This window comes from Odontesthes bonariensis, chromosome 11 (assembly GCF_027942865.1).
Source record: "Odontesthes bonariensis isolate fOdoBon6 chromosome 11, fOdoBon6.hap1, whole genome shotgun sequence".
NCBI classification, from domain to species: Eukaryota; Metazoa; Chordata; class Actinopteri; order Atheriniformes; family Atherinopsidae; genus Odontesthes; species Odontesthes bonariensis.
The window spans coordinates 2,055,998-2,110,357 of NC_134516.1; the positions used below are offsets into that span (position 1 = coordinate 2,055,998).

At 40.9% G+C, this 54,360-nt stretch overlaps 1 protein-coding gene across 2 annotated transcripts; it reads left to right on the forward strand.

Annotated features, from left to right (window-relative positions):
* Positions 1–10,265: 10,265 nt before the first annotated feature.
* On the forward strand, positions 10,266–49,141 carry mlpha (melanophilin a). Of its 2 annotated transcripts, XM_075477054.1 has the most exons (15): positions 10,266–10,458; positions 16,445–16,666; positions 17,548–17,660; positions 17,735–17,779; positions 18,424–18,482; positions 18,555–18,644; positions 18,732–18,831; positions 29,867–30,060; positions 30,613–30,693; positions 30,771–31,004; positions 33,740–33,910; positions 47,797–47,958; positions 48,058–48,114; positions 48,214–48,259; positions 48,380–49,141. In XM_075477054.1, the coding sequence occupies exons 1-15, from the start codon at positions 10,349–10,351 to the stop codon at positions 48,418–48,420; spliced, it is 1,725 nt and encodes a 574-aa protein (XP_075333169.1). In that variant the 5' UTR covers positions 10,266–10,348; the 3' UTR covers positions 48,421–49,141. The 2 variants fall into 2 exon arrangements, with proteins under 2 accessions (XP_075333169.1, XP_075333170.1); XM_075477055.1 differs by lacking the exon at positions 33,740–33,910.
* Positions 49,142–54,360: the final 5,219 nt, after the last annotated feature.

The window sequence follows — 54,360 nt, forward strand, 5'->3', positions numbered from 1 at the left end:
GTATAGCCACAGATGCCAGTGGTATAGCTATAGACTCCAGTGGTATAGCCACAGACTCCAGTGGTATAGCTATAGACTCCAGTGGTACAGCCACAGACTCCAGTGGTATAGCCACAGACTCCAGCGGTACAGCCACAGACTCCAGTGGTATAGTCACAGATTCCAGTGGTATAGCCACAGACTCCAGTGGTATAGCTACAGATTCCAGTGGTATAGCCACAGATTCCAGTGGTATAGCTACAGACTCCAGTGGTATAGCCACAGAATTCAGTGGTATAGCTACAGACTCCAGTGGTATAGCTACAGACTCCAGTGGTATAGTCACAGACTCCAGTGGTATAGCCACAGATTCCAGTGGTATAGCTACAGACTCCAGTGGTATAGCTACAGACTCCAGTGGTATAGTCACAGACTCCAGTGGTATAGCCACAGATTCCAGTGGTATAGCTACAAACTCCAGTGGTATAGTCGCAGACTCCAGTGGTATAGTCACAGACTCCAGTGGTATTGTCACAGATTCCAGTGGTATAGCTACAGATTCCAGTGGTATAGCTACAAACTCCAGTGGTATAGTCACAGACTCCAGTGGTATAGCTACAGACTCCAGTGTTATAGCTATAGACTCCAGTGGTATAGCCACAGACTCCAGTGGTATAGTCACAGATTCCAGTGGTATAGCTACAGACTCCAGTGGTATAGCCACAGACTCCAGTGGTATAGCCACAGACTCCAGTGGTATAGCTACAGATTCCAGTGGTTTAGCTACAAACTCCTGTGGTATAGTCACAGACTCTAGTGGTATAGCCACAGATTCCAGTGGTATAGCCACAGACTCCAGTGGTATAGCCACAGACTCCATTGGTATAGTCACAGACTCCAGTGGTATAGCTACAGACTCCAGTGGTATAGTCACAGATTCCAGTGGTATAGCCACAGACTACAGTTGTATAGCCACAGATTCCAGTGGTATACCTACAAATTCCAGTGGTATATCTACAAACTTCAGTGGTATAACTACAGACTCCAGTGGTATAGCTACAGACTCCAGCGGTATAGCCACAGACTCCAGTGGTATAGTCACAGATTCCAGCGGTATAGCCACAGACTCCAGTGGTATAGCTACAGATTCCAGTGGTATAGCCAAAGATTCCAGTGGTATAGCTACAGACTCCAGTGGTATAGCCACAGAATCCAGTGGTATAGCTACAGACTCCAGTGGTATAGCTACAGACTCCAGTGGTATAGTCACAGACTCCAGTGGTATAGCCAGAGATTCCAGTGGTATAGCTACAAACTCCAGTGGTATAGTCACAGACTCCAGTGGTATAGTCACAGACTCCAGTGGTATTGTCACAGATTCCAGTGGTATAGCTACAGATTCCAGTGGTACAGCTACAAACTCCAGTGGTATAGTCACAGACTCCAGTGGTAAAGCTACAGACTCCAGTGTTATAGCTATAGACTCCAGTGGTATAGCTACAGACTCCAGTGGTATAATCAAAGATTCCAGTGGTATAGCCACAGACTCCAGTGGTATAGCCACAGAATCCAGTGGTATAGCTACAAACTCCAGTGGTATAGTCACAGACTCCAGTGGTATAGTCACAGATTCCAGTGGTATAGCCACAGACTCCAGTGGTATAGCCACAGACTCCAGTGGTATAGCTATAGACTCCAGTGGTGTAGCCAAAGACTCCAGTGGTATATCTACAGACTCCAGTGGTATAGCCACAGACGCCAGTGGTATAGCCACAGACTCCAGTGGTATAGTTATAGACTCCAGTGGTATAGCCACAGACTCCAGTGGTATAGCCACAGACGCCAGTGGTATAGCTACAGATTCCAGTGGTTTAGCTACAAACTCCAGTGGTATAGTCACAGACTCCAGTGGTATAGCCACAGATTCCAGTGGTATAGCCACAGACTCCAGCTGTATAGCCATAGATTCCAGTGGTATAGCTACAGACACCAGTGGTATAGTCACAGATTCCAGTGGTATAGCCACAGACTCCAGTGGTATAGCCAAAGATTCCAGTGGTATAGCTACAAATTCCAGTGGTATATCTACAAACTCCAGTGGTATAACTACAGACTCCAGTGGTATAGCTACAGACTCCAGTAGCATAGCTACAGATTCCAGTGGTATAGCTACAGACTCCAGTGGTATAGCCACAGATTCCAGTGGTATAGCTACAAATTCCAGTGGTATATCTAAAAACTCCAGTGGTATAGCTACAGACTCCAGTGGTATAGCTACAGATTCCATTGGTATAGCTACAGACTCCAGTGGTATAGCTATAGACTCCAGTGGTATAGCCACAGACTCCAGTGGTATAGCCACAGACTCCAGTGGTATAGCCACAGACTCGAGTGGTATAGTCACAGACTCCAGTGGTATAGCTACAAACTCCAGTGGTATAGTCACAGACTCCAGTGGTATAGTCACAGACTCCAGTGGTATAGTCACAGATTCCAGTGGTATAGCTACAGATTCCAGTGGTATAGCTACAAACTCCAGTGGTATAGTCACAGACTCCAGTGGTATAGCTACAGACTCCAGTGTTATAGCTATAGACTCCAGTGGTATAGCTACAGACTCTAGTGGTATAGCTACAGACTCCAGTGGTATAGTCAGAGATTCCAGTGGTATAGCCACAGACTCCAGTGGTATAGTCACAGACTCCAGTGGTATAGTCACAGATTCCATTGGTATAGCTACAAACTCCAGTGGTATAGTCACAGACTCCAGTGGTATAGTCACAGACTCCAGTGGTATAGTCACAGACTCCAGTGGTATAGCCACAGACTCCAGTGGTATAGCCACAGACTTCAGCGGTATAGCTATAGACTCCATTGGTATAGCCACAGACTCCAGCGGTATAGCCACAGACTCCAGCGGTATAGCTATAGACTCCAGTGGTATAGTCACAGATTCCAGTGGTATAGTCACAAATTCCCGTGGTATAGCCACAGACTCCAGTGGTATAGCTACAGACTCCAGTGGTATAGCTACAGACTCCAGTGGTATAGAATAGACTCCAGTGGTATAGCCACAGACTCCAGTGGTTTAGCCACAGACTCCAGCGGTATAGTCACAGACTCCAGTGGTATAGCCACAGACTCCAGTGGTATAGCCACAGATTCCAGTGGTTTAGCCACAAACTCCAGTGGTATAGTCACAGACTCCAGTGGTATAGCCACAGATTCCAGTGGTATAGCCACAGACTCCAGTGGTATAGCCACAGACTCCATTGGTATAGTCACAGACTCCAGTGGTATAGCTACAGACTCCAGTGGTATAGCTACAGACTCCAGTGGTATAGTCACAGATTCCAGTGGTATATCCACAGACTACAGTTGTATAGCCACAGATTCCAGTGGTATACCTACAAATTCCAGTGGTATATCTACAAACTTCAGTGGTATAACTAAAGACTCAAGTGGTATAGCTACAGACTCCAGTGGTATAGCTACAGATTCAAGTGGTATAGCTACAGACTCCTTTGGTATAGCCACAGATTCCAGTGGTATAGCTACAAATTCCAGTGGTATATCTACAAACTCCAGTGGTATAACTACAGACTCCAGTGGTATAGCTAGAGACTCCAGTGGTATAGCTACAGATTCCAGTGGTATAGCTACAGACTCCAGTGGTATAGTCACAGACTCCAGTGGTATAGCTACAGACTCCAGTGGTATAGTCACAGACTCCAGTGGTATAGCTACAGATTCCAGTGGCATAGCTACAAACTCCAGTGGTATAGTCACAGACTCCAGTGGTACAGCTAGAGACTCCAGCGGTATAGCCAAAGACTCCAGCGGTATAGCCACAGACCCAGGTGGTATAGCCACAGATGCCAGTGGTATAGCTATACACTCCAGTGGTATAGCCACAGACTCCAGTGGTATAGCTATAGACTCCAGTGGTACAGCCACAGACTCCAGTGGTATAGCCACAGACTCCAGTGGTACAGCCACAGACTCCAGTGGTATAGTCACAGATTCCAGTGGTATAGCCACAGACTCCAGTGGTATAGCTACAGATTCCAGTGGTATAGCCACAGATTCCAGTGGTATAGCTACAGACTCCAGTGGTATAGCCACAGAATCCAGTGGTATAGCTACAGACTCCAGTGGTATAGCCACAGACTCCAGTTGTATAGTCACAGACTCCAGTGGTATAGCCACAGATTCCAGTGGTATAGCTACAAACTCCAGTGGTATAGTCACAGACTCCAGTGGTATAGTCACAGACTCCAGTGGTATAGCTACACACTCCAGTGTTATAGCTATAGACTCCAGTCGTATAGCTACAGATTACAGTGGTATAGCTACAGATTCCAGTGGTATAGCTACAGACTCCAGTGGTATAGCTATAGACTCCAGTGGTATAGCCACAGACTCCAGTGGTATAGCCACAGACTCCAGTGGTATAGCCACAGACTCCAGTGGTATAGCTACAGACTCCAGTGGTATAGTCACAGATTCCAGTGGTATAGCTACAGATTCCAGTGGCATAGCTACAAACTCCAGTGGTAAAGTCAAAGACTCCAGTGGTATAGCTACAGACTCCAGTGTTATAGCTATAGACTCCAGTGGTACAGCTACAGACTCCAGCGGTATAGCCACAGACTCCAGCGGTATAGCCACAGACCCAGGTGGTATAGCCACAGATGCCAGTGGTATAGCTATAGACTCCAGTGGTATAGCCACAGACTCCAGTGGTATAGCTATAGACTCCAGTGGTACAGCCACAGACTCCAGTGGTATAGCCACAGACTCCAGCGGTACAGCCACAGACTCCAGTGGTATAGTCACAGATTCCAGTGGTATAGCCACAGACTCCAGTGGTATAGCTACAGATTCCAGTGGTATAGCCACAGATTCCAGTGGTATAGCTACAGACTCCAGTGGTATAGCCACAGAATTCAGTGGTATAGCTACAGACTCCAGTGGTATAGCTACAGACTCCAGTGGTATAGTCACAGACTCCAGTGGTATAGCCACAGATTCCAGTGGTATAGCTACAAACTCCAGTGGTATAGTCGCAGACTCCAGTGGTATAGTCACAGACTCCAGTGGTATTGTCACAGATTCCAGTGGTATAGCTACAGATTCCAGTGGTATAGCTACAAACTCCAGTGGTATAGTCACAGACTCCAGTGGTATAGCTACAGACTCCAGTGTTATAGCTATAGACTCCAGTGGTATAGCCACAGACTCCAGTGGTATAGTCACAGATTCCAGTAGTATAGCTACAGACTCCAGTGGTATAGCCACAGACTCCAGTGGTATAGCCACAGACTCCAGTGGTATAGCTACAGATTCCAGTGGTTTAGCTACAAACTCCAGTGGTATAGTCACAGACTCTAGTGGTATAGCCACAGATTCCAGTGGTATAGCCACAGACTCCAGTGGTATAGCCACAGACTCCATTGGTATAGTCACAGACTCCAGTGGTATAGCTACAGACTCCAGTGGTATAGTCACAGATTCCAGTGGTATAGCCACAGACTACAGTTGTATAGCCACAGATTCCAGTGGTATACCTACAAATTCCAGTGGTATATCTACAAACTTCAGTGGTATAACTACAGACTCCAGTGGTATAGCTACAGACTCCAGCGGTATAGCCACAGACTCCAGTGGTATAGTCACAGATTCCAGCGGTATAGCCACAGACTCCAGTGGTATAGCTACAGATTCCAGTGGTATAGCCAAAGATTCCAGTGGTATAGCTACAGACTCCAGTGGTATAGCCACAGAATCCAGTGGTATAGCTACAGACTCCAGTGGTATAGCTACAGACTCCAGTGGTATAGTCACAGACTCCAGTGGTATAGCCAGAGATTCCAGTGGTATAGCTACAAACTCCAGTGGTATAGTCACAGACTCCAGTGGTATAGTCACAGACTCCAGTGGTATTGTCACAGATTCCAGTGGTATAGCTACAGATTCCAGTGGTACAGCTACAAACTCCAGTGGTATAGTCACAGACTCCAGTGGTAAAGCTACAGACTCCAGTGTTATAGCTATAGACTCCAGTGGTATAGCTACAGACTCCAGTGGTATAGTCAAAGATTCCAGTGGTATAGCCACAGACTCCAGTGGTATAGCCACAGAATCCAGTGGTATAGCTACAAACTCCAGTGGTATAGTCACAGACTCCAATGGTATAGTCACAGATTCCAGTGGTATAGCCACAGACTCCAGTGGTATAGCCACAGACTCCAGTGGTATAGCCACAGACTCCAGTGGTGTAGCCAAAGACTCCAGTGGTATATCTACAGACTCCAGTGGTATAGCCACAGACGCCAGTGGTATAGCCACAGACTCCAGTGGTATAGTTATAGACTCCAGTGGTATAGCCACAGACTCCAGTGGTATAGCCACAGACTCCAGTGGTATAGCCACAGACGCCAGTGGTATAGCTACAGATTCCAGTGGTTTAGCTACAAACTCCAGTGGTATAGTCACAGACTCCAGTGGTATAGCCACAGATTCCAGTGGTATAGCCACAGACTCCAGCTGTATAGCCATAGATTCCAGTGGTATAGCTACAGACACCAGTGGTATAGTCACAGATTCCAGTGGTATAGCCACAGACTCCAGTGGTATAGCCAAAGATTCCAGTGGTATAGCTACAAATTCCAGTGGTATATCTACAAACTCCAGTGGTATAACTACAGACTCCAGTGGTATAGCTACAGACTCCAGTAGCATAGCTACAGATTCCAGTGGTATAGCTACAGACTCCAGTGGTATAGCCACAGATTCCAGTGGTATAGCTACAAATTCCAGTGGTATATCTAAAAACTCCAGTGGTATAGCTACAGACTCCAGTGGTATAGCTACAGATTCCATTGGTATAGCTACAGACTCCAGTGGTATAGCTATAGACTCCAGTGGTATAGCCACAGACTCCAGTGGTATAGCCACAGACTCCAGTGGTATAGCCACAGACTCGAGTGGTATAGTCACAGACTCCAGTGGTATAGCTACAAACTCCAGTGGTATAGTCACAGACTCCAGTGGTATAGTCACAGACTCCAGTGGTATAGTCACAGATTCCAGTGGTATAGCTACAGATTCCAGTGGTATAGCTACAAACTCCAGTGGTATAGTCACAGACTCCAGTGGTATAGCTACAGACTCCAGTGTTATAGCTATAGACTCCAGTGGTATAGCTACAGACTCTAGTGGTATAGCTACAGACTCCAGTGGTATAGTCAGAGATTCCAGTGGTATAGCCACAGACTCCAGTGGTATAGTCACAGACTCCAGTGGTATAGTCACAGATTCCATTGGTATAGCTACAAACTCCAGTGGTATAGTCACAGACTCCAGTGGTATAGTCACAGACTCCAGTGGTATAGTCACAGACTCCAGTGGTATAGCCACAGATTCCAGTGGTATAGCCACAGACTTCAGCGGTATAGCTATAGACTCCATTGGTATAGCCACAGACTCCAGCGGTATAGCCACAGACTCCAGCGGTATAGCTATAGACTCCAGTGGTATAGTCACAGATTCCAGTGGTATAGTCACAAATTCCCGTGGTATAGCCACAGACTCCAGTGGTATAGCTACAGACTCCAGTGGTATAGCTACAGACTCCAGTGGTATAGAATAGACTCCAGTGGTATAGCTACAGACTCCAGTGGTTTAGCCACAGACTCCAGCGGTATAGTCACAGACTCCAGTGATATAGCAACAGACTCCAGTGGTATAGCTACAGACTCCAGCGGTATAGCTACAGACTCCAGTGGTATACTTACAGACTCCAGCGGTATAGTTACAGACTCCAGCGGTATAGCCACAGACTCCAGTGGTATAGCTACAGACTCCAGCGGTATAGCCACAGACTCCAGTGGTATAGCTACAGACTCCAGTGGTATAGCTATAGAATCCAGTGGTATAGTTACAGACTCCAGCGTTATAGCCACTGACTCCAGTGGTATAGCTACAGACTCCAGTGGTGTAGCCAGAGACTCCAGTGGTATAGTCAAAGATTCCAGTGGTATAGTCACAGACTCCAGTTGTATAGCCACAGACTCCAGTGGTATAGTCACAGATTCCAGTGGTATAGCTACAGACTCCAGTTGTATAGCTACAGACTCCAGTGGTATAGCTACAGACTCCAGTGGTATAGCTACAGACTCCAGCGGTATAGCCACACACTCCAGTGGTATAGCTACAGACTCCAGCGGTATAGCCACAGACTCCAGTGGTATAGCTACAGACTCCAGTGGTATAGCTACAGACTCCAGTGGTATAGCTACAGACTCCAGTGGTATAGCTACAGACTCCAGTGGTATAGCTACAGACTCCAGTGGTATAGCTACAAACTCCAGTGGTATGGCTACAGACGTCAGTGGTATAGCTACAGACTCCAGTGGTATAGCTACAGACTCCAGTGGTATAGCTACAGACTCCAGTGGTATAGCTACAGACTCCAGTGGTATAGCTACAGACTCCAGTGGTATAGCTACAAACTCCAGTGGTATGGCTACAGACGTCAGTGGTATAGCTACAGACTCCAGTGGTATAGCTATAGACTCCAGTAGTTTAGTCACAGATTCCAGTGGTATAGCCACAGACTCCAGTGGTATGGCTACAGACTCCAGTGGTATAGCCACAGACTCCAGTGGTATAGCTACAGACTCCAGTGGTATAGCCACAGACTCCAGTGGTATAGCCACATACTCCAGTAGTATAGCTACAGACTCTAGTGGTATAGCTATAGACTCCAGTGGTATAGCTGACCCCAGACCCCACCCATCCACCCCCCAAAATGCTGCAACATGTGCAAAACAGTCACAAAACAATCGGAGTGCTCTGTAACTTTTTACTTAAACTTTTACTATTTTTATTACTTTTTGTTTAACTTGGATATCTTTATACTGTGGGCCTTGTATATTTCTTTGTATCCCAAGCCAAGAGCTCCTGAACTAAAACATTATGCCTGCATGGTGACAATAAAGATTCTTGATGATTTGTTCAGGTGTTTGCTGATTAGTGGGATTTTCAGTCCTCGGGGCTCTTTCCTCGGCCTGTTGTGGACATTTTCAGGTGTTTTCCTCCTCTGGTTGTGTAACTCTTTGGAACTCTGAGTAACTCTGTGTTTGTGCTGCAGCCTGCAGCGGTGTGTGCGTGCCCGTCATGTGATCAGCTGATGTTCTCAGAGTATTCTGGGACGCTTCATCAGTCAGCAGCTGCAGACACAACGAGACGGGTGAGTCGGATTTCTGCTCTTTAATCTGGTTTCTTAATTACACGAAAATGTCTCTGAGAGGCAGCTGGCAGCGATCTCTGTGAGCCATCAAAAGTTTGTCCAGCCAATCAGAGAGGGCGAGCTGAGGGCGAGGAGACGAGGACATGGCGAGGAGACGAGGACACGGCGAGGAGACGGCGAGGAGGCTCACAAAGCTCTGCCAGGCCTCAGCTCAGCTTTCTGAGGAGTTGGGATTATTTTCAGGGAAAAGACGAAGGTGTGCCTTCAGCTTCCTGATGCAGGGCGTGGTGCGTTCGGCGTGGTGCTTTCGGCTCGCCGACGGACGCCTCGGGGATGCTGATCACAGCTCATGTTCCAAGAAAACAACAAACTCTGAACTCACAAAGTTTCTCTTTCAACCAAAATTAACTTCTTTACTCACAGAAAAACGGGATTATATCTTAAAACATGTCTTCTCCAAAAGTTTATTTCTAAATTCTGTCTAAATATTTAAAGCAACATCAAAATTCTCATCAAAATATCAATTAATACACTAAAAATATTTTGACTTTTATTGTTATTTCATGATGTTTCTTAAAGGTGTTTTTATTTTTCAGAAATTTAAGTGAAAGTTTAAGACTCATTTAAGAAAGAAATGTTCATTTTATGTGCAAATATTTGGTTTGTAATAAGTATTTCCCCTCAGAATACTTGTGTTTTTATCGAATGATCTATTTAAATGTTACCCCAACACTTATCTATGTGTGTATTTACAAATCTTACAAATTTATTTAAAGCCTGTTTTCTTGCTGATCTGTCGATGCTCTTTTATTTATTTCTTTATTTATTTTTGCTTAAATAAAGAATTAGACTTTTTCCAAATATTTCATCATCAATAAATAATATTCTGCGTAATATTCTGCAGAGATCCCTTTTAAATATTTCTGAACTACTCCAGTTGTTGTTTAAAATAATATTTTCTGGGTTTTTACTGGAAAACATTTAAATATTTTCATTCATCTTTTTTACTTCCAAACAAACGACAGAGACTCAACAACTGAACCCTGAGGAGCTCCACAGGTCGGTACTGACTGATCAATCGGCTGCAGAGTTTTCATTGAGTGATTATTGATCATGGAGCGTAAACTGGACCTGACTCGTCTGTCGGATGAAGAGGCCAAACATGTGTGGGAGGTGATCCAACGAGACTTCAACCTCCGCAAGAACGAAGAGGAGAGGCTCAGGTACCTTCATCCATCCATCTATTCATTTATCCATTCATTTATCCATTCATTTATCCATTCATTTATCCATTCATTCATTCATCCATCCATCCATCCATCCATCCATCTATTCATTTATCCATCCATCCATCCATCCATCCATCCATCCATCCATCCATCCATCCATCCATCCATCCATTCATCCATCCATCCATCCATCCATCCATCCATCCATTCATTTATCTATTCATTCATCCATTCATTTATCCATCCATCCATCCATCCATCCATCCATCCATCCATCCATCCATCCATCTATTCATTTATCCATTCATTCATCCATCCATCTATCTATTCATTTATCCATTCATCCATCCATCTATTCATTTATCCATCCATCCATCCATCCATCCATCCATCCATCTATTCATTTATCCATCCATCCATGCATTTATCCATCCATCCATCCATCCATCCATCCATCCATCCATCCATCCATCTATTCATTTATCCATTCATTCATCCATTCATTGATCCATCCATTGATCCATCCATTGACCCATCCATTAATCCATCCATCTATTCATTTATCCATCTGTTCATCCATTAATCCATCCATTGATCCATCCATCCATCCATCTATTCATTTATCCATCCTTTAATCCATTGATCCATTCATCCATCCATCTATTCATTTATACATTCATTTATCCATCCATCCATCCATCCATCCATCCATCCATCCATTCATTTATACATTCATCCATTTATTTATCCACCCATCCATTCGTTTATCCATCCATTCATTTATCCATCCATTGATCCATCCATCCATCCATCTATTCATTTATCCATCCGTTCATCCATTCATCCATCCACCCATCCATCGATCCATCCATCCATCCATCCATTGACCCATCCATTAATCCATCCAACTATTCATTTATCCATCTGTTCATCCATTAATCCATCCATTGATCCATCCATCCATCCATCTATTCATTTATCCATCCTTTAATCCATTGATCCATTCATCCATCCATCTATTCATGTATACATTCATTTATCCATCCATCCATCCATCCATCCATCCATCCATCCATCCATCCATCCATTCATTTATCCATTCATCCATTTATTTATCCACCCATCCATTCATTTATCCATCCATCCATCCATCCATGCATCCATCATCCATCCATCCATCCATCCATCTATTCATTTATCCATCCGTTAATCCATTGATCCATCCATTGATCCATCCATTAATTTATCAATTAATCCATCCATCCATTCTTTTATCCATCCATCCATCCATCCATCCATCCATCCATCCATCCACCCATCCATCCATCCATCCATTCATTTATCAATTCATCCATCCATCCATTCATTTATCCATCCATCTATTGATCCATCCATCCATCCATCCATTCATTTATCAATTCATCCATCCATCCATTGATCCATCCATTCATCCATCCATCCATCCACCCATTGATCCATCCATCCATCCATCATCCATCCATCCATCCATCCATCCATCCATCCATCCATCCATCCATCCATCCATCCATCCATTTATCCATCCATCCATTCTTTTATCCATCCATCCATCCATCCATCCATCCATCCATCCATCCACCCATCCATCCATCCATTCATTTATCAATTCATCCATCCATCCATTCATTTATCCATCCATCTATTGATCCATCCATCCATCCATCCATTCATTTATCAATTCATCCATCCATCCATTGATCCATCCATTCATCCATCCATCCATCCACCCATTGATCCATCCATCCATCCATCCATCCATCCATCCATCCATCCATCCATCCATCTATCCATCCATCCATCCATCCATCCATCCATCCATCCATCCATTGATCCATCCATTGATCCATCCATCCATCCATCCATTGCTCCATCCATCCATCCATCCATTGCTCCATCCATCCATCCATCCATCCATCCATCCATCCATCCATCCATCCATTCATCCTTCCATCCATCCATCCATCCATCCATCCATCCATCCATCCATCCATCCATCCATTCATCCATCCATTGATCCATCCATTGATCCATCCATCCATCCATCCATCCATCCATTGATCCATCCATCCATCCATCCATTGCTCCATCCATCCATCCATCTATCCATCCATCCATCCATCCATCCATCCATCCATCCATTGATCCATCCATCCATCCATCCATCCATCCATCCATCCATCCATCCATTGCTCCATCCATCCATCCATCCATCCATCCATTGATCCATCCATCCATCCATCCATCCATCCATCCATCCATATATCCATACATCCTTCCATTCATCCATCCATCCATCCATCCATCCATCCATCCATCCATCCACCAGTTTTTCTTTGTCATTTTTATGATAAACTCTAAACTCTGTTAGCTGTGTGTGTGTGTGTGTGTGTGTGTGTGTGTGTGTGTGTGTGCGTGTGTGTGCGTGCACATGCACGTGCACGTGTCTCACCGCTGTAACGGAGTGAATCGATTGGCTGATGTGACGTCAGCTGAACACGAGTGTGAAAGCTGCTGTTGTTCTGCAGTCGATCACGCTGCCGTCACATGGAGCCACAAAGAGGCTCTGTTCTGTCGAGGACTCCAACTCCCATCAGCCCCGGTGGCAGCACACAGAGGGGGGAGCCAAAAAGAGGCTCTGTTCTGTCGAGGACTCCAACTCCTATCAGCCCCGGTGGCAGCACACAGAGGGGGGAGCCACAAAGAGGCTCTGTTCTGTCGAGGACTCCAACTCCCATCAGCCCCGGGGGCAGCACACAGAGGGGGCAGCCTCACAGAGGCTCTGTTTCTGTGGAGGACTCCGACTCCCATCAGCCCCGGGGGCAGCTGCATTGTTTGGGGTCCCTCTGACCATCAGAAACTGCTCGATGAGCCGCAGGCAGCCTCTGAGTGATGGAGGCGCTCTGATAATCAGATTCTCCTCGGTGAGAATCAGAGCTCAGAGCGAACAGATGGGCTCCTGTTGTCTGACTCGCCACATTAACTGTTTGGTCAGGAGTTTAACAGCTGATAAACATCAAGATAACGAGGCCAATCTTCCCATCAAAGCTCCGTAATGAAATCATCTGAAGATAACCAGGCGGGTGAAAAACCAACACAAACAGAGTTCTGAGTGTTGGAAACAGATTGGATGGGACAGTCAGTCAGAGGATGATCCAAGAATCACCACTTCTGGAGAAAAGGTCAAACACGGATCATTAAATAACTTATTTTACACGTTTACACCTCCAGATCCGCTGTCCTGCAGGGCACAGCCCCCTGGGGTCGGCCCCTGGCCACCTAGGGTCAGCCCCTGGCCACCTAGGGTCAGCCCCTGGCCACCTAGGGTCGGCCCCATGCCACCTAGGGTCAGCCCCTGGCCACCTGGGGTCGGCCCCTGGCCACCTGGGGTCGGCCCCTGATAACCTGGGGTCTGCCCCTGGCCACCTAGGGTCGGCCCCTGGCCACCTAGGGTCGGCCCCTGATAACCTGGGGTCTGCCCCTGGCCACCTAGGGTCGGCCCCTCGCCACCTAGGGTCGGCCCCTCGCCACCTAGGGTCGGCCCCTGGCCACCTGGGGTCGGCCCGATGCCACCTAGGGTCGGCCCCTGGCCACCTAGGGTCGGCCCCATGCCACCTAAGGTCGGCCCCTGGCGACCTGGGGTCGGCCCCTGACCACCTGGGGTCGGCCCCTGGCCACCTGGGGTCGGCCCCATGCCACCTAAGGTCGGCCCCTGGCCACCTAGGGTCGGCCCCTCGCCACCTAGGGTCAGCCCCTGGCCACCGAGGGTTGGCCCCTGGCCACGTAGGGTCGGCCCCTGGCCACCTAGTGTCAGCCCCTGGCCACCTAGGGTTGGCCCCTGGCCACCTAGGGTCGGCCCCTGGCCACCTGGGGTCGGCCCCTTCTAACCTAGCGTCGGCCCCTTCTAACCTAGGGTCAGCCCTTCTAACCTAGGGTCAGCCCTTGTAACCTAGGGTCGGCCCCTGGCCACCTGGGGTCGGCCCCTGGCCACCTAGGGTCGGCCCCTTCTAACCTAGGGTCAGCCCTTCTAACCTAGGGTCAGCCCTTCTAACCTTGGGTCGGCCCCTGGCCACCTAGGGTCGGCCCCTTCTAACCTAGGGTCGGCCCCTTCTAACCTAGGGTCAGCCCTTCTAACCTAGGGTCAGCCCTTCTAACCTAGGGTTGGCCCCTTCTAACCTTGGGTCGGCCCCTGGCCACCTAGGGTCGGCCCCTTCTAACCTAGGGTCAGCCCTTCTAACCTAGGGTCAGCCCTTGGCCACCTAGGGTTGGCCCCTGGCCACCTGGGGTCGGCCCCTTCTAACCTAGGGTCAGCCCTTCTAACCTAGGGTCAGCCCTTCTAACCTTGGGTCGCCCCTTCTAACCTAGGGTCAGCCCTTGGCCACCTAGGGTCGGCCCCTGGCCACCTAGGGTCGGCCCCTTCTAACCTAGGGTCAGCCCTTCTAACCTAGGGTCAGCCCTTCTAACCTAGGGTCAGCCCTTGGCCACCTGGGGTCGGCCCCTGGCCACCTAGGGTCGGCCCCTTCTAACCTAGGGTCAGCCCTTCTAACCTAGGGTCAGCCCTTCTAACCTAGGGTCAGCCCTTGTAACCTAGGGTTGGCCCCTTCTAACCTTGGGTCGGCCCTTCTAACCTAGGGTCGGCCCCTTCTAACCTAGGGTCGGCCCCTTCTAACCTAGGGTCGGCCCCTTCTAACCTAGGGTCGGCCCCTTCTAACCTAGGGTTGGCCCCTTCTAACCTAGGGTCAGCCCTTCTAACCTAGGGTCAGCCCTTGGCCACCTAGGGTTGGCCCCTGGCCACCTGGGGTCGGCCCCTTCTAACCTAGGGTCAGCCCTTCTAACCTAGGGTCGGCCCCTTCTAACCTAGGGTCGGCCCCTGGCAACCTGGTGTCGGCCCCTGGCCCCCTAGGGTCAGCCCTTGGCCACCTGGGGTCGGCCCCTGGCCACCTAGGGTCGGCCCCTTCTAACCTAGGGTCAGCCCTTCTAACCTAGGGTCAGCCCTTGTAACCTAGGGTTGGCCCCTTCTAACCTTGGGTCGGCCCCTGGCCACCTAGGGTCGGCCCCTTCTAACCTAGGGTCAGCCCTTGTAACCTAGGGTTGGCCCCTTCTAACCTTGGGTCGGCCCCTGGCCACCTAGGGTCGGCCCCTTCTAACCTAGGGTCAGCCCTTCTAACCTAGGGTCGGCCCTTCTAACCTAGGGTCGGCCCTTCTAACCTAGGGTCAGCCCTTGGCCACCTAGGGTTGGCGCCTGGCCACCTGGGGTCGGCCCCTTCTAACCTAGGGTCAGCCCTTCTAACCTAGGGTCGGCCCCTGGCCACCTGGGGTTTGCCCCTGATAACCTGGGGTCGGCCCCTGATAACCTAGGGTCGGCCCCTGGCAACCTGGGGTCGGCCCCTGGCCCCCTAGGGTCAGCCCCTGATGTTAGCCTACAGAGTCCTTAATGGAACGGCTCCCATCCAAGTCCTTATCTATCTCTGTGACCTCTGACAGAGTCTGACTCGTGGTTTCCTTCTACTTAGCTTATTATTAGCTTTGATGTTAGCTTTGATGTTAGCTTATTGTTAGCTTTGACAATAGCTTTGATGTTAGCTTTAATGTTAGCTTTAATGTTAGCTTTGATGTTAGCTTTAATGTTAGCTTTGATGTTAGCTTTGATGTTAGCTTTAATGTTAGCTTTGATATTAGCTGAAATGCTATATCCTCACTTGTAAGTCGCTCTGGATAAAAGCGTCTCCTAAATGCAGAAACATAAACATAACCAGCGCCATGACTCGGTTCTACGTAGCTTATTATTAGCTTTGACGCTAGCTTTAATGTTAGCTTTGATGTTAGCTTTGACGTTAGCTGTAATGCTATATCCTCACTTGTAAGTCGCTCTCTATAAAAGCGTCTCCTAAATGCAGAAACATAAACATAACCACGCCATGACTCGGTTTCCTGTTTTTTGCAGCGAGCTGAAGACGAAGATCGAGAAGGAGGACACAAAGCTGGAGCTGCTGGGCACTCAGAGCAACGTGTCCGACTCGCTCTGCATTCGCTGCCTGCAGCCCTTCAAGTTCTTGGTCAACAGCAAGCGCCAGTGCCTGGACTGCCAGATGTTCACCTGCAAGTCCTGCAGCCGCTACAACAAGAAGGAGCACGGCTGGGTGTGTGACAACTGCCGCATGACCAGGTGAGGCTCAGACTCAGCGTATCATTAGCATGATGTTAGCATGATGTTAGCACTGATGTTAGCACTGATATTAGCACTGATGTTAGCACAATGTTAGCATGATGGTAGCAATGATGTTAGCATTATGGTAGCACTGATGTTAGCATTACGTTAGCACTGATGTTAGCATTATGGTAGCACTGATATTAGCAATGATGTTAGCACTGATGTTAGCATTATGGTAGCACTGAAGTTAGGACTGAATGAGCACTGATGTTAGCAATGATGTTAGCATGATGTTAGCACTGATGTAAGCATGATGTTAGCATGATGTTAGACTAATGTTAGCGCTGATGTTAGCACTGATGTTAGCATGATGTTAGCACTGAAGTTAGGACTGAAGGTAGCACTGAAGTTAGGACTGAAGGTAGCACTGATGTTGGCATGATGTGTGACTAATGTTAGCGCTGATGTTAGCACTGATGTTAGCACTGATTTTATCACTGATGTTTGTACTGAAGCTAGCACTTATGTTAGCATGATGTTAGCGCTGATGTTAGCACTGAAGGTAGCACTGATATTAGCAATGATGGTAGAAATGATTTTAGCACTGATGTTTGTACTGAAGCTAGCAGTGATGTTTGTTTGTCTGTTGTTGTCCTGTGAAGTTCTACCTCTGATTTATTGAGTACTTTTGCTGTTTTGTTACACGGGGTATAAAAGATGTTTACCCTGAAATGTAGATGCTAAATGTTCATTATATTACATTTTCTCGTGTGTTTTTTTACTTCCAAGTTGTGTATTTAGTTGGTTGTGTATCTTTGTATTTCAGTGTTGAAGATGGGAAGTCTGACTTCTTGTTGAGTGTTTTTGCTGAATTGTTGAGTATCTTTCTGTTACAGAGTGTTGAAGATCGGGACCGTAGGTTGGTACCATGACAACGTGAGAAACCGCTTCAAACGCTTCGGCAGTGCCAAGGTCATGAGGTCCCTGTACAAGAGACTCAATGGAGACGGTAATCCACAGCACGTGTTGGGAATATACAGAACTGTATACAGTCTGCTGGTTATGACGGTGTTTGTTTCTCAGGTGGGCGGGACGATGATACTCAGAGCATGCCGGACGTCCGCAGCCGTGAGTTAAACACAACCATCCCACCGTCCAAAAACTCGCATGTTGGGTGAACTGGTGACTCTAAATGGTTCCCTAGGAGTGACTGTGAGCGTGGATGGTTGTTTGTCTCATTTGTGTCTCTGTGATGCACCTGTGCAGGTGAACCCCGCCTCTCACCCAATGACAGCCGAGACCCTGAGTTATAGAAAATAGATGGATGGATGAAAGGGTAACATTTTAGGTTCTACCTTACTTAGCTGCAATAATTGTATGCTAAGCCACAAGCAAAAAGGCTACTATGAATTAAGTATGATAAACAGATTGGTCCCGAGCATCGGGAATGCTAAATCTATAAAATAATACTGTCTTTTATTCAGCATTTATATTATATCATATATTATGCTAAACATTGTTGTGGATGCTAACATCTCGCTATGACTTAGCATGTGGAACAAGTTGCTAACATGGCTAACAGGGCTACTTTTTCCTTGTATAGTGCAGTGAATAAAACAACTAAATTAAGTCTATTGTTAGATGAAATAGTCCAACATTATGCTACAGATTTTAGCTTAATGTTTGAGCTAAATATGTGCGATGAGCGTTAGCTTCGAGTTCTGTGCTGTAATGCTGTTTATAGATTTTTAACCTAATCGTTTAATTTGCAGACGTGTACAACGGTAACGAGGACGAGCCCGGAGAGGCTGAGGTCCAGCGCTACAAATTGGTAAACATTGACGTATAAACCGTTTGATAACTGTTGAATGTGAAGCTAAGACGATGAGTGTTTTCCTGCCAGATGAGGAAGAGTAAACGCCTGCTGTCGGTGCATCCCATGGACTTTGACTCAGAGGAGTATTTTCCTCATTCCCGCCGCCCGTCCGTGCAGGTAACTTCCACTCGAGCTGTTCCACACCAGACATCAGCGGTTTAAGAACACTGTGTGGAAACAGTGATTTTTGTTTGTGTGGAGCAGCAGATGCAGGAGGATCGGTTCTACCGGAACGATGCAGACTACGACCACTACAACCACCGGGCCAACCGCAGAAAGAGCCTGAGCTATGCCATGAGACCTGGTCAGTAGGCTGCTTCTGTACATACAAATGAAGAACTAAGAACTAAAACATGGAAAAACTAAAACATGGCAAAACTAAAACATGGCTAAACTAAAACATGGGAAAACTAAAATATGGCAAAACTAAAACATGGCTAAACTAAAACATGGAAAAACTAAAACATGGCAAAACTAAAACATGGCAAAACTAAAACATGGCTAAACTAAAACATGGTAAAACTAAAACATGGCAAAACTAAAACATGACCAAACTAAAACATGGCAAAACTAAAACATGGCAAAACTAAAACATGGCTAAACTAAAATATAGCAGAACTAAAACATGGCTAAACTAAAACATGGCTAAACTAAAACATGGCTAAACTAAAACATGGCTAAACTAAAACATGGCTAAACTAAAACATGGAAAAACTAAAACATGGCAAAACTAAAACATGGCAAAACTAAAACATGGCTAAACTAAAACATGGCAAAACTAAAACATGGCTAAACTAAAACATGGCTAAACTAAAACATGGCAAAACTAAAACATGGCAAAACTAAAACATGGCAAAACTAAAACATGGCAAAACTAAAACATGGCTAAACTAAAATATAGCAGAACTAAAACATGGCTAAACTAAAACATGGCTAAACTAAAACATGGCTAAACTAAAACATGGCAAAACTAAAACATGTCTAAACTAAAACATGTCTAAACTAAAACATGGCAAAACTAAAACATGGCTAAACTAAAACATGGCTAAACTAAAACATGGCTAAACTAAAACATGTCTAAACTAAAACATGGCAAAACTAAAACATGGAAAAACTAAAACATGGCTAAACTAAAACATGGAAAAACTAAAACATGGCAAAACTAAAACATGGAAAAACTAAAACATGGCAAAACTAAAACATGGCAAAACTAAAACATGGCTAAACTAAAACATGGCAAAACTAAAACATGGCTAAACTAAAACATGGCCAAACTAAAACATGGCTAAACTAAAACATGGCTAAACTAAAACATGGCTAAACTAAAACATGGCTAAACTAAAACATGGCTAAATTAAAACATGGCAAAACTAAAACATGGCTAAACTAAAACATGGCTAAACTAAAACATGGCTAAACTAAAACATGGAAAAACTAAAACATGGCAAAACTAAAACATGGCAAAACTAAAACATGGAAAAACTAAAACATGGCAAAACTAAAACATGGAAAAACTAAAACATGGCAAAACGAAAAAATTGCAAAACTAAAACATGGCTAAACTAAAACATGGCTAAACTAAAACATGGCTAAACTAAAACATGGCAAAACTAAAACATGGCAAAACTAAAACATGGAAAAACTAAAACATGGAAAAACTAAAACATGGCAAAACGAAAAAATTGCAAAACTAAAACATGGCTAAACTAAAACATGGCAAAACTAAAACATGGCTAAACTAAAACATGGCAAAACTAAAACATGGCAAAACTAAAACATGGCAAAACTAAAACATGGCAAAACTAAAACATGGCTAAACTAAAACATGGCCAAATTAAAACATGGCAAAACTAAAACATGGCCAAATTAAAACATGGCAAAACTAAAACATGGCTAAACTAAAACATGGCAAAACTAAAACATGGCTAAACTAAAACATGGCAAAACTAAAACATGGCTAAACTAAAACATGGCTAAACTAAAACATGACTAAACTAAAACATGGTAAAACTAAAACATAGCTAAACTAAAACATGGCTAAACTAAAACATGGCAAAACTAAAACATGGCAAAACTAAAACATGGCTAAACTAAAACATGGCAAAACTAAAACATGGAAAAACTAAAACATAGCAAAACTAAAACATGGCTAAACTAAAACATGGCTAAACTAAAACATGACTAAACTAAAACATGGCTAAACTAAAACATGGCAAAACTAAAACATGGTAAAACTAAAACATAGCTAAACTAAAACATGGCTAAACTAAAACATGGCAAAACTAAAACATGGCTGAACTAAAACATGGCTAAACTAAAACATGGCTAAACTAAAACATGGTAAAACTAAAACATAGCTAAACTAAAACATGGCTAAACTAAAATATAGCAGAACTAAAACATGGCTAAACTAAAACATGGCTAAACTAAAACATGGCTAAACTAAAACATGGAAAAACTAAAACATGGCTAAACTAAAACATGGAAAAACTAAAACATGGCTAAACTAAAACATGGCTAAACTAAAACATGGCAAAACTGAAACATGGCTAAACTAAAACATGGCTAAACTAAAACATGGCAAAACTAAAAAATGGCTAAACTAAAACATGGCTAAACTAAAACATGGCAAAACTAAAACATGGCTAAACTAAAACATGGCTAAACTAAAACATGGAAAAACTAAAACATGGCAAAACTAAAACATGGAAAAACTAAAACATGGCTAAACTAAATCATGGCTAAACTAAAACATGGAAAAACTAAAACATGGCAAAACGAAAAAATTGCAAAACTAAAACATGGCTAAACTAAAACATGGCTAAACTAAAACATGGCAAAACTAAAACATGGCAAAACTAAAACATGGAAAAACTAAAACATGGCAAAACTAAAACATGGCAAAACTAAAACATGGCTAAACTAAAACATGGTAAAACTAAAACATAGCTAAACTAAAACATGGCTAAACTAAAACATGGCTAAACTAAAACATGGCAAAACTAAAACATGGCAAAACTAAAACATGACTAAACTAAAACATGGCTAAACTAAAACATGGCAAAACTAAAACATGGTAAAACTAAAACATAGCTAAACTAAAACATGGCTAAACTAAAGCATGGCGAAACTAAAACATGACTAAACTAAAACATGGCAAAACTAAAACATGACTAAACTAAAACATGGCTAAACTAAAACATGGCTAAACTAAAACATGGCAAAACTAAAACATGTCTAAACTAAAACATGGCTAAACTAAAACATGGCTAAACTAAAACATGACTAAACTAAAACATGGAAAAACTAAAACATGACTAAACTAAAACATGGCAAAACTAAAACATGACTAAACTAAAACATGGCAAAACTAAAACATGACTAAACTAAAACATGGCTAAACTAAAACATGGCAAAACTAAAACATGGTAAAACTAAAACATAGCTAAACTAAAACATGGCTAAACTAAAACATGGCTAAACTAAAACATGGCAAAACTAAAACATGGCTAAACTAAAACATGGCTAAACTAAAACATGACTAAACTAAAACATGGCAAAACTAAAACATGGCAAAACTAAAACATGACTAAACTAAAACATGGCAAAACTAAAACATGACTAAACTAAAACATGGCTAAACTAAAACATGGCAAAACTAAAACATGGTAAAACTAAAACATAGCTAAACTAAAACATGGCTAAACTAAAACATGGCTAAACTAAAACATGGCAAAACTAAAACATGGCTAAACTAAAACATGGCTAAACTAAAACATGGCAAAACTAAAACATGGCAAAACTAAAACATGGCTAAACTAAAACATGGCTAAACTAAAACATGGCTAAACTAAAACATGGCTAAACTAAAACATGGCAAAACTAAAACATGGCAAAACTAAAACATGGCAAAACTAAAACATGGAAAAACTAAAACATAGCAAAACTAAAACATGGCTAAACTAAAACATGGCTAAACTAAAACATGACTAAACTAAAACATGGCTAAACTAAAACATGGCAAAACTAAAACATGACTAAACTAAAACATGGCTAAACTAAAACATGGCAAAACTAAAACATGGTAAAACTAAAACATAGCTAAACTAAAACATGGCTAAACTAAAACATGGCTAAACTAAAACATGGCAAAACTAAAACATGGCAAAACTAAAACATGGCTAAACTAAAACATGGCAAAACTAAAACATGGTAAAACTAAAACATAGCTAAACTAAAACATGGCTAAACTAAAACATGGCAAAACTAAAACATGACTAAACTAAAACATGGCTAAACTAAAACATGGCTAAACTAAAACATGGCAAAACTAAAACATGTCTAAACTAAAACATGGCTAAACTAAAACATGGCTAAACTAAAACATGACTAAACTAAAACATGGAAAAACTAAAACATGACTAAACTAAAACATGGCAAAACTAAAACATGACTAAACTAAAACATGGCAAAACTAAAACATGACTAAACTAAAACATGGCTAAACTAAAACATGGCAAAACTAAAACATGGTAAAACTAAAACATAGCTAAACTAAAACATGGCTAAACTAAAACATGGCTAAACTAAAACATGGCAAAACTAAAACATGGCTAAACTAAAACATGGCTAAACTAAAACATGACTAAACTAAAACATGGCAAAACTAAAACATGGCAAAACTAAAACATGACTAAACTAAAACATGGCAAAACTAAAACATGACTAAACTAAAACATGGCTAAACTAAAACATGGCAAAACTAAAACATGGTAAAACTAAAACATAGCTAAACTAAAACATGGCTAAACTAAAACATGGCTAAACTAAAACATGGCAAAACTAAAACATGGCTAAACTAAAACATGGCTAAACTAAAACATGGCAAAACTAAAACATGGCAAAACTAAAACATGGCTAAACTAAAACATGGCTAAACTAAAACATGGCTAAACTAAAACATGGCTAAACTAAAACATGGCAAAACTAAAACATGGCAAAACTAAAACATGGCAAAACTAAAACATGGAAAAACTAAAACATAGCAAAACTAAAACATGGCTAAACTAAAACATGGCTAAACTAAAACATGACTAAACTAAAACATGGCTAAACTAAAACATGGCAAAACTAAAACATGGCAAAACTAAATCATGGCAAAACTAAAACATGGCTAAACTAAAACATGGCTAAACTAAAACATGGCTAAACTAAAACATGGCTAAACTAAAACATGGTAAAACTAAAACATGGTAAAACTAAAACATGGTAAAACTAAAACATGGCTAAACTAAAACATGGCAAAACTAAAACATGGTAAAACTAAAACATGGCAAAACTAAAACATGGCTAAACTAAAACATGGCAAAACTAAAACATGGCTAAACTAAAACATGGAAAAACTAAAACATGGCAAAACTAAAACATGGCTAAACTAAAACATGGCTAAACTAAAACATGGCTAAACTAAAACATGGCTAAACTAAAACATGGCAAAACTAAAACATGGCTAAACTAAAACATGGCTAAACTAAAACATGGCTAAACTAAAACATGGCTAAACTAAAACATGGCTAAACTAAAACATGGCAAAACTAAAACATGGCAAAACTAAAACATGGCTAAACTAAAACATGGCTAAACTAAAACATGGCTAAACTAAAACATGGCAAAACTAAAACATGGCAAAACTAAAACATGGCTAAACTAAAACATGGCAAAACTAAAACATGGCTAAACTAAAACATGGCTAAACTAAAACATGGCTAAACTAAAACATGGCAAAACTAAAACATGGCTAAACTAAAACATGGGAAAACTAAAACATGGCTAAACTAAAACATGGGAAAACTAAAACATGGCAAAACTAAAACATGGAAAAACTAAAACATGGCAAAACTAAAACATGGCTAAACTAAAACATGACTAAACTAAAACATGGCTAAACTAAAACATGACTAAACTAAAACATGGCTAAACTAAAACATGGCTAAACTAAAACATGGCTAAACTAATACATGGCTAAACTAAAACATGGCTAAACTAAAACATGGCTAAACTAAAACATGGCTAAACTAAAACATGGCTAAACTAAAACATGGCTAAACTAAAACATGGAAAAACTAAAACATGGCTAAACTAAAACATGGCCAAACTAAAACATGGCTAAACTAAGACATGGCTAAACTAAAACATGGGAAAACTAAAACATGGCCAAACTAAAACATGGCTAAACTAAAACATGGCTAAACTAAAACATGGCTAAACTAAAACATGACTAAACTAAAACATGGAAAAACTAAAACATGGCAAAACTAAAACATGGCAAAACTAAAACATGGCAAAACTAAAACATGACTAAACTAAAACATGGAAAAACTAAAACATGGCAAAACTAAAACATGGCTAAACTAAAACATGGCCAAACTAAAACATGGCTAAACTAAAACATGGCTAAACTAAAACATGGCTAAACTAAAACATGTCTAAACTAAAACATGGAAAAACTAAAACATGGCAAAACTAAAACATGGCAAAACTAAAACATGGCAAAACTAAAACATGACTAAACTAAAACATGGAAAAACTAAAACATGGCAAAACTAAAACATGGCTAAACTAAAACATGGGAAAACTAAAACATGGCTAAACTAAAACATGGGAAAACTAAAACATGGCAAAACTAAAACATGGAAAAACTAAAACATGGCAAAACTAAAACATGGCTAAACTAAAACATGACTAAACTAAAACATGGCTAAACTAAAACATGACTAAACTAAAACATGGCAAAACTAAAACATGGCTAAACTAAAACATGGCAAAACTAAAACATGGCTAAACTAAAACATGGAAAAACTAAAACATGGCAAAACTAAAACATGGCTAAACTAAAACATGGCTAAACTAAAACATGGCAAAACTAAAACATGGCTAAACTAAAACATGGCAAAACTAAAACATGGCAAAACTAAAACATGGCTAAACTAAAACATGGCTAAACTAAAACATGACTAAACTAAAACATGGAAAAACTAAAACATGGCAAAACTAAAACATGGCAAAACTAAAACATGGCAAAACTAAAACATGACTAAACTAAAACATGGCAAAACTAAAACATGGGAAAACTAAAACATGGAAAAACTAAAACATGGCAAAACTAAAACATGGCAAAACTAAAACATGGCAAAACTAAAACATGACTAAACTAAAACATGGCAAAACTAAAACATGACTAAACTAAAACATGACTAAACTAAAACATGGAAAAACTAAAACATGGCAAAACTAAAACATGGCTAAACTAAAACATGGCAAAACTAAAACATGGCTAAACTAAAACATGGGAAAACTAAAACATGGCAAAACTAAAACATGGGAAAACTAAAACATGGCTAAACTAAAACATGGAAAAACTAAAACATGGCAAAACTAAAACATGGCTAAACTAAAACATGACTAAACTAAAACATGGCTAAACTAAAACATGACTAAACTAAAACATGGCTAAACTAAAACATGGCTAAACTAAAACATGGCTAAACTAATACATGGCTAAACTAAAACATGGCTAAACTAATACATGGCTAAACTAAAACATGACTAAACTAAAACATGGCTAAACTAAAACATGGCTAAACTAAAACATGGCTAAACTAAAACATGACTAAACTAAAACATGGCTAAACTAAAACATGGCTAAACTAAAACATGGAAAAACTAAAACATGGCTAAACTAAAACATGGCTAAACTAAAACATGGCTAAACTAAAACATGACTAAACTAAAACATGGCTAAACTAAAACATGGCTAAACTAAAACATGGCTAAACTAAAACATGGCTAAACTAAAACATGACTGAACTAAAACATGGCTAAACTAAAACATGGCTAAACTAAAACATGGCTAAACTAAAACATGACTAAACTAAAACATGGCTAAACTAAAACATGGCTAAACTAAAACATGGCTAAACTAAAACATGACTGAACTAAAACATGGCTAAACTAAAACATGACTAAACTAAAACATGGCTAAACTAAAACATGACTAAACTAAAACATGGCTAAACTAAAACATGGCTAAACTAAAACATGGCTAAACTAAAACATGACTGAACTAAAACATGGCTAAACTAAAACATGACTAAACTAAAACATGGCTAAACTAAAACATGACTAAACTAAAACATGGCAAAACTAAAACATGGCTAAACTAAAACATGGCAAAACTAAAACATGGCTAAACTAAAACATGGGAAAACTAAAACATGGCCAAACTAAAACATGGCTAAACTAAAACATGGCTAAACTAAAACATGGCTAAACTAAAACATGGCTAAACTAAAACTTGGCCAAACTAAAACATGGCAAAACTAAATCATGGCTAAACTAAAACATGGCAAAACTAAAACATGGCTAAACTAAAACATGGCAAAACTAAAACATGGCTAAACTAAAACATGGCTAAACTAAAACATGGCTAAACTAAAACATGGCTAAACTAAAACATGACTAAACTAAAACATGGCTAAACTAAAACATGACTAAACTAAAACATGGCAAAACTAAAACATGGCTAAACTAAAACATGGCAAAACTAAAACATGGCTAAACTAAAACATGGGAAAACTAAAACATGGCCAAACTAAAACATGGCTAAACTAAAACATGGCTAAACTAAAACATGGCTAAACTAAAACATGGCTAAACTAAAACTTGGCCAAACTAAAACATGGCAAAACTAAATCATGGCTAAACTAAAACATGGCAAAACTAAATCATGGCTAAACTAAAACATGGCTAAACTAAAACATGGCTAAACTAAAACATGGCTAAACTAAAACATGGCTAAACTAAAACATGGCAAAACTAAAACATGGCAAAACTAAAACATGGCTAAACTAAAATATAGCAGAACTAAAACATGGCTAAACTAAAACATGACTAAACTAAAACATGGCAAAACTAAAACATGGGAAAACTAAAACATGGGAAAACTAAAACATGGAAAAACTAAAACATGGCAAAACTAAAACATGGCAAAACTAAAACATGGCAAAACTAAAACATGGCAAAACTAAAACATGGCTAAACTAAAACATGGCAAAACTAAAACATGGCTAAACTAAAACATGGGAAAACTAAAACATGGGAAAACTAAAACATGGGAAAACTAAAACATGGCTAAACTAAAACATGGAAAAACTAAAACATGGCAAAACTAAAACATGGCTAAACTAAAACATGACTAAACTAAAACATGGCTAAACTAAAACATGACTAAACTAAAACATGGCTAAACTAAAACATGGCTAAACTAAAACATGGCTAAACTAAAACATGGCTAAACTAAAACATGGAAAAACTAAAACATGGCTAAACTAAAACATGGCTAAACTAAAACATGGCTAAACTAAAACATGACTAAACTAAAACATGGCTAAACTAAAACATGGCTAAACTAAAACATGACTAAACTAAAACATGGGAAAACTAAAACATGGCTAAACTAAAACATGGCTAAACTAAAACATGGCTAAACTAAAACATGGCTAAACTAAAACATGACTAAACTAAAACATGACTAAACTAAAACATGGCTAAACTAAAACATGGCTAAACTAAAACATGGGAAAACTAAAACATGGAAAAACTAAAACATGGCTAAACTAAAACATGGCCAAACTAAAACATGGCTAAACTAAAACATGGCTAAACTAAAACATGGCTAAACTAAAACATGGCCAAACTAAAACATAGCTAAACTAAAACATGGCCAAACTAAAACATGGCAAAACTAAATCATGGCTAAACTAAAACATGGCTAAACTAAAACATGGCTAAACTAAAACATGGCAAAACTAAAACATGGCTAAACTAAAACATGGCTAAACTAAAACATGGCTAAACTAAAACATGGCCAAACTAAAACATGGCAAAACTAAATCATGGCTAAACTAAAACATGGCTAAACTAAAACATGGCTAAACTAAAACATGTCTAAACTAAAACATGGCAAAACTAAAACATGGCAAAACTAAAACATGGCTAAACTAAAACATGGCTAAACTAAAACATGGCAAAACTAAAACATGGAAAAACTAAAACATGGAAAAACTAAAACATGGAAAAACTAAAACATGGCTAAACTAAAACATGGCTAAACTAAAACATGGCTAAACTAAAACATGGCTAAACTAAAACATGGCAAAACTAAATCATGGCTAAACTAAAACATGGCTAAACTAAAACATGGCAAAACTAAAACATGGCAAAACTAAAACATGGCTAAACTAAAACATGGCCAAACTAAAACATGGCAAAACTAAAACATGGCAAAACTAAAACATGGCTAAACTAAAACATGACTAAACTAAAACATGGAAAAACTAAAACATGGCAAAACTAAAACATGGCTAAACTTAACTAAATATGGACTTAAAAACTAAGACATGATTAGGACATGATAAAACACTAAACTAAAAACATGGGCTTGACACTTGTTTATTTGCATTGAAGGAGTCAAGCATCCAGCTGCAGAGCTTTGGTATTCCAGATGTTTTATTGGGACTCCCCCTGGTTTCTCTTTCAGGAACTACAGATTTACCGACAGTCTTAACCCTCATGTTGTCCTGTTTAACCCTCCTGTTGTCTTGCGGGTCCAAAGTGAGCCATCACCATGTTTAGCTCTAGAAAAAATACCTTAAACTATCTTTTTCCAACTTTTCCTAAAGGGACCCCATCATTAGAAAAAGTCACACTTTATTTTTGATTATGTTTCCATGTGGGCTGTACACCACTAGGGTACAAAGATTGTCTTATGGGTCATTTCTGACCCGTGAATTATAAAAACATTTAAACACCAGAAAAAAGTTCACTGTTTTCCCTTTCAATAAAATTAATTCAGAAGTAATTACTTCACATTTATATAATAGCAATAATAAACCTTTATTATGTAAAAGAAAACTGAGAAAACAAGAAAACTGTTGGTCCAACTGACAGTAACAAAAAAAAAAAGTGTAATCCTGAAAACTGGTGATTGTCTTTTTGTATTGTGTAACAAAAAATACATGATAAAAAATGAATTGAGTTGAGTTGAATAGATCAATAACAGGTGGTTTCATCATACTAAATAGATTTTGGATTTAAAATTAAATTAAGTTGCTTCATTTTGGGGCTTTGGTAGGGCGGCTCATTTCTGACCCGTAGGACAAAGGGAGTAAACACAATGTTAAGACCTCACAAAGGTTAAAACAGAGCAGCTTGAGGTCCATTGTGTTGTTCTGTATCTGTGTCACCAGATGTTTTATTTGTTTTATTTATTATGTCTTCAGAGGACTACGGGGAGAACCGGATGATCCGGACCCGCTCTCTGTCTAAGATCAGCTCCTCGGTGGCTCGGCAGCAGTACGTCGACACCTCGGACGAGGAGGAGTACCAGAAGTACCCTCCGGTGTACCAACCGCCGCCCCACCGCCGGAGGAACAGCAGGACCTCCTCCCAGGAGAACCTGGGCCAGGCCCCACCTGTAAGAACACGTTCATTGGTCGACTGGGTCCAATCAGCTGTTCCATTTCCAGTCACCTGGTTAGCGTTAAAACATGCCCTCTGCCTCAGGAAGACTTTCACAGAGTCTCACCATCATAACCAGAAAAGTCATCAACGTTTCTTATTGTTTCCAACAAATGGAGACAAATGTCACAAAACTACAAAATTCAGTAACTTTTAAAAAAATTCATGGATTAAATTCTCTGTTCAGTGTTCAAAACTGGAAGAACCGTCTGCTCTTTAGTTGGTTCACTAAAATGGGTTAGGGTAGTGTTCGGGTTAGAGTTAAAACGTTTAAAACATATTTACTGAGATGAACAGGAATGTCTCTTGTTTGGGTTAGGGTTAGGGTAGGGTCAAAGGGTTGGTTTAGGGTTAGGGTAGGGTCAAAGGGTTGGTTTAGGGTTAGGGTAGGATAGGCTTCGGGTTAGGGTAGGGTCAAAGGGTAAAGGTTAGGGTTAGGGTTAAAACGTTTAAAACATATTTACTGAGATGAACAGGAATGTCTCTTTTTTTGGGTTTTACCCTGTAGATAAACGAACTGAACAAACGAATGTCGGCCATCGAGAGTCTGCTGAGCCGCCTGGAGGAGAAGATGACGCCGGCCGACGAGGTGACACAATGAGAACCATGAACCTTTCGACATGGAAGAAGAAGCTGTAGACTGAGTCAGGTGCGTCTCTGCTGCAGGTGTCCACTCCATCGGGTCAGACCGAGGAAGAGAAGCTGAGGCGGAAGCTCAGCGAGCTGGCCGGGAACCTGAGCGAGAAGGCCCTGTCATCGGACGAGGAGGCCGGGAAGAAGCCCTTCCCTTTGGGTAAAGGTTCAGCAGGCGTCAGAGGAGGCCCGGTGATCCCTCTGGATGTCCTAAAGGACAAAGAGCTTAGCTCATCCAGTGACGAGATGCCCACAGAGGCTCAGAAGGTAGGAGGGCCGCTGGGATGTTCGGCTGTAGATTCAGAGTTACTACAAGTGGGAACCTGGAGGTTTCAGAGCCAGACCAGCCAACGTTGGGTTTACCGTAACCTCAACCCCAACCCTAACCCAACTGTTGGGTTTACCCTAACCCCAACCCTAACCCAACTGTTGGGTTTACCCTAACCCCAACCCTAACCCAACGTTGGGTTTACCCTAACCCCAACCCAACGTTGGGTTTACCCTAACCCCAACCCAACGTTGGGTTTACCCTAACCCCAACCCAACTGTTGGGTTTACCCTAACCCCAACCCAACTGTTGGGTTTACCCTAACCCTAACCCAACGTTGGGTTTACCCTAACCCCAACCCAACGTTGGGTTTACCCTAACCCCAACCCAACGTTGGGTTTACCCTAACCCCAACCCAACTGTTGGGTTTACCCTAACCCCAACCCAACTGTTGGGTTTACCCTAACCCTAACCCAACGTTGGGTTTACCCTAACCCCAACCCAACTGTTGGGTTTACCCTAACCCCAACCCAACGTTGGGTTTACCCTAACCCTAACCCAATGTTGGGTTTACCCTAACCCTAACCCAACGTTGGGTTTACCCTAACCCAACGTTGGCTGGTCTGGTTTTATCGGCCTCGTGGCTCAGGACAGAGACTGAGGGTAAAGAATGAGATGAAGTTGTTGAAGACGTTTTGAAAGCGTCCAGGTTCCTGTTTGTGATCAGCTTCCTCATTATGTCACAACTGACCACTACTCCAACAGGAGTCTGAACATCTCAAAAGAACGCAACTGTTTTTCTGTCCTGACAAAGAGCTCCACTCCACAAACAGAACTCCAACTTTGTGTTATTCGTCTTAGATTTAAAATCTCTTTTCCAGGAGACCCTGTCAGCTGTACATATAGAAATAAAAACGAGAAAAAGAACAAGCACCAGCTCAAGCTGAGTGAAAGAAGGCTGAGCTGGAAGTTTACCCGGAAATATAAACCCTCCAAGTCATAAAGTACTGAGCGAAGATATCACTGGAATGTTCCGCACAGCCACATATCTACAGATAACCATAGATACAGATAACTAGGGCTGTAACGATTATCATCTATAATCAGATGTAAAAAGACTATAATTATCATCTATAATCAGATGTAAAAAAACTATAATTATCATCTATAATCAGATGTAAAAAGACTATAATTATCATCTATAATCAGATGTAAAAAGACCATAATTATCATCTATAATCAGACGTAAAAGGACTATGATCATCTCGTGATGACCCTTGGAGAAGTATCATGTTTCGTGAAGTGAAACAAATGCAGTGTGAAGCTTTTGCACTTACTGATTTAATGACATAATATTCATATAAAAAGAAAAGTGTCATCAACATAACAAGGTATTTTTGCTTGAATTTCCTTTCCCAGGTAATTTATGAATGTAGAAAACAACCAAATGGCTCCCTGTGGAACACACAGTTTGTCCAACAGCGGTTAGTGGAACATCTGGGTAAAATGTCTTCAAGAGATCCACAAATAAGGCAACACTGATGTATCCAGTCCACCTCTGAGATGAGCAGGCAGAGCCGCAGTAACATTACGGTTTCACATTACAGTTTCAAAAACGAGGGTTTCCATCTTTAAGTTCTGGTTCAGAGGCTTCCTGAAGTGGAATCTTTGTTGGGACGTTGGTGCTTGACTGCCTCCTCACTAACAGGCTGCCTCCTGTCTTACCCAACAACTGCCATGTTGCCTTAATGTGAAGCTCAGCAGCTACCTGCCTGGACCACATGGATCCCCCAGAGACCAGGTTCAGTAACCCTCTTACTTACGTCCCCGAGCTGATTGGCTGTGTGGCGTCCAGTAGGGATGGGAATCGAAAACCGGTTCTTGTTGTGAACCGGTTCCCAGTGTTTCAATTCCTTGGAATCGTTTGGCCATTTTGTAAACGATTCCCTTATCGATTCCAGTGGGCGCGAATGACGTCCGGCGCAGCCAGCAGCCAACAGTAAACATGGCGCCCAAGCGGTACAAACACTCGAAAGTTTGGTTACACATCCCTAAAAAAGACGACAACAGGGCAACTTGAATATTTAAAGTGAATATTTCACCAAAGGGAGGAAATACTACCAACATGCAATAACTATGAATGAATGTCGCGTTTTCGATCCGCTCCGGACTAACGTTGGTGAATCTGAACCCAGCAACGTTAGCAACGTTAGCAACGTTAGCATGTCCTCGGCTAACACTGCAGGTAACTAACTAACAAACACTGCCTATCATGTTAGCAGCATTTGCCTGATTGTAAAAGCTGCTGTTAGTAACGGTTAAGGTTAAATGAATGCCTTCTCAGGCATTACATTTAGATGAAATCATGAGAGACAGAGCCTGACTGGCTCAGAGCCAGAGGCTGGTGGTACTACCCCCAGTTCACCTCTACCTCCAGCTTCTCCTTTCACCAGAGCAGGAAGAGTTAAATTACCCAGGCCAGGATAGACCAATGTGGACCTCACCGTTGTTGGGTTTGTGAGGTCATGACTCGTGTTACTTCTAAACTAAACAAAGTTGATGCTAATCCACCGGTTTGTTGTCCAAAGAACCAAATTGTTAAGCAGAATCGAAAATGGAATTGGAATCGTAAAAATCTTATCCATTCCCATCCCTAGCGTCCGGCCCGGTAGCTGCTGCAGGGTGGGATGTTGTTTTCCAGCTGCTAACATCTGTCCCTCTACATGGCTTTCAGAGATCCACCGCCGCCGCCCTCTGTGACCTCACCACTGAGGTCCTGAGAACCATTAACGCCACAGAAAACGCAATGGTCGAGTACGGCTTCTCAGAGCCGGTCGACAGGTCGCGCTTAGTCGGCACTGACGTAAAGCAGGCCGACGATGCTTACAGGGAACTTGAGGAAAATGTAAGCTTCAAACATGAACCACACACACAACCCCCCCCCCCCCCCCCCCCCCCCGGCCCCCCACCCAAAGCTGAGCCCGACCCTCGTCTGAAGCATGACTAGCTTTAACCCCTTATCGCCTGAATTTATATAGCTGTATATAAAAAAATGTTTTGTGTGTGTTTTAGCCTTTAAGTAGATGGTAAATAATGCCGAGATTATTAATTTCACTTTTGCACATAAAATAAATAGAAATTTTGGTATGTTGCAAATTTGCGACAACAGGCATCCTGGTCAATTTGGAGTCAATTTGGTATGTTTGGTAAGTAATTTTGGTATGTTTGGTATGTAATTTGGTATGTTGGGTATGTTGGTTATGTAATTTGGTATGTTTGGTATGTAATTTGGTATGTTGGGTATGTTTGGTATGTAATTTGGTATGTTTGGTATGTAATTTGGTATGTTTGGTATGTAATTTGGTATGTTGGGTATGTTTGGTATGTAATTTGGTATGTTGGGTATGGAATTTGGTATGTTGGGTATGTTTGGTATGTAATTTGGTATGTAATTTGGTATGTTTGGTATGTAATTTGGTATGTTGGGTATGTAATTTGGTATGTTTGGTATTTAATTTGGTATGTTGGGTATGTTTGGTATGTTTGGTATGTAATTTGGTATGTTGGGTATGTTGGGTATGTAATTTGGTATGTTTGGTATGTAATTTGGTATGTTCGGTATGTTTGGTATGTAATTTGGTATGTTTGGTATGTAATTTGGTATGTTGGGTATGTAATTTGGTATGTTTGGTATGTAATTTGGTATGTTTGGTATGTAATTTGGTATGTTGGGTATGTAATTTGGTATGTTGGGTATGTTTGGTATGTAATTTGGTATGTTTGGTATGTAATTTGGTATGTTGGGTATGTTTGGTATGTAATTTGGTATGTTGGGTATGTTGGGTATGTAATTTGGTATGTTTGGTATGTAATTTGGTATGTTCGGTATGTTTGGTATGTAATTTGGTATGTTTGGTGTGTAATTTGATATGTTGGGTATGTAATTTGGTATGTTTGGTATGTAATTTGGTATGTTGGGTATGTAATTTGGTATGTTTGGTATGTAATTTGGTATGTTGGGTATGTTTGGTATGTAATTTGGTATGTTTGGTATGCAATTTGGTATGTTGGGTATATTTGGTATGTAATTTGGTATGTTGGGTATGTTGGGTATGTAATTTGGTATGTTTGGTATGTAATTTGGTATGTTGAGTATGTTTGGTATGTAATTTGGTTTGTTGGGTATGTAATTTGGTATGTTTGGTATGTAATTTGGTATGTTGGGTATGTAATTTGGTATGTTTGGTATGTAATTTTGTAAGTTGGGTATGTTTGGTATGTTATTTGGTATGTTGGGTATGTAATTTGGTATGTTTGGTATGTAATTTTGGTATGTTTGGTATGTAATTTGGTATGTTTGGTATGTAATTTTGGTATGTTTGGTATGTAATTTGGTATGTTGGGTATGTTTGGTATGTAATTTGGTATGTTTGGTATGTAATTTGGTATGTTGGGTATCTTGGGTATGTAATTTGGTATGTTTGGTATGTAATTTGGTATGTTGGGTATGTTTGGTATGTAATTTGGTATGTTTGGTATGTAATTTGGTATGTTGGGTATGTTGGGTATGTAATTTGGAAGTTTGGGTATGTTTGGTATGTAATTTGGTATGTTTGGTATGTAATTTGGTATGTTGGGTATGTTTGGTATGTAATTTGGTATGTTTGGTTTGTAATTTGGTATGTTGGGTATGTAATTTGGTATGTTTGGTATGTAATTTGGAATGTAATTTGGTATGTTGGGTATGTCATTTGGTATGTTTGGTATGCAATTTGGTGTGTTGGGTATATTTGGTATGTACTTTGGTATGTTGGGTATGTTGGGTATGTAATTTGGTATTTTGGGTATGTAATTTTGTATGTTGGGTATGTTTGGTATGTAATTTGGTATGTTTGGTATGTAATTTGGTATGTTGGGTATGTTGGGTATGTTGGGTATGTAATTTGGTATGTTTGGTATGTAATTTGGTATGTTGGGTATGTTGGGTATGTAATTTGGAAGTTTGGGTATGTTTGGTATGTAATTTGGTATGTTGGGTATGTTTGGTATATAATTTGGTATGTTTGGTTTGTAATTTGGTATGTTGGGTATGTTTGGTATGTAATTTGGTATGTTTGGTATGTAATTTGGTATGTTGGGTATCTTGGGTATGTAATTTGGTATGTTTGGTATGTAATTTGGTATGTTGGGTATGTTTGGTATGTAATTTGGTATGTTTGGTATGTAATTTGGTATGTTGGGTATGTTGGGTATGTAATTTGGAAGTTTGGGTATGTTTGGTATGTAATTTGGTATGTTTGGTATGTAATTTGGTATGTTGGGTATGTAATTTGGAAGTTTGGGTATGTTTGGTATGTAATTTGGTATGTTTGGTTTGTAATTTGGTATGTTGGGTATGTAATTTGGTATGTTGGGTATGTAATTTGGTATGTTTGGTATGTAATTTGGAATGTAATTTGGTATGTTGGGTATGTCATTTGGTATGTTTGGTATGCAATTTGGTATGTTGGGTATATTTGGTATGTACTTTGGTATGTTGGGTATGTTGGGTATGTAATTTGGTATTTTGGGTATGTAATTTTGTATGTTGGGTATGTTTGGTATGTAATTTGGTATGTTTGGTATGTAATTTGGTATGTTGGGTATGTTGGGTATGTAATTTGGAAGTTTGGGTATGTTTGGTATGTAATTTGGTATGTTGGGCATGTTTGGTATGTAATTTGGTATGTTTGGTTTGTAATTTGGTATGTTGGGTATGTAATTTGGTATGTTGGGTATGTAATTTGGTATGTTTGGTATGTAATTTGGAATGTAATTTGGAATGTAATTTGGCATGTTTGGTATGTAATTTGGTATGTTGGGTATGTAATTTGGTATGTTTGGTATGCAATTTGGTATGTTGGGTATATTTGGTATGTACTTTGGTATGTTGGGTATGTAATTTGGTATGTTGGGTATGTAATTTTGTATGTTGGGTATGTTTGGTATGTAATTTGGTATGTTGGGTATGTTTGGTATGTAATTTGGTTTGTTGGGTATGTAATTTGGTATGTTTGGTATGTAATTTGGTATGTTGGGTATGTAATTTGGTATGTTTGGTATGTAATTTTGTATGTTGGGTATGTTTGGTATGTTATTTGGTATGTTGGGTATGTAATTTGGTATGTTGGGTATGTAATTTGGTATGTTTGGTATGTAATTTGGTAAGTTGGGTATGTAATTTGGTATGTTTGGTATGTAATTTGGTATGTTTTGTATGTAATTTGGTATGTTGGGTATGTAATTTGGTATGTTGGGTATGTAATTTGGTATGTTTGGTATGTAATTTGGTATGTTGGGTATGTAATTTGGCATGTTGGGTAAGTTTGGTATGTAATTTGGTATGTTGGGTATGTAATTTGGTATGTTGGGTATGTAATTTTGTATGTTGGGTATGTTTGGTATGTAATTTGGTATGTTGGGTATGTTTGGTATGTAATTTGGTTTGTTGGGTATGTAATTTGGTATGTTTGGTATGTAATTTGGTATGTTGGGTATGTAATTTGGTATGTTTGGTATGTAATTTGGTATGTTGGGTATATTTGGTATGTAATTTGGTATGTTGGGTATGTTGGGTATGTAATTTGGTATGTTGGGTATGTAATTTTGTATGTTGGGTATGTTTGGTATGTAATTTGGTATGTTGGGTATGTTTGGTATGTAATTTGGTTTGTTGGGTATGTAATTTGGTATGTTTGGTATGTAATTTGGTATGTTGGGTATGTAATTTGGTATGTTTGGTATGTAATTTGGTATGTTGGGTATGTTTGGTATGTAATTTGGTATGTTTGGTATGTAATTTGGTATGTTGGGTATCTTGGGTATGTAATTTGGTATGTTTGGTATGTAATTTGGTATGTTGGGTATGTTTGGTATGTAATTTGGTATGTTTGGTATGTAATTTGGTATGTTGGGTATGTTGGGTATGTAATTTGGAAGTTTGGGTATGTTTGGTATGTAATTTGGTATGTTTGGTATGTAATTTGGTATGTTGGGTATGTTTGGTATGTAATTTGGTATGTTTGGTTTGTAATTTGGTATGTTGGGTATGTAATTTGGTATGTTGGGAATGTAATTTGGTATGTTTGGTATGTAATTTGGAATGTAATTGGGTATGTTTGGTATGTAATTTGGTATGTTGGGTATGTTTGGTATGTAATTTGGTATGTTGGGTATGTAATTTGGTATGTTTGGTATGCAATTTGGTATGTTGGGTATATTTGGTATGTACTTTGGTATGTTGGGTATGTTGGGTATGTAATTTGGTATGTTGGGTATGTAATTTTGTATGTTGGGTATGTTTGGTATGTAATTTGGTATGTTGGGTATGTTTGGTATGTAATTTGGTATGTTTGGTATGTAATTTGGTATGTTGGGTATGTTGGGTATGTAATTTGGAAGTTTGGGTATGTTTGGTATGTAATTTGGTATGTTTGGTATGTAATTTGGTATGTTGGGTATGTTTGGTTTGTAATTTGGTATGTTGGGTATGTAATTTGGTATGTTTGGTATGTAATTTGGAATGTAATTTGGTATGTTTGGTATGTAATTTGGTATGTTGGGTATGTTTGGTATGTAATTTGGTATGTTGGGTATATCATTTGGTATGTTTGGTATGCAATTTGGTATGTTGGGTATATTTGGTATGTACTTTGGTATGTTGGGTATGTTGGGTATGTAATTTGGTATGTTGGGTATGTAATTTTGTATGTTGGGTATGTTTGGTATGTAATTTGGTATGTTGGGTATGTTTGGTTTGTAATTTGGTATGTAATTTGGTATGTTTGGTATGTAATTTGGTATGTTGGGTATGTAATTTGGTATGTTTGGTATTTAATTTGGTATGTTGGGTATGTTTGGTATGTTTGGTATGTAATTTGGTATGTTGGGTATGTTGGGTATGTAATTTGGTATGTTTGGTATGTAATTTGGTATGTTCGGTATGTTTGGTATGTAATTTGGTATGTTTGGTATGTAATTTGGTATGTTGGGTATGTAATTTGGTATGTTTGGTATGTAATTTGGTATGTTTGGTATGTAATTTGGTATGTTGGGTATGTAATTTGGTATGTTGGGTATGTTTGGTATGTAATTTGGTATGTTGGGTATGTTTGGTATGTAATTTGGTATGTTTGGTATGTAATTTGGTATGTTTGGTATGTAATTTGGTATGTTGGGTATGTTTGGTATGTAATTTGGTATGTTGGGTATGTTGGGTATGTAATTTGGTATGTTTGGTATGTAATTTGGTATGTTCGGTATGTTTGGTATGTAATTTGGTATGTTTGGTATGTAATTTGGTATGTTGGGTATGTAATTTGGTATGTTTGGTATGTAATTTGGTATGTTGGGTATGTTTGGTATGTAATTTGGTATGTTTGGTATGCAATTTGGTATGTTGGGTATATTTGGTATGTAATTTGGTATGTTGGGTATGTTGGGTATGTAATTTGGTATGTTTGGTATGTAATTTGGTATGTTGAGTATGTTTGGTATGTAATTTGGTTTGTTGGGTATGTAATTTGGTATCTTTGGTATGTAATTTGGTATGTTGGGTATGTAATTTGGTATGTTTGGTATGTAATTTTGTAAGTTGGGTATGTTTGGTATGTTATTTGGTATGTTGGGTATGTAATTTGGTATGTTTGGTATGTAATTTTGGTATGTTTGGTATGTAATTTGGTATGTTTGGTATGTAATTTTGGTATGTTTGGTATGTAATTTGGTATGTTGGGTATGTTTGGTATGTAATTTGGTATGTTTGGTATGTAATTTGGTATGTTGGGTATCTTGGGTATGTAATTTGGTATGTTTGGTATGTAATTTGGTATGTTGGGTATGTTTGGTATGTAATTTGGTATGTTTGGTATGTAATTTGGTATGTTGGGTATGTTGGGTATGTAATTTGGAAGTTTGGGTATGTTTGGTATGTAATTTGGTATGTTTGGTATGTAATTTGGTATGTTGGGTATGTTTGGTATGTAATTTGGTATGTTTGGTTTGTAATTTGGTATGTTGGGTATGTAATTTGGTATGTTTGGTATGTAATTTGGAATGTAATTTGGTATGTTGGGTATGTCATTTGGTATGTTTGGTATGCAATTTGGTGTGTTGGGTATATTTGGTATGTACTTTGGTATGTTGGGTATGTTGGGTATGTAATTTGGTATTTTGGGTATGTAATTTTGTATGTTGGGTATGTTTGGTATGTAATTTGGTATGTTTGGTATGTAATTTGGTATGTTGGGTATGTTGGGTATGTTGGGTATGTAATTTGGTATGTTTGGTATGTAATTTGGTATGTTGGGTATGTTGGGTATGTAATTTGGAAGTTTGGGTATGTTTGGTATGTAATTTGGTATGTTGGGTATGTTTGGTATATAATTTGGTATGTTTGGTTTGTAATTTGGTATGTTGGGTATGTTTGGTATGTAATTTGGTATGTTTGGTATGTAATTTGGTATGTTGGGTATCTTGGGTATGTAATTTGGTATGTTTGGTATGTAATTTGGTATGTTGGGTATGTTTGGTATGTAATTTGGTATGTTTGGTATGTAATTTGGTATGTTGGGTATGTTTGGTATGTAATTTGGTATGTTGGGTATGTTGGGTATGTAATTTGGTATGTTTGGTATGTAATTTGGTATGTTCGGTATGTTTGGTATGTAATTTGGTATGTTTGGTATGTAATTTGGTATGTTGGGTATGTAATTTGGTATGTTTGGTATGTAATTTGGTATGTTGGGTATGTTTGGTATGTAATTTGGTATGTTTGGTATGCAATTTGGTATGTTGGGTATATTTGGTATGTAATTTGGTATGTTGGGTATGTTGGGTATGTAATTTGGTATGTTTGGTATGTAATTTGGTATGTTGAGTATGTTTGGTATGTAATTTGGTTTGTTGGGTATGTAATTTGGTATGTTTGGTATGTAATTTGGTATGTTGGGTATGTAATTTGGTATGTTTGGTATGTAATTTTGTAAGTTGGGTATGTTTGGTATGTTATTTGGTATGTTGGGTATGTAATTTGGTATGTTTGGTATGTAATTTTGGTATGTTTGGTATGTAATTTGGTATGTTTGGTATGTAATTTTGGTATGTTTGGTATGTAATTTGGTATGTTGGGTATGTTTGGTATGTAATTTGGTATGTTTGGTATGTAATTTGGTATGTTGGGTATCTTGGGTATGTAATTTGGTATGTTTGGTATGTAATTTGGTATGTTGGGTATGTTTGGTATGTAATTTGGTATGTTTGGTATGTAATTTGGTATGTTGGGTATGTTGGGTATGTAATTTGGAAGTTTGGGTATGTTTGGTATGTAATTTGGTATGTTTGGTATGTAATTTGGTATGTTGGGTATGTTTGGTATGTAATTTGGTATGTTTGGTTTGTAATTTGGTATGTTGGGTATGTAATTTGGTATGTTTGGTATGTAATTTGGAATGTAATTTGGTATGTTGGGTATGTCATTTGGTATGTTTGGTATGCAATTTGGTGTGTTGGGTATATTTGGTATGTACTTTGGTATGTTGGGTATGTTGGGTATGTAATTTGGTATTTTGGGTATGTAATTTTGTATGTTGGGTATGTTTGGTATGTAATTTGGTATGTTTGGTATGTAATTTGGTATGTTGGGTATGTTGGGTATGTTGGGTATGTAATTTGGTATGTTTGGTATGTAATTTGGTATGTTGGGTATGTTGGGTATGTAATTTGGAAGTTTGGGTATGTTTGGTATGTAATTTGGTATGTTGGGTATGTTTGGTATATAATTTGGTATGTTTGGTTTGTAATTTGGTATGTTGGGTATGTTTGGTATGTAATTTGGTATGTTTGGTATGTAATTTGGTATGTTGGGTATCTTGGGTATGTAATTTGGTATGTTTGGTATGTAATTTGGTATGTTGGGTATGTTTGGTATGTAATTTGGTATGTTTGGTATGTAATTTGGTATGTTGGGTATGTTGGGTATGTAATTTGGAAGTTTGGGTATGTTTGGTATGTAATTTGGTATGTTTGGTATGTAATTTGGTATGTTGGGTATGTAATTTGGAAGTTTGGGTATGTTTGGTATGTAATTTGGTATGTTTGGTTTGTAATTTGGTATGTTGGGTATGTAATTTGGTATGTTGGGTATGTAATTTGGTATGTTTGGTATGTAATTTGGAATGTAATTTGGTATGTTGGGTATGTCATTTGGTATGTTTGGTATGCAATTTGGTATGTTGGGTATATTTGGTATGTACTTTGGTATGTTGGGTATGTTGGGTATGTAATTTGGTATTTTGGGTATGTAATTTTGTATGTTGGGTATGTTTGGTATGTAATTTGGTATGTTTGGTATGTAATTTGGTATGTTGGGTATGTTGGGTATGTAATTTGGAAGTTTGGGTATGTTTGGTATGTAATTTGGTATGTTGGGCATGTTTGGTATGTAATTTGGTATGTTTGGTTTGTAATTTGGTATGTTGGGTATGTAATTTGGTATGTTGGGTATGTAATTTGGTATGTTTGGTATGTAATTTGGAATGTAATTTGGCATGTTTGGTATGTAATTTGGTATGTTGGGTATGTAATTTGGTATGTTTGGTATGCAATTTGGTATGTTGGGTATATTTGGTATGTACTTTGGTATGTTGGGTATGTAATTTGGTATGTTGGGTATGTAATTTTGTATGTTGGGTATGTTTGGTATGTAATTTGGTATGTTGGGTATGTTTGGTATGTAATTTGGTTTGTTGGGTATGTAATTTGGTATGTTTGGTATGTAATTTGGTATGTTGGGTATGTAATTTGGTATGTTTGGTATGTAATTTTGTATGTTGGGTATGTTTGGTATGTTATTTGGTATGTTGGGTATGTAATTTGGTATGTTGGGTATGTAATTTGGTATGTTTGGTATGTAATTTGGTAAGTTGGGTATGTAATTTGGTATGTTTGGTATGTAATTTGGTATGTTTTGTATGTAATTTGGTATGTTGGGTATGTAATTTGGTATGTTGGGTATGTAATTTGGTATGTTTGGTATGTAATTTGGTATGTTGGGTATGTAATTTGGCATGTTGGGTAAGTTTGGTATGTAATTTGGTATGTTGGGTATGTAATTTGGTATGTTGGGTATGTAATTTTGTATGTTGGGTATGTTTGGTATGTAATTTGGTATGTTGGGTATGTTTGGTATGTAATTTGGTTTGTTGGGTATGTAATTTGGTATGTTTGGTATGTAATTTGGTATGTTGGGTATGTAATTTGGTATGTTTGGTATGTAATTTTGTATGTTGGGTATGTTTGGTATGTTATTTGGTATGTTGGGTATGTAATTTGGTATGTTGGGTATGTAATTTGGTATGTTTGGTATGTAATTTTGTATGTTGGGTATGTTTGGTATGTAATTTGGTATGTTGGGTATGTTTGGTATGTAATTTGGTTTGTTGGGTATGTAATTTGGTATGTTTGGTATGTAATTTGGTATGTTGGGTATGTAATTTGGTATGTTGGGTAAGTTTGGTATGTAATTTGGTATGTTTGGTATGTAATTTGGTATGTTGGGTATGTAATTTGGTATGTTTGGTATGTAATTTGGTATGTTGGGTATATTTGGTATGTAATTTGGTATGTTGGGTATGTTGGGTATGTAATTTGGTATGTTGGGTATGTAATTTTGTATGTTGGGTATGTTTGGTATGTAATTTGGTATGTTGGGTATGTTTGGTATGTAATTTGGTTTGTTGGGTATGTAATTTGGTATGTTTGGTATGTAATTTGGTATGTTGGGTATGTAATTTGGTATGTTTGGTATGTAATTTGGTATGTTGGGTATGTTTGGTATGTAATTTGGTATGTTTGGTATGTAATTTGGTATGTTGGGTATCTTGGGTATGTAATTTGGTATGTTTGGTATGTAATTTGGTATGTTGGGTATGTTTGGTATGTAATTTGGTATGTTTGGTATGTAATTTGGTATGTTGGGTATGTTGGGTATGTAATTTGGAAGTTTGGGTATGTTTGGTATGTAATTTGGTATGTTTGGTATGTAATTTGGTATGTTGGGTATGTTTGGTATGTAATTTGGTATGTTTGGTTTGTAATTTGGTATGTTGGGTATGTAATTTGGTATGTTGGGAATGTAATTTGGTATGTTTGGTATGTAATTTGGAATGTAATTGGGTATGTTTGGTATGTAATTTGGTATGTTGGGTATGTTTGGTATGTAATTTGGTATGTTGGGTATGTAATTTGGTATGTTTGGTATGCAATTTGGTATGTTGGGTATATTTGGTATGTACTTTGGTATGTTGGGTATGTTGGGTATGTAATTTGGTATGTTGGGTATGTAATTTTGTATGTTGGGTATGTTTGGTATGTAATTTGGTATGTTTGGTATGTAATTTGGTATGTTGGGTATGTTGGGTATGTAATTTGGAAGTTTGGGTATGTTTGGTATGTAATTTGGTATGTTTGGTATGTAATTTGGTATGTTGGGTATGTTTGGTTTGTAATTTGGTATGTTGGGTATGTAATTTGGTATGTTGGGTATGTAATTTGGTATGTTTGGTATGTAATTTGGAATGTAATTTGGTATGTTTGGTATGTAATTTGGTATGTTGGGTATGTTTGGTATGTAATTTGGTATGTTGGGTATATCATTTGGTATGTTTGGTATGCAATTTGGTATGTTGGGTATATTTGGTATGTACTTTGGTATGTTGGGTATGTTGGGTATGTAATTTGGTATGTTGGGTATGTAATTTTGTATGTTGGGTATGTTTGGTATGTAATTTGGTATGTTGGGTATGTTTGGTATGTAATTTGGTTTGTTGGGTATGTAATTTGGTATGTTTGGTATGTAATTTGGTATGTTGGGTATGTAATTTGGTATGTTTGGTATGTAATTTTGTATGTTGGGTATGTTTGGTATGTTATTTGGTATGTTGGGTATGTAATTTGGTATGTTGGGTATGTAATTTGGTATGTTTGGTATGTAATTTTGTATGTTGGGTATGTTTGGTATGCAATTTGGTATGTTGGGTATGTTTGGTATGTAATTTGGTTTGTTGGGTATGTAATTTGGTATGTTTGGTATGTAATTTGGTATGTTGGGTATGTAATTTGGTATGTTTGGTATGTAATTTTGTATGTTGGGTATGTTTGGGATGTAATTTGGTATGTTGGGTATGTTTGGTATGTAATTTGGTTTGTTGGGTATGTAATTTGGTATGTTTGGTATGTAATTTGGTATGTTGGGTATGTAATTTGGTATGTTTGGTATGTAATTTTTTATGTTGGGTATGTTTGGTATGTTATTTGGTATGTTGGGTATGTAATTTGGTATGTTGGGTATGTAATTTGGTATGTTGGGTATGTAATTTGGTATGTTGGGTATGTAATTTGGTATGTTTGGTGTGTAATTTGGTATGTTGGGTATGTAATTTGGTATGTTTGGTATGTAATTTGGTATGTTTGGTATGTAATTTGGTATATTGGGTATGTAATTTGGTATGTTGGGTATGTAATTTGGTATGTTTGGTATGTAATTTGGTATGTTGGGTATGTAATTTGGTATGTTGGGTAAGTTTGGTATGTAATTTGGTATGTTTGGTATGCAATTTGGTATGTTTGGTATGTAATTTGGTATGTTGCTTATTTGCAACACCAGGCATAATAGTCAACAATAAGATAACAACAACACAGTAATATAACAGTGAAAGAACAATGTTTTTTTATTCACCCTTTTTTTTTTTACATAATTATTTATATAAATCTGCAACAGGAAATCAGTCCGTCACTTTGCGGTCCCACTAGAAACAAGTGCTTGTCGAAGATTCCTAGGTCCGTAGTGAATATGGACTAACCGGCATTGGGGGAATAAAGATGCTATCTCAGCTGGTTGATTGAGTCAAACGGTTTGTAGCATATATGCGACAATAGGCGTTAAGGGGTTAAACCTCTCGGCTGCCGTCCCACACGGCTGGGATCTGGGAAACGAACTGGGTCCAGTTACAGCAGGGGCCTCAACCAACGTGTCCGACAGCACCAAAACAAGCACAAAAGTAAACCCAATAAGCGTGCTGTCATATCCAACTGACCCAGTTTTCCACTTTTACTGTAAGTATGAAAAAAATCGGTAATATTTTTCCATAAAAACGTGAATAATTCCAAGCAAAGTCTCTGGTAATCATGATAAAAAAAAAAATTGTGTCAGAAAGTGTCAGAAATAAATAGAAAATAAATTTGATAAAAAGGGAAGTTTTGTAAGATGAGAGAAATTATTTTATTTATTATGTAAAATGTTTCTGAAAAATGGGAAAAGAATAAATAATCTGTGTTGTGAGGAATATGAGAAACATGAAAACATTAAAACCAGGTCATGATTTAGATTCTTTGTGTTAAATTAGATTACGTTTCATACTAAGATCTTTATCTTAAATGTATAAGTCCTTTAATTAGAGTAATTAAATATTGATTTGATCAGTTTCTTACATTAATGATATATTTTCTTTACATTTTATCATCGTTTAAAACCCTTAAAAATCTGATTAAAGAGTAAACCTCCAGAGATCCAGTTTGTTTCCTCTGAGCCGCTGCTGCCCTCAGCTCGGCCTCAGGTGACCCAGGTGTGATGCCCTCAGCTCCGCCTGTCAGGTGAATCAGGTGTGCTGCCCTCAGCTCGGCCTGTCAGGTGACCCAGCTGTGCTGCCCTCAGCTCAGTCTGTCAGGTGACCCAGGTGTGCTGCCCTCAGCTCAGCCTGTCAGGTGACCCAGGTGTGATGCCCTCAGCTCCGCCTGTCAGGTGACCCAGGTGTGCCGCCCTCAGCTCAGCCTGTCAGGTCACATAGGTGTGCTGCCCTCAGCTCAGCCTGTCAGGTGACCCAGGTATGCCGCCCTCAGCTCCGCCTGTCAGGTGACCCAGGTGTGCTGCCCTCAGCTGCGCCTGTCAGGTGACCCAGGTGTGCTGCCCTCAGCTCCGCCTGTCAGGTGACCCAGGTGTGCTGCCCTCAGCTGCGCCTGTCAGGTGACCCAGGTATGCTGCCCTCAGCTGCGCCTGTCAGGTGACCCAGGTGTGCTGTCCTCAGCTCAGTCTGTCAGGTGACCCAGGTGTGCTGTCCTCAGCTCAGTCTGTCAGGTGACCCAGGTGTGCTGCCCTCAGCTGCGCCTGTCAGGTGACCCAGGTATGCTGCCCTCAGCTGCGCCTGTCAGGTGACCCAGTTGTGCTGCCCTCAGCTGCGCCTGTCAGGTGACCCAGGTATGCTGCCCTCAGCTGCGCCTGTCAGGTGACCCAGGTGTGCTGTCCTCAGCTCAGTCTGTCAGGTGACACAGGTATGCTGCCCTCAGCTGCGCCTGTCAGGTGACCCAGGTGTGCTGTCCTCAGCTCAGTCTGTCAGGTGACCCAGGTGTGCTGCCCTCAGCTGCGCCTGTCAGGTGACCCAGGTGTGCTGCCCTCAACTCCACCTGTCAGGTGACCCAGGGGCGCTGCCCTCAACTCCACCTGTCAGGTGACCCAGGTGTGCTGCCCTCAACTTCACCTGTCAGGTGACCTAGGTGTGCTGCCCTCAGCTGCACCTGTCAGGTGACCCAGGTGTGCTGCCCTCAGCTCGGCCTGTCAGGTGACCTAGGTGTGCTGCCCTCAGCTCCGCCTGTCAGGTGACCCAGGTGTGCTGCCCTCAGCTCAGCCTGTCAGGTGACCCAGGTGTGCTGCCCTCAGCTCGGCCTGTCAGGTGACCCAGGTGTGCTGTCTCACCTGTGCAGGTGTACATCACAGCCGGCCACTCCTTCGAGCTGGAGAAGAAGCTGCGGCGGCTGGAGCAGAGCGCCAAGAATCACTTCGGGGGGGCCACGGACTCCGAGCTGTCAGAGCTGGAGGACGTGGTGGCGCTGACTGCCGCCAGGGTGCAGAGTGCCGAGAGCGAGGTGGGCGGAGCCTGTGAATCTGGTTTGTTTCTCCCTTTAATGTCAGCTGTGGTAGAGGTGAGCTCACCTGGTGATTCTGTACGTCTGCTTCCTCTGCAGGTGTCTGACATCGAGAGTAAAATCGCTGCTCTGAGCGCCGTAGGATCCAAGAAGAAGGTCAGTGTGAGAGAAAACCCCAAGATATGAGTCTGATCTGATGGGCCAGTTTCTGGCTCTTTTAAAACATCTCGGCTCTGTTTGTGTGAAACTCTGCAGGTTTCTGGATCTCATCACAGGAAAAAGGCCACGCAAGATCTCTCCAGTAAAACACGTTTCAGACATATTTTAAGTTCTTTTCTTACACATTTCATGTCAAACCTGCAGCTTTAGTGACTCAGCTGGAAATGATCGTTGTTGTTGTTGTTGTTGTTGTTGTTGACAGAGTCCAACGGCTCTCAGTGGAGGCCCAGCAACATGTTCTGAACCGGCTCCTCGTCTTCACGTCAAACGCAGCCGAAAACAAGTTTGGGACATGAAAACAGCATTTTATGAAGAGAAGATCAAAGAAAGCCTTTTAAAACACGTAATAAACTGAAATAAAAGAACATAAAATAAGTAATTCAATCAGAAGAAGAATAAATTAAATCAGGATTAAAGTGAAGTCGATTTAATTTGATTGATTTGTACAAAGTGATGCGAGCATGTTGTTATTTACACAGAAAGTGAACTAATCAGAGTTATTGATGAGCTTTACCTCCATGTTACCAATAAACTAACAAAGAACACACTCTGTGCTTTAAGATGTTTGCTCTGTTTAACTGGTTTCTGATCACATCTGATGTGATCAATAACTTTATTCACTTTCTGATCACAGCTGATGTGATCAATAACTTTATTCACTTCTGATCAGCTGATGGGATCAATAACTTTATTCACTTTCTGATCACAGCTGATGTAATCAATAACTTTATTCACTTTCTGATCACAGCTGATGTGATCAATAACTTTATTCAATTTCTGATCACAGCTGATGTAATCAATAACTTTATTCACTTTCTGATCACAGCTGATCTGATCAATAACTTTATTCACTTTCTGATCACAGCTGATGTGATCAATAACTTTATTCACTTTCTGATCAGCTGATGGGATCAATAACTTTATTCACTTTCTGATCAGCTGATGGGATCAATAACTTTATTCACTTCTGATCAGCTGATGTGATCAATAACTTTATTCACTTCTGATCAGCTGATGGGATCAATAACTTTATTCACTTTCTGATCACAGCTGATGTAATCAATAACTTTATTCACTTTCTGATCACAGCTGATGTAATCAATAACTTTATTCACTTTCTGATCACAGCTGATGTGATCAATAACTTTATTCAATTTCTGATCACAGCTGATGTGATCAATAACTTTATTCAATTTCTGATCACAGCTGATGGGATCAATAACTTTATTCACTTCTGATCAGCTGATGGGATCAATAACTTTATTCAATTTCTGATCACAGCTGATGTGATCAATAACTTTATTCACTTTCTGATCACAGCTGATGTGATCAATACCTTTATTCACTTCTGATCAGCTGATGGGATCAATAACTTTATTCACTTTCTGATCAGCTGATGGGATCAATAACTTTATTCACTTTCTGATCACAGCTGATGTGATCAATAACTTTATTCACTTTCTGATCACAGCTGATGTGATCAATAACTTTATTCACTTTCTGATCAGCTGATGGGATCAATAACTTTATTCACTTCTGATCAGCTGATGGGATCAATAACTTTATTCAGTTCTGATCACAGCTGATGTGATCAATAACTTTATTCACCTGTTCATCATTTTGATTTATTGATTATCAATTGTTGCTGTATGTGGCTTCCTGATCAATAAAACTGTACAAACCCACTCAAAGCGTCATATGTTCACTTTATATATAAATTTATATATAAATATATGAACCCTTTGGCATCATGTTTCCACCACAGAAGAAGAAAGGAGCCGCATCATGTTTCCACCACAGAAGAAGAAAGGAGCCGCATCATGTTTCCACCACAGAAGAAGAAAGGAGCCGCATCATGTTTCCACCACAGAAGAAGAAAGGAGCCGCATCATGTTTCCACCACAGAAGAAGCAAGGAGCCGCATCATGTTTCCACCACAGAAGAAGCAAGGAGCCGCATCATGTTTCCACCACAGAAGAAGAAAGGAGCCGCATCATGTTTCCACCACAGAAGAAGAAAGGAGCCGCATCATGTTTCCACCACAGAAGAAGAAAGGAGCCGCATCATGTTTCCACCACAGAAGAAGCAAGGAGCCGCATCATGTTTCCACCACAGAAGAAGAAAGGAGCCGCATCATGTTTCCACCACAGAAGAAGAAAGGAGCCATCATGTTTCCACCACAGAAGAAGAAAGGAGCCATCATGTTTCCACCACAGAAGAAGAAAGGAGCCATCATGTTTCCACCACAGAAGAAGAAAGGAGCCGCATCATGTTTCCACCACAGAAGAAGAAAGGAGCCGCATCATGTTTCCACCACAGAAGAAGCAAGGAGCCGCATCATGTTTCCACCACAGAAGAAGAAAGGAGCCGCATCATGTTTCCACCACAGAAGAAGAAAGGAGCCGCATCATGTTTCCACCACAGAAGAAGCAAGGAGCCGCATCATGTTTCCACCACAGAAGAAGCAAGGAGCCGCATCATGTTTCCACCACAGAAGAAGCAAGGAGCCGCATCATGTTTCCACCACAGAAGAAGAAAGGAGCCGCATCATGTTTCCACCACAGAAGAAGAAAGGAGCCTCTTCAGCCTCCTGCTGATGCCCCTGGTGGGCAGGGAGTCACACCATGTTCCTTACACTTTAACAACGGGACTGTGGCCCCTCGAGAGAGACTGTGGTCCCTAAAGAGACTGTGGTCCCTTTGGTTAACGATGGGACTGTGGTCCCTAAAGAGACTGTGGTCCCTTTGGTTAACGATGGGACTGTGGTCCCTAAAGAGACTGTGGTCCCTAGAGAGACTGTGGTCCCTTTGGTTAACGATGGGACTGTGGTCCCTAAAGAGACTGTGGTCCCTTTGGTTAACGATGGGACTGTGGCCCCGAGAGAGCCGCATCATGTTTCCACCACAGAAGAAGAAAGGAGCCGCATCATGTTTCCACCACAGAAGAAGAAAGGAGCCGCATCATGTTTCCACCACAGAAGAAGCAAGGAGCCGCATCATGTTTCCACCACAGAAGAAGAAAGGAGCCGCATCATGTTTCCACCACAGAAGAAGAAAGGAGCCGCATCTGGAACTGTGGTCCCTAGAGAGACTGTGGTCCCTTTGGTTAACAACGGGACTGTGGCCCCAAGAGAGACTGTGGTCCCTTTGGTTAACAACGGGACTGTGGCCCCTAGAGAGACTGTGGCCCCGAGAGAGACTGTGGTCCCTTTGGTTAACAAAGGGACTGTGGCCCCTAGAGAGACTGGGGCCCTCAGAGGGACTGTGGCCCCGAGAGAGACTGGGGCCCCTTTGGTTAACAACAGGGCTGTGGCCCCTAGAGAGACTGGGGCCCCTTTGGTTAACAACGGGGCTGTGGCCCCTAGAGAGACTGGGGCCCCTTTGGTTAACAACGGGACTGTGGTCCCTAGAGAGACTGGGGCCCCTTTGGTTAACAACGGGACTGGGGCCCCTGGAGAGACTGTGGCCCCTAGAGAGACTGTGGCCCCTAGAGAGTCTGGGGGCCCTAGAGAGACTGGGGCCCCTTTGGTTTACAAAGGGACTGGGGCCCCGAGAGAGACTGGGGCCCCTTTGGTTAACAACGAGACTGTGGCCCCTAGAGAGACTGGGGCCCCTTTGGTTAACAAAGGGACTGGGACCCCTAGAGAGACTGGGGCCCCTTTGGTTAACAAAGGGAGTGGGGCCCCTAGAGAGACTGGGGCCCCTTTGGTTAACAAAGGGACTGGGACCCCTAGAGAGACTGGGGCCCCTTTGGTTAACAAAGGGAGTGGGGCCCCTAGAGAGACTGGGGCCTCTTTGGTTAACAATGGAGCTGTGGCCCCTAGAGAGACTGGGGCCCCTTTGGTTAACAACGGGACTGTGGCCCCTCTGTTAACAACGAGACTGTGGCCCCTTTGGTTACAGAAGGGATGGTGGCCCCTTTGGTTAACAAAGGACTGTGGCCCCTTTGGTTTGGCCCCTTTGGTTACCAAAGGACTGTGGCCCCTTTGGTTTGGCCCCTTTGGTTACCAAAGGGCTGTGGCCCCTTTGGTTTGGCCCCTTTGGTTACCAAAGGACTGTGGCCCCTTTGGTTTGGTCCCTGTGGTTTGGCCCCTTTGATTACCAAAGGACTGTGGCCCCTTTGGTTTGGCCCCTTTGGTTAACAAAGGACTGTGGCCCCTTTGGTTTGGCCCCTTCTGTTACCAAAGGACTGTGGCCCCTTTGGTTTGGCCCCTTTGGTTACCAAAGGACTGTGGCCCCTTTGGTTTGGCCCCTTTGGTTACAGAAGGGACTGTGGCCCTTTTGGTTTGGCCCCTTTGGTTACCAAAGGACTGTGGCCCCTTTGGTTTGGCCCCTTTGGTTAACAAAGGACTGTGGCCCCTTTGGTTTGGCCCCTTTGGTTACCAAAGGACTGTGGCCCCTTTGGTTTGGCCCCTTTGGTTACAGAAGGGACTGTGGCCCCTTTGGTTACCAAAGGACTGTGGCCCCTTTGGTTTGGCCCCTTTGGTTACCAAAGGACTGTGGCCCCTTTGATTTGGCCCCTTTGGTTAGCAAAGGACTGTGGCCCCTTTGGTTTGGCCCCTTTGGTTGCCAAAGGACTGTGGCCCCTTTGGTTTGGCCCCTTTGGTTGCCAAAGGACTGTGGCCCCTTTGGGTTGGCCCCTTTGGTTAACAAAGGACTGTGGCCCCTTTGGTTTGGTCCCTGTGGTTTGGTCCCTGTGGTTTGGCCCCTGTGGTTGCCAAAGGACTGTGGCCCCTTTGGTTTGGCCCCTTTGGTTGCCAAAGGACTGTGGCCCCTTTGGTTTGGCCCCTTTGGTTGCCAAAGGACTGTGGCCCCTTTGGTTTGGCCCCTTCTGTTACCAAAGGACTGTGGCCCCTTTGGTTTGCCCCCTTTGGTTACCAAAGGACTGTGGCCCCTTTGGTTTGGCCCCTTTGGTTACCAAAGGACTGTGGCCCCTTTGGTTTGGCCCCTTTGGTTAACAAAGGACTGTGGCCCCTTTGGTTTGGCCCCTTCTGTTACCAAAGGACTGTGGCCCCTTTGGTTTGCCCCCTTTGGTTACCAAAGGACTGTGGCCCCTTTGGTTTGGCCCCTTTGGTTACCAAAGGACTGTGGCCCCTTTGGTTTGGCCCCTTTGGTTGCCAAAGGACTGTGGCCCCTTTGGTTTGGCCCCTTCTGTTACCAAAGGACTGTGGCCCCTTTGGTTTGCCCCCTTTGGTTACCAAAGGACTGTGGCCCCTTTAGTTTGGCCCCTTTGGTTAACAAAGGACTGTGGCCCCTTTGGTTTGGCCCCTTTGGTTTGGCCCCTTCTGTTACCAAAGGACTGTGGCCCCTTTGGTTTGGCCCCTTTGGTTTGGCCCCTTCTGTTACCAAAGGACTGTGGCCCCTTTGGTTTGGCCCCTTTGGTTTGGCCCCTTTGGTTTGGCCCCTTCTGTTACCAAAGGACTGTGGCCCCTTTGGTTTGGCCCCTTCTGTTACCAAAGGACTGTGGCCCCTTTGGTTTGGCCCCTTCTGTTACCAAAGGACTGTGGCCCCTTTGGTTTGGCCCCTTCTGTTACCAAAGGACTGTGGCACCTTTGGTTTGGCCCCTTCTGTTACCAAAGGACTGTGGCCCCTTTGGTTTGGCCCCTTTGGTTACCAAAGGACTGTGGCACCTTTGGTTTGGCCCCTTCTGTTACCAAAGGACTGTGGCCCCTTTGGTTTGGCCCCTTCTGTTACCAAAGGACTGTGGCCCCTTTGGTTTGGCCCCTTCTGTTACCAAAGGACTGTGGCCCTTTTGGTTACCAAAGGAATGTGGCCCCTTTGGTTTGGCCCCTTCTGTTACCAAAGGACTGTGGCCCCTTTGGTTTGGCCCCTTCTGTTACCAAAGGACTGTGGCCCTTTTGGTTACCAAAGGACTGTGGCACCTTTGGTTTGGCCCCTTCTGTTACCAAAGGACTGTGGCCCCTTTGGTTTGGCCCCTTCTGTTACCAAAGGACTGTGGCCCCTTTGGTTTGGCCCCTTCTGTTACCAAAGGACTGTGGCCCTTTTGGTTACCAAAGGACTGTGGCCCCTTTGGTTTGGCCCCTTCTGTTACCAAAGGACTGTGGCCCCTTTGGTTTGGCCCCTTCTGTTACCAAAGGAATGTGGCCCCTTTGGTTTGGCCCCTTCTGTTACCAAAGGACTGTGGCCCCTTTGGTTTGGCCCCTTCTGTTACCAAAGGACTGTG

What these genes read in the sequence shown, in the direction of transcription:
- mlpha (XM_075477054.1), top strand. Translation starts at nt 10,349, where the DNA reads ATGGAGCGTAAACTGGACCTGACTCGTCTGTCGGATGAAGAGGCCAAA. An exon ending in CATGCCGGACGTCCGCAGCC is followed by an intron (nt 17,780 to 18,423) that starts GTGAGTTAAACA and finishes TTTAATTTGCAG; the next exon opens with ACGTGTACAACGGTAACGAG. An exon ending in AGATGACGCCGGCCGACGAG is followed by an intron (nt 30,694 to 30,770) that starts GTGACACAATGA and finishes TCTCTGCTGCAG; the next exon opens with GTGTCCACTCCATCGGGTCA.